The sequence below is a fragment of the Ranitomeya variabilis genome, chromosome 2, assembly GCF_051348905.1.
Source record: "Ranitomeya variabilis isolate aRanVar5 chromosome 2, aRanVar5.hap1, whole genome shotgun sequence".
Lineage (NCBI taxonomy): Eukaryota > Metazoa > Chordata > Amphibia > Anura > Dendrobatidae > Ranitomeya > Ranitomeya variabilis.
In genome coordinates, this window is record NC_135233.1 from 360,722,037 (window position 1) to 360,794,125 (window position 72,089).

Sequence of the window (72,089 nt, forward strand, 5' to 3'; positions counted from 1 at the left end):
GCCACATATTAAGGGGTTATTCTACAAAAAAAAAAAAAATAGTATCACCTATTCACAGGATATCTTGCGGATTGTTGGAATCTGGCTAAGGCCCCCATCAACCCCAAGATCCAGTCCTGGATGGAGCGGAGATGCTCACGCTCGACCGATATTTATGGTCTATGGGACTGCCAGATTTAGTTGAGCGTTCTACTCAGCAGTCCCATAATAAAAAAAAAAAAGTGACTGGAGCTGAGGTTGAGCCTCCACTCTATTCAGTATGATGCTGAAGAGCCCCAATCTCGGGATCACAACGGCCAAACCCCCCTGTGGTCAACACATAATCCTCCATCCCGTGGAGAGGGGACAAGTTGCTTATTGGGAACAAACCTTCAAAATGGAGACATCACTGCTTTTTTAATGGAAAGTATGGATGTCACCAGCAGACTCTTCTAGAAATGTTATATGTTCACCTCCCCATCATAGATGTTGGGCTGTGAGTATACAGTTAAAATGAGCCCTAACCATTACTTTTCCTGGAAGTAGAAAATACATAATTGCACATATTTTCCAAATTAAATATAAAACCATTAAAATAAACCAGCAGTAGTAAAAACAAAATGTTTATTATAGGAGTAAAGTGTAGAAAAAAAATATTACAATATTGTATTAACCCTTTAAATTATGTGATGATGCTGCATATGAGCTCTATACAAAACAGTATGCAGTAGGTTCATTATCTCCCCCTAGTGGTGGCTGCAGGTAACCAGAATGTCATTTTAGCTACTTATACACCGAGTATTTGGAGTTTTGTATCAGAAAAAAAAACAAAAAAAAAAAACCACACACAAACCTTTGACCCCTATCAATATACTAAAAAAACAACAAAAACTATTGGGTAGTACAGCATATGTCATAAAAACTATGTACATTTCAAGGAGAAAGGAATCTTCTGTAAATGAGCACAGTGACTTGTCGCTTCTGTCATCCGAAAGTCCACATACATGAATCTACGTTTATTTATTTTCATTTAGACAGGCTTAGGTAGTGCCTTAAAGTCCAGATTGTAAGTAACCAGGTAGCCATCATTGTACATGTAGAGCTTGTGGTCATTGGGGTTGTAGGAGAGACTCTGCACGTTCTCCATCATTTTGTCAAGGATGATGCTTATCTGACCTTCCCGACTTGTCTTGGTGTCATACATGTAAAAGATTTCTTCTTTTCTGGTGCTAAGGGTTCTGGTGGCATATAGGACCCCACACACCATGAAGGCGTTGGTAGCACCCAGCTTGTACTGGGATGTTATCCAGGTCTTCTCCACAGTGAGGTTAAGAGGATTTAGTTTGCTAATGACAATGTTTCCAGCATTTTGCTCAGTAGAGTAAATGACCCAGAGGCCATCCTCATCGCTGGCCAAGTCAATGTCTTGCCAGACAGAGGAGGCGTAGGAGAATCGGTTGTTGAAGGTGGCATCTGGGAGGGTCCTTCGCTCGTTCACTGTGGTATTTATATTGTACTTACAGATGTCCCTGGTGTTATAGCAATTGTAATACAGTGAGTTATTGAACATGATGACTCCACCACCTTGGCCACAGTTGGAGTAGTCATAATTGTTATAGGATGGATTCTTGGTGAACACCTTCTCGGTGGCCCCTTTGTAGAGCAAGAGATCATCGTAGGTAGGATACGAACGATAAAGGTTCATCATGCGGGCGTCTGTCGTGAGAGGGGCCACGAAATGCAAATCTTGATTTGCACCTGAGAAAGCGTCTTTCCCCCATCCTCCAAATCTATAGGAAAAACCTAGCCAGTTCAACTGAACCACGAATGGTTTGCTGATGTTGACAATTCCTCCGTGACTGCAGGAACCTAAGGACAAAAAAGATGGAGCTAAACATTTAAAAGTTTAGACAATGTAGATCTCATTTTAGATTTCTTCGTATCATTTCCTCTATATACAGTGTATGGCTCCAGATTTTAGTGGGGCCGTCAGTGACAAACCTAGCTGGAGTAGAGCACATTTACCTAGATTTGTAATAGACCCATGAGCCTACCATGGTCTGACCGTGCACCTCTTCTGTTGCATTACTTTTTTAGTTTTGATAGCCCACAAAATAATAAAGTCAAGCAGGAACAAAAAAAAATTATATATATATTTGGATGTTTTATTAATCTATAAAACGTTGTAATTGTACTTGAATTAGTGAAGATTCCAATATCTTGTGCCTTAGAAATTTGCCCAGGAAAATGTTCTGTTGGCACATGATCAGTGTGTGAATAAGGATGGTTTACTGTCTCTTTCAATAAATATCTCTATGTATTAATTGTTTTTGATAGAAGGGGCTGGCTTAGCTACTAAAATCCAAGTCAAAAGTTGAGCTTCTGGAAATGTGTTCCTTTATTAATTCATGTATTTTAATATTTATAGAGGCACGGCTCAGTTTTTAAGCATCGTAGTTGTGCACCGTATGGGTCCTGGATCCAAAATACCACAAAGGACAACATCTGCATGGAATTTGAATGTTTGTGTGGGTTTCCTCCGGGTTCTCCGGTTTCCTCCCACAGACCAAAGCCAGTGATAGGCTTTACATTGTGAGCCCCAATGGGGACAGTGATGATAATGTTTGTACAGCGCTGTTGAATTGATGGCACTATATATTCTAGAGATATTAGTTTTCATATTAAACACAACTGACTTACCATAATTGACTGATGGAGGTTCTTGATTATTTTGGTTCTTCTCACAATCTTCAAGTTTCTTACGCAGTGAAGCAATCTCCCGTCTCACAGCTAGGACATTGTTCTTGTCGTATGATTCCAGTTGGCTCACCATGACGGAAATATTATGGACCTTAAATTTGACATAGGAGCATATTTTTAGATTTATTTTGTATGTATGGCTTTCCATATCTGTCCATTATATGATTTCCTTACCTCTGCATAGAGAGCTTCTACCAGAATATTGGATCCATCAAAGGATTCTCGAAGTTTAATCACCAGTGACTCCATTTCTCTGATCTCCAACTTTAGCATCTCAAAGTCTAGTTCTGTATAGGATATGCCTCCCATCTCCATGACTTCCACCCGCTTGGTCAGGTTATGTAGCTTCTGCACGTATGCAGTCAACGTAGCTTGGTAACTTTCGATCTAATATAATAAGAATATTCCATAAATACATCCTAAATCTCATTCGAGAAGCCATCGGTGGCTTCTGGCATTATCGGAATTTCATCTAGTTTTACCTTTGTGATCTCTTCTTTGACGCTGACGCTCAGATCCTTGTTGGAAATTTCCAAGATCTCCAAACGATCTGCAGGGAACGTGGTATCTGGGAGGGTGACAGAGCAATGGCAGACGCCCAAGTCATCCATAGCCCCAGTGGTGTTTACCTGGGAAAGGGAACAAAGTTGTTGAAGTTTATTCAGCGAAATGATCATAGTCTATTAGTAAGGACAGATATGGATATCAGATATGAGAGCTGCTGTAAACCATCCAGCATGTCCATTAGTCACAGCATTGACCCCTCAAAACCAATATATTGTACCCACAGGAGTAATGACAGCATTGTCCACCAAACTTCATTAGTAAACATGTCAGTATTCCCTCAAATCCCTAAGTAGTCACAGCAGTGACACCTCCTTTCCCCAACAGTCAAAGCAGTGTGGGTCTACTACTCCATTACTGCCTGGTAGTGATGAGTGAACAAGCTCAGATAAAGTGTTATCAGAGCATGCTCAGGTGCTAACCGAGTGTCTTCAGCCTGCTCGAAAATATGTTCAAGTCTAAGGGTACTGTCACACAGTGGCACTTTGGTCGCTACGACGGCACAATCCGTGACGTTCCAGCGATATCCATACGATATCGCAGTGTCTGACACGCTACTGCGATCAGGGACCCCGCTGAGAATCGTACATCGTAGCAGATAGTTTGAAACTTTCTTTCGTCGTCAAGTGTCCCGCTGTGGCGGCATGATTGCATCGTGTGACAAAGGTTGTATACGATGTGTGCACAGTAACCAATGGCTTCTACATCGCAAATACGTCATGAAATTATCGCTCCAGTGCCGTGTATTGCAACGTGTGACCGCAGTATACGACGCTGGAGCGATAATCAAGCGACGCTGCAATGTCACAGATCGTGCCGTCGTAGCGACCAAAGTGCCACTGTGTGACAGTACCCTAACAAACAAGGCAATCCCTCCATGTGTTGTGGCTGTTGAACACCCGCGAGACATGCAGCTGTGGGGACTCAAACATATTATTCGAGCCATGACATCTCTGGTAGGATCCCAAGGCTACGTTCCCATGAGAAGCTTTTAGTGTTGCAGATTTTCTGCACCTATTAAGAAAATTGGCTTATTTGCAGATTTTTTTTCCTCTCTTGTTGGTATGTCATGTTTTAAATAAAGCTGCTTTGGTTTTGATACTTCCTGGTGATACAGAAGGCTGACACAATGAGCAGCTTCAGAGAATAGAAGGAATCAATTGCTTCTTGAGTGAGATTGTAGGGGTCTGATGACAACCTGTCATAGAGTGGTTGCATCATTTGTGAAGCAGACCTTATCCAAGGCCTACAGTAGGTCACCAAACCTAGGAAAATGCATAGATGCTGGTGTGACCTGGGTAAAGGGAGATACCTTCAGCAATACAATGTCCTAAAAATGTCACCTTTTGTTTGCAATACTGTAATTTGCACGTGAGACCTTGCAACCCTTCTCTGCCAAAAAACACAGCAAGGAAACTGTAGCTTCCTTGCAGGACGTCTGGTCCGGGCAGCAGAGCAAGAGGTCATCCACGTACTGCAATAGTACAGTCTGTGGATGAGGTGGTTGCCACTGCTCAAGAATCCCTGCCATCGCTGTTGAATAGATGGTTGGGGAGTTCTTTCCTCCTTGTGGGAGGACCGTCCAACAGTATTGTTTACCTTCGTGAGTAAAAGAGAAAAGATACTGACAGTCAGAGTGCCTTCTTTTTATATTTGGAACTGTTAGTTATGGATTTTTATATGGCTGTTACTTTCTTAGAATAAGCATGTGCTTTGCTGTGGCCTATGGCATTGTGCTCCCCCATTTTATGACTCAGCACTATATATATATATATATATATATATATATATATATATATATATATATATATATATATATATATATATATATATGTCTGGAAGAAAAGAGTGTGTGGAAAAGAAAAAAAAAATGTCCTAGTATGTGTAGATCTCTTCTCTGGTTGGCTGGAAGCCTATCTGGTAAAATGTGCAAATGCTAAAGCGACTGCAGACAAACTGATGAGAGAACTGATCTGCAAGTATGGTGTCCCAGAAACCATAGAAAGCAATAGAGGTACACACTTCACGGGATAAATAATGAGGGAAGTCATGCAGGCCCTGGGAGTACAGCAAGCATATCATGCACCATATAGACCAGGGGTCCCCAACTCCAGTCCTCAAGGCCCACCAACAGGTCATGTTTTCAGGATTTCCTTAGTCTTGCCCAGGTGATAATTGCATCACCTGTGCAATACAAAGGAAATCCTGAAAACATGATCTGTTGGTGGGCCTTGAGGACTGGAGTTGGGGAACACTGATATAGACAACAATGTAGTGGGAAAGTGGAGAGACTAAATGGGACACTTAAACTGAAAATTCAAAGGCCATGGCAGACACAGGAAAGAGCGGGGTAGAGTGCTTGTCTCTTGCACTCTTTCTAGTCAGACACACTCCAAATAGAAAGACAGGCTTGTCCCCTTTTGAAGTCCTGTTTAGTAGTTTGCCAAAGACTGGTCTGTACTTCCCACAGGTGCTACAAATGCAACACAGTGCTATGACAGCCCATGTCCAGGCCTTGCAGAAAAGACTTAATGTGGTGCATAAACATGTGTTTTCATCCATTCCAGATCTTAATGCCAGTGCAGACGTACATCAGCTGAATCCAGGTGATTGGGTGGTCATACACAGACATGTGAGAAGGAGCCTAGACCCACGGTTTGACAGCCCTGTTTAAAGTCCAGCTGACCACATTCACCTCAGACTGTTGTTCTTATCACCTTGCTGGCAGTGGTAGGATGTCTGCAGCTTAGGCCGGTTTCACACGTCAGTGGCTCCGGTACGTGAGGTGACAGTTCCCTCACGTACCGGAGCCACTGACACACGTAGACCCATAAAAATCAATGCATCTGTGCAGATGTCATTGATTTTTTGTGGACCGTGTCTCCGTGTGCCAAACACAGACATGTCGGTGTTCGTGGGAGCGCACGTATTACACGGACCCATTAAAGTCAATGGGTCTGTGTAAAACACGGACCACACACGGACCTTCTCCGTTTGCAGTCTGTGTGGCGTGCAGGAGACAGCGCTACAGTAAGCGCTGTCCCCCCCACTGGTGCTGAATCCGCGATTCATATGTTCCCTGCAGCAGCGTTTGCTGCAGAGAAAATATGAATAATAGTGTTTAAAATAAAGATCTATGTGTCCGAACCTGTGCGCCCCCCCGCTGTTCTGAAAATACTCACCCGCTCCCTCGCAGCGTCCTTTCCTGTCCGCCCCTTCTACTGTATGCGGTCACGTGGGGCCGACGATTAGAGTCATGAATATGTGGCTCCACCTCCCATAGGGGTGGAGCCACCTATTCATGACTGTAAATGAGCGGCCCCACGTGACCGCATACAGTGGAAGCCGCGGCCAGACCAGGAAGCATCGACAGCCAACGAGGGACCGGGTGAGTATTTTCTGAACAGCGGGGGGGGCGCACAGGGGGTGGGAGGGCGGCGGACACATAGATCTTTATTTTAAACACTATTATTCATATCTTCTATGCAGCAAACGCTGCTGCACAGAATATATGAATCGCGGCTTCAGCACGATGCAGAGTGGGTACCACACGCTCCGTGTGGTACCCACTCGGCACACGGGCCGCACACGTGTGCCGCACGTATGGCCTACGTGAGCTCACGGGCACACGGACAACTCCGGTACCGATTTGTCTGGTACCGGAATTATCTGGACGTGTGGGACAGCCCTTACAGAGACACTGGATAAACTTTTAAGTGTTGACAAGGACAACAAACTTATTCAGCATCTTGCTTTTCTTACAAACGACGCGGAAGGACAAAAACTACTGGACTGTTGGATCTGTATACACAGCCCAGTATTTGTAAGGACTATGCTGTACTTAGCCTTTACCCCTGGAGCCAAGGAAGGTATTAACACCACACAGCATACCCAATGAGACTTGGACTCAGATTTTCTAGGTTCCTTAAGGCTCTTAATGAGACTAATACAATATAGAGACTCCTTTTTAAATCCAGCCGATTAGCTTAGTGGCCTAGAGGGATGGATTATTTTTGACTTGACAGACTTGTATGCAAATTTTGTTGCTTTGCTTATTGTTTTATGTAGCCGTAAAAGTGCTAATATATGTATTACCTAAGGCTGAACCTTCTGTAGTGTATCATAGGCCCCGTATGGCCACTGCTGACGGGGAAGGTGAGTGTCCACACTGAGGGTGGATGGGCGAAGCAGGTAGAAAGCCCCCTTGTGGGTACTAGACCCATGAGACAGTAGCTCCTTTGTGGACATCAGCTGACCCCGTAGCAAAGGTTATACCATTTACAAAAGGGGGAAATTGATATAGAAGGGTTAATAGGTTGCCTTTAAGTGCCTCTTGCCTTTAATTGCTAGAATTACTAGAATCTGTTAACGCAGTAGTCTGATGGTCTCCCCTTCAAGGAGACTACACTTCTTATCATGTATGTTCTCAATAGTCAGTCACAACATGTTTTTGGTATAGTAATCATACTACCCCGACCCTAAACCCCAAAGGGGAGTGGGCCGCACTCCATCAAACTAGTATATCATAACAATCCTTTTGCAGGATCAAGAAGTGCCATGAAACACAATTTAAGTACAATATGACAATTTCTTTATTTAAATACACAACACAATAACATACATAATAAAATTGGTGCCTCAACCAAAACACCGGAGGCTGGTGGGCAAAGTGGATTATAGTATGACTTTTTTGACAGAAATTGTATAAATTATGGGGACATGCACATTAAGAATCTGCCACATAATATATAGCAATCTTGTAGGAAAGAAAAAATATACAGACTGGGGAATTACCATGAATTTGAAAAAGGTGCTAAGGTTATAATTAACCCAGATCAGCCAGACACCCCTCAGTCTAATGTCAAAGTTTTTTTTGTATAACTTTCCACCTCTGAACAAAATGTAAAGAGCATAAAGTCAGATCCTCCTCATATTACTTGGTATGCAGTCCCACACACAATTCCACTGCCACGTGATTGACCGAGCCTCCGGACCCCTACGCACGTTTCGCTGTCGCTTCTTCCTGGGGGTGTGTCTATGAGCAGGCGTGATGTCATTTTATATAGTCCTACATCCAATCAAAATTGACTGGGAGGAGTTTTGTCACCAGGGAACCAATGCATGAATGCGGAACAAAGCTATGAATGGAGTTTGGAGTATTAAGGTCGGTATACAATCAACATAATAAAACGATCACCTTATATGCGTATAAAGTATGATTAAGCAAGAATAAATATCCAAAAGAATCCGGAAATAGAGACATGCAATGGCCTTATCGTATAAGTGCATGAAAACCAAAGCAGGGCTGCGCCATAGCCAATCACAACAAAGTGGGCGGAGCATAAGCACACACCCACATAATGCAACCAATAGCTTCAAAGATGGAGCGAGGGGCGGCCGACCGAGTAACCTATCACAGCCGCACCATCTACAACTGAATGTTTATCAATACGCAGCCACACAGTAAATATAGGAAAAACCGGCGATGTCAACCAGCTTAACCCCATCCCGACCTTTGACGCCACGTAGGCGTCATGAAAACCCGTGCCAATCCGACCCATGACGCCTATGTGGCGTCATGGAATGTTCATGTCGCTGCAGAGCGGGTGAAAGGGTTAACTCCAATTTCACCCGTTCTGCAGGGACAGGGGGAGTGGTACTTCAGCCCAGGGGGGGTGGCTTCACCCCCCCGTGGCTACGATCGCTCTGATTGGCTGTTGAAAGTGAAACTGCCAATCAGAGCGATTTGTAATATTTCACCTAAAAAAAAACTGGTGAAATATTACAATCCAGCCATGGCCGATGCTGCAATACCATCGGCCATGGCTGGAAAACCTGAAGTGACCCCACCCCCACCCCACCGATCGCCCCCCCAAGCCACCGATCTGTCCCGTAGTCCCCTCCGTCCTGTGCTCCGCTCCCCCGTCCTCCTGTCCGCTCCCTCCCCGTGCTCTGACGCCCCCCCCGTGCCCCGATCTCCCCCCCCCCTTATACTTACCGAGGCTCCCGGTGCCCGTCCGCCTCCTCCATGGGCGCCGCCATCTTCCAAAATGGCGGGCGCATGCTCAGTGCGCCCGCCGAATCTGCCGGCCGGCAGATTCACTACAAAGTACATTTTGATCGCTGTGGTAGGTTCTATCACAGCGATCAAAATAAAAAAAAAAAAATAGTAAATGACCCCCCCCCCCCTTTATCACCCCCCATAGGTAGGGACAATAATAAAATAAAGAAAATATTTTATTTTTTTTTCCACTAGGGTTAGGGTTAGAACTAGGGTTAGAACTAGGGGTAGGGTTAGGGTTAGGGTTATGGCATGTGCACACAGTGCGGATTTGGCTGCGGATCCACAGCGGATTGGCCGCGGATCCGCAGCGGATTGGCCGCGGATTCGTACCAGTTTTCCATCAGGTTTACAGTACCATGTACACCTATGGAAAACCAAATCCGCTGTGCCCATGGTGCGGAAAATTCCGTGCAGAAACGCTGCATTGTATTTTCCGCAGCATGTCAATTCTTTGTGCGGATTCCACAGCGTTTTACACCTGTTCCTCAATAGGAATCCGCAGGTGAAATCCGCACAAAAAAAACACTGGAAATCTGCTGTAAATCCGCAGGTAAAACGCAGTGCCTTTTACCTGCAGATTTTTCAAAAATCGTGCGGAAAAATCTCACACGAATCCGCAACGTGGGCACATAGCCTTAGGGTTGGAATTAGAGTTAGGGTTGGAATTAGGGCTAGGGTTGGAAATAGGGTTAAGATTAGGCTTGTGGTTAGGGTTACGGATAGGGTTAGGGGTGCGTTGGGGTTACAGTTGTGGTTAGGGTTGGGATTAGGGTTAGGGTTGGGATTAGGGTTAGGATTAGGGTTGGAATTAGGGTTACAGGTGTGTTGCGGTTAGGGTTGTGGTTAGGGGTGTGTTGGGGTTAGGGTTGTGATTAGGGTTATGGCTACAGTTGGGATTAGGATTAGGTGCGTGTTGGGGTTAGTGTTGAAGTTAGAATTGAGGGGTTTCCACTGTTTAGGCACATCAGGGGTCTCCAAACGCAACATGGCGCCACCATTGTTTCCAGCCAATCTTGCGTTCAAAAAGTCAAATGGTGCTCCCTCCCTTCCAAGCCCCGACGTGCGCCCAAACAGTGGTTTACCCCCACATTTGGGGTACCAGCGTACTCAGGACAAACTGGGCAACAACTGTTGGGGTCCAATTTCTCCTGTTACCCTTGCAAAAATAAAATTACTTGCTAAAACATAATTGTTGAGGAAAGAAAAATGATTTTTTATTTTCACGGCTCTGCGTTATAAACTTCTGTGAAGCACTTGGGGGTTCAAAGTGCTCACCACACATCTAGGTTAGTTCCTTGGGAGGTCTAGTTTCCAAAATGGGGTCACTTGTGCGAAAGCTCTAATGTTTAGGCACACAGGGGCTCTCCAAATGCGACATGGTGTCCGCTAATGATTGGAGCTAATTTTCCATTCAAAAAGCCAAATGGCGTGCCTTCCCTTCCGAGCCCTGCGTCCAAACAGTGGTTTACCCCCACATATGGGGTATCATCGTACTAAGAACAAACTGGACAACAACATTTGGGGTCCAATTTCTCCTATTACCCTTGGGAAAATAAAAAATTCTGGGCTAAAAATCATTTTTGAGGAAAGAAATTATTTTTTATTTTCACGGCTCTGCGTTATAAACTTCTGTGAAGCACCTGGGGGTTATAAGTGCTCACTATGCATCTAGATAAGTTCCTTGGGGGGTCTAGTTTCCAAAATGGGGTCACTTGTGGAGGAGCTCCAATGTTTAGGCACACAGGGGCATTTCAAAAGCGACATGGTGTCCGCTAACGATGGAGATAATTTTTTCATTCAAAAAGTCAAATGGCGCTCCTTCCCTTCCGAGCCTTACCATGCGCCCAAACAGTGGTTTACCCCCACATGTGAGGTATCGGTGTACTCAGGAGAAATTGCCCAACAAAATTTAGGATCCATTTTATCCTGTTGCCCATGTGAAAATGAAAAAATTGAGGCTAAAATAATTTTTTGGGGAAAAAAAAAGTACTTTTTCATTTTTACGGATCAATTTGTGAAGCACCTGGGGGTTTAAAGTGCTCACTATGCTTCTAGATAAGTTCCTTGGGGGGTCTAGTTTCCAAAATGGGGTCACTTGTGGGGGAGCTCCAATGTTTAGGCACACGGGGTCTCTCCAAACGCGACATGGTGTCCGCTAAAGATTGGAGCCAATTTTTCATTCAAAGAGTCAAATGGCGCTCCTTCCCTTCCGAGCCCTGCCGTGCGCCCAAACAGTGGTTTACCCCCACATATGAGGTATCAGCGTACTCAGGACAAATTGGACAACATCGTTCGTGGTCCAGTTTCTCCTTTTACCCTTGGGAAAATAAAAAAATTGTTGCTAAAAGATCATTTTTGTGACTAAAAAGTTAAATGTTCATTTTTTACTTCCATGTTGCTTCTGCTGCTGTGAAACACCTGAAGGGTTAATAAACTTCTTGAATGTGGTTTTGAGCACCTTGAGGGGTGCAGTTTTTAGAATGGTGTCACTTTTGGGTATTTTCAGCCATATAGAACCCTCAAAATGACTTCAAATGTGAGGTGCTCCCTAAAAAAAATGGTTTTGTAAATTTTGTTGTAAAAATGAGAAATCACTGGTCAAATTTTAACCCTTATAACTTCCTAGCAAAAAAAAAATTTGTTTCCAAAATTGTGCTGATGTAAAGTAGACATGTGGGAAACGTTATTTATTAACTATTTTGTGTCACATAACTCTCTGGTTTAACAGAATAAAAATTCAAAATGTGAAAATTGCGAAATTTTCGCAAAATTTCCGTTTTTTTCACAAATAAATTTAGAAATTATCGACCTAAATTTACCACTAACATGAAGCCCAATATGTCACGAAAAAAACAATCTCAGAATCGCTAGGATCCGTTGAAGCGTTCCTGAGTTATTACCTCATAAAGGGACACTGGTCAGAATTGCAAAAAACGGCAAGGTCATTAAGGCCAAAATAGGCTGGGTCATGAAGGAGTTAATGCACGCCGCTCTAATAATCACTGCATGCTCAAGGCCGTTGTGCAATAAAGCCGTAGCGCAGCCGATCAAGACATAATGTGCAAAAATGAACAAAATGTATCCACATTGCGCAGCCAGATTTTGTACCATATCAGCACTAATCCAGGTAACACGACTGTCTTGTACGTAAATGAGCCTCAGATGGACTTGTATGGGAACGGACAATTCTAAAAGAAATCTTAGGGGCCCCAGATGGATGCATTTCTTTCCAAAAGGAGTTATATCCATATTGCAGCCCAGCCAATCAAAGTCAAATGGGCGGAGTGACACCCCCATGTGACCAACATGAAAACATACACCTTCCTGTGAATGATACGAAGTAAACTGGCGTCTCAGCAACCTATGAAAATGCTTGTGACAGGGACCACAGCCGTAATCCCCTCTCAAAAGCAATATTAAAAACCAAAAACACCCCAGGGAATTGAAATAGGGAAATTGCACTAAAGTTATACCAAAACCATATGTATAAATCACATAACACCAGCCTCCGGTGTTTTGGTTGAGGCAACAATTTTATTATGTATGTTATTGTGTTCTGTATTTAAATAAAGAAATTGTCATATTGTACTTAAATTGTGTTTCATGGCACTTCTTGATCCTGCAAAAGGATTGTTATGATATACATGTTTTTGGTATGTTGTGAGGAATAAAGGTCAGTATGACCCTGGGTGATGGTGGGGGCTACATGAATTACATTGTGTGTTACATTTGTTGTAAATGGTATAAAATACTGCATCTTGCTGCATTACATCAGATAAAAGTGACTTGCTCACAGGATATGTGTGAGGTGTCTTTTTGTCTCCAAGCGCGCTTGTAAAATGACGGGTGTAACTACCTGATTTGGCTCTCACTGGTGATCTGGCATACTGACATTGGGTCAGATTGAAAACAGCTACGACACTGGTATTTGGTAAAACTTTAGTGAGACAGTCAGGCAGGAGACACACTAGTGCTGTGAGAGCCGAATGTCAGTGCTCTGCTCTCCGATCCTCTCTCATGAGAGGGAACACACCACAGGTGTGGAGGAGACAGAGAATGTAATTTCTCCATCTCCTCTGCTGCCGGAGGGAATCACAGTGCACTTGGGTGATATTATATGGGGGCGTACAACCTGAATTTTGCATGCAATCGCAGCGTGCTTCGTTTTTCTTCTGTAAAATTGCAATTGAGCAGGAAAAAAAAAAAGCCATTGCGAACACAAGAGTAGGATTGTATTGGTAAGGATGCAATCTGATTTTTACTCGGATTGCATTCGTTCTATTTCACTAGAAGTGGGAGCGAGCCCTCGTGCTTATTTTCACATGCATTTTTTTGCTAGAAAATTTTCCACATGTAATAGAAGTCTATGAGAATAAAAAAAAAAACCACCATCTCCCATGTACTTTGTTGGAATATATATATATATATATATATATATATATATATATATATATATATATATATATATATATATATATATATATATATATATATATATATATATTTATTTTTTAGTGCATCAAAGACAATTGTAATTTACACATGACTGTATCAAAATTCAAGCCAAATACTGGGAGATATAAAAAAAAAAGAAAACAAAGCAGCTTTATTTAGAACATGACACCCCCCAAAAAAAAATTAGAAAAAATATGCAAGTAACCCAGTTTACTTAATAGATGCAGACGCAGCGTCGAAAACGTATTGTTGGCACACAGCTTAAGGCCACGTTCACACATTCATTATTTTACCTTATCATTTGTAAGCCAAAACCAGGAGTGGAACAATCAGAGGAGAAGTATAATAGAAACATATGCACCACTTATGCATTTATCACCCACTCCTGGTTTTGGCTTACAAATTCTGGTGTAAAATACTGAACGTGGCCTCAATATCATGCCTCTCCGGGGCTAAAAACTTACAAACTACAAAGGGGCAGGTAGGACCAAGCACTGATTAACAGCCTCAGGGCCTTAGGGATCACTCACACAACTGATTTTGTTGTGCATACCATACTTGGGTTTTGCCCAGATAGTACTAGTACAGATAATGAATGCTTGGGTTTTGCCCAGATAGTACTAGTACAGATAATGAATGGGGCTGTTCACATGTCTGTGATTTTTCATGGACTGAACAGTGAGCACAAAATCAGATATTAATTTAAGTGTCAGATGGTCCATAAAATATAAAAAAAAAAAAAAAAAAAGGGACCAGCACCTTTAAACAGAATAATGCAAGTGTGAACAGGAGAATATAAAATATACTTATAAATTGAAAATTCTTAGCTCACATATTGCCCAATTTATGAAAGCCCACTAGCTACGACAAGGTGACCTTTCTTTGATGTGACCCTAAGCCTAATATTTATCAAACCTGCCTCTCCCACAGCATAAGCCTATGAATTTAAAAGGAGAAGTAGGATCAAGCACTAATTAAAGACAACCATAGGTTAATGGGAGGAGGAACTCAGCCAAACATGGAGGCAGTCAAAGAATTAAAACCTGCTTAATATTATATGTATATTAAGCAACTTTAACAAAAGTCATAGATAGATAGGTAACAGATTTTCCATCGATTCTCTCTGACACCTGTCAGTCCCTGTACTCACCAGGCTGGCAGCATAGCTCTCTCACACCTGTCAGTCCCAGTACTCACCAGGCTGGCAGCATAGCGCTCTCACACCTGTCAGTCCCAGTACTCACCAGGCTGGCAGCATAGCGCTCTCACACCTGTCAGTCCCAGTATTCACCAGGCTGGCAGCATAGCTCTCTCACACCTGTCAGTCCCAGTACTCACCAGGCTGGCAGCATAGCGCTCTCACACCTGTCAGTCCCAGTACTCACCAGGCTGGCAGCATAGCGCTCTCACACCTGTCAGTCCCAGTACTCACCAGGCTGGCAGCATAGCGCTCTCACACCTGTCAGTCCCAGTACTCACCAGGCTGGCAGCATAGCGCTCTCACACCTGTCAGTCCCAGTACTCACCAGGCTGGCAGCATAGCGCTCTCACACCTGTCAGTCCCAGTACTCACCAGGCTGGCAGCATAGCGCTCTCACACCTGTCAGTCCCAGTACTCACCAGGCTGGCAGCATAGCGCTCTCACACCTGTCAGTCCCAGTACTCACCAGGCTGGCAGCATAGCGCTCTCACACCTGTCAGTCCCAGTACTCACCAGGCTGGCAGCATAGCGCTCTCACACCTGTCAGTCCCAGTACTCACCAGGCTGGCAGCATAGCGCTCTCACACCTGTCAGTCCCAGTACTCACCAGGCTGGCAGCATAGCGCTCTCACACCTGTCAGTCTCAGTACTCACCAGGCTGGCAGCATAGCGCTCTCACACCTGTCAGTCCCAGTACTCACCAGGCTGGCAGCATGGCTCCGCAGTGCACACACAGCTAGGATCAGTAATGGCAGCATCTTCCCTGTGGTCTCGTCTCCTGACCTCTGCTTCTTGCACTGCCTGCTGCCGCACTTGTATTTATATGGAAAGCTTTGTTTGTGGAGGAGGAATGACCATCAGGAATTTCCAGATTCCTGGATCCCCCTCCCATGCACTCTCAGCACACACCCCAGCCATTCTGTGTGTACCCATTCTGAGGCTCGCCCTGTGACCCGGGGGTTGTAATGTCCTTTGTAACCTGCAGAAAAAAGTCCAGACATGAATATAGAACAGGACGTACAGAATGGTGGGAGAAGCGTGACCCTCGCCGCCATAGACCGCCCACCCATGCTTCATTAGTGACCGGGGGAAATACTGATTATATTGTTTATGGTTTGTTGTAATATATTTATGTTTTATGAATTTTGATATCTTGAGTGAATCCGGTACATGTATCCTCCTCTTACTTCTTCCCTCCGGTGGCAGTTTGGCGTCCATGCTGGTTTCTGCACATCTCAGCGTCCTCTCCATATGGTCCATCCCATGTTTCTATTTCTCAACCTGATGGACACGTGTCTTTTTTCCAACTGTACAGACTATACTATAGCAAGATTTACGAGACTTTGTGCGATTTTGACGTTTCCGACTGCCCCTAAGATATTTGCAGATTTGCTGCAGAAAATGTCCATAGGAATTCCTCTATGTGTGAAGTTACCCTAAGGCCATGTTCACACACAGCATTTTTTGCTGCATTTTCTCTGCAAATAAATTGCATTTTAAAGTTGCAGCAAATGCTATGAGATTTTCAGAAATCCCATGGACACTCTCTTATTTTTTTTTCCTGATTTGAGAACTGCGGCGTTTTCTAAATCTGCAGCGCGGCAATTCTTTCAATGTTTTCGCAGCCTTTTTTCACCAATAGAAAGCAAAGACAAAGCATAAAAGCTGCCAAAAACCCACAGCTAACAGGTTTTGTTGTATTTTTTGTAAATAAAACAATTTTTATTAAGCCTGTACTGTAGACAAATGACACTTCTAATCCATACCCTAAAAAATGCTATAAAAATTCAACAAAAATGCCGCAAAACATGGTTTTGCATGTAGCCTTGTCACTGACAAGAGAATAGGTTTTGACAAAAAAAAAAAACGCTACATGTGAACATAACTGAAGGGTGTGTGCGGAGAGTTGAGTATTTGCAGCAGAAATTTTGGCAATGAAAATGGAGCGCCAACAAGGGCCTAGGGGTACTCGGTACCGGGTACGGTCATCACTAAAGGGGAGGTCACGGTGGCCTATGGCTTCTTTCAAGGTCCTCTCTCACTCTCTGTCATGAGACAGTGCCTGCATGGTAGGCAACGCGAGCCGTTTTATAGGGGTCTCTATTCATGGTGACTCCAGGCTCTAGATGTTGCTGTACCTCAGGGTGTAGATGTGGGCAAGTTACTTTCAATCTCCTGCCCTCCGGTTCTGCTATGGGACATGCAGTTCCCCACAGCCTCAGGCTCCCGGTGCCTGGTTCCTGTGCTCCAGCGTGGAGGGAGCCCAGTCGCAGCTCTCCTCCAGCTCCTCGCTTCTCCTGTGCTCCTTCCTCCTTCACTGTCTCACACAATCTCCAGACTGAACTAACTAACTCCTCCTCCAAGCCAGAATATATATATCTATGGAAGCTCCCCTGAAACCGGGTCTAGAGCTCCCCCTTCTGGCCTGGAGTCAGAAAGTGTTTAATGTACAGGTTACCTGCCAAAGGGATCCTTCTCCTTTCCAGGCATGGCATCACCCTCCCTGAGAGGAAGGCAATACCACTGTGGTACCCGAACTCCTGAGGTGCCACAAAAACCCTGCACCAAAAATTTTGCAGTTTCTAGAAACAGCAAAATCAACGAGATTTCTGAAATCTTACGCTGCTAATTTTTTTCATTGCAGATTTGAAGCAGTTTTCAAAAAGGCATCAGAAATTTCTGCAGCAAATACTTATAAAAGACCCAGCTTGCAAGTATAAAAAGCCCCCGACCTCCCCATCTCCAGCCCCCAAGACAGCAACTATTACATATAATGGAGTGCATATAATCTCTATTAAACAGTATAATAATAATCAGCCCACCACTGCCCTGTGCCCCCTCACCCACCTCAGCCCTCACAATACCCTCAAACTCTCACACTCACCCCCAGTACCGTGTCCCCCTATCACAATACCACCATCCTCTTTCACATTTACCCCACAGTGCCCTGTCCCACTTGCACACCCAACACCCACAATAACCCCCATCCTCTCACATTTGCCCCACAGTGTCCTGTCCCTCACCCTTTTAGGCCCACAACTTCTGCACCCTTTTCTGCATTTACTTTGTCCTCACCTTTTGCGCTTAGAATAAGCATGCATATACTCCCACCATTCATAAAACAAGTATCAAGAACAGTTTTCCAGGAAATAAAGTAGAGAAAAACCTGGAAATTCCACATTGTCAGAGCCTGAAGGGATCTGTTCTTTTTCACAGTACAGCTTGGTAAGATGCCAGTGTACTGAAAGGGATAAGGCTTTATAGGTCAGTGAAACTCCGGCACGGCATGCACACAAATAATAACCTTCACCTCTGAACTGGTTTCTATGAAAAAAGGACAATTTCCCAACATCGACATCAGTAAACATCCTATTACTTTATATCTATCTTATCTTTCAATGGGGCCTTACTCTCATAATCTTACTTTCATAATATTTATTCGTCTCGACATCCCGAAAATCGCACCCACGGTCCAGCATGTAGACCCAGGATTGGGCATTTTAAATTCATTTTCTTCATTTGCCTTTAAGAAGGGGAAGCAGACAAAAGTCAGACTGGGGTGTGTTTGGCCCACAGGGGGAATTGACCCTAGGGGCCCACCCTACAGCTATATGTAAATATCTGTTAGCCATTATCCCCGTTATAGTGGAGCATCGACTGTAAAACACAGGCACATCAACTGTACGCATGAAATGAATGGATCAGTGGTCAAGTTGAAAATGCCACTCCAGTCTAATCGGGATAAAAGTTCCACATTCTGCCGATTGGGTTCCAGCAGTCAGACCCCCACCGATCTGTACATTATCACTTATCCTGTGGAGAGGTGATTACTTTTTTTCACAAGAGAACCCCTGTAAGTGCATCTTGTTCCAAGTATTTAATCTATAATGGAAATAAAGAATCTTCCCCTAATTATTATCAGAGAGATCAAATGACCCTCATACACAACACAATCCACTATTCCAAGACCATATACAGCAACAAAATTCCATCACACCATGACCAGGCCACATACAGTAGTGACCGAATAATACTACATACAAGGGACAAATACTGCAACACAATGAATAGACCACATAGTGACCGAATAATACCACATATTACCAGAAAATAACCACCCAATAATACCACATACAAGGTGAAATACTGCCACACCATAAGTAGACTATATATTCCACCACATAGTGACTGAATAATACCACATACAAGGGACAAATACCACCACACCGTGACCAGACCACAAATTATCACCACATAGTGACCGAATAATACCACATAGAAGGGACTAGTACCACCACAACATGACCAAACCACAAATTATCACCACATAGCGACTGAATAATAGCACACACAAGGGACTAATACCACCACACTGTGACCAGACCAGAAATTACCATCACATAGTGACCGAATAATACCATATACAGGGGATAAATACCGCCACGCCATGACCAGACCACAAATTACCATCACATAGTGACCGAATACTACAATACTGATCATGAATACAAACCACAATACTAAAAACAATGATATTACCACCAGTGACATTATACACTAGAGCTCTGTATATAGTGTCAGTAATCAGGTAATACAGTGATCACCACTAACATTATACACGGGAGCTCTGTGTATAATATATAGTGTACAGGTTATACAGTGATCACCAGTGACATTATACACAGGAACTCTGTATATAGTGTCAGTGTAGAGGTAATACAGTGATCACCAGTGTCATTATACACAGGAGCTTTGTATATAGTGTATAGTATACAGGTAATAGATTGATCACCAGTGACATTATACAGAGGAGCTCTGTATATAGCGTGTAGTGTACAGGTATACAGCAATCACCAGTGACATTATACGCAGGAGCTCTGTATATAATGTACAGTGTACAGGTAATACAAGGATCACCAGTGACATTATACACAGGAGCTCTGTATACAGTGTAAGTGTACAGGTAATACAGTGATCACCAGTGACATTATATACAACAGCTTTGTAGATAGTGTCAGTGTACAAGTAATACAGTGATCACCCGCGACATTATACACAGGAACTCTATACACATTATAGAGTGTATAGTGTGTGTGTATATGTAATACACTGACTCACCAGTGATGTCGTAGTGAGTAGATGAGTAGTTGAAGTCCTTCATCTTTGCTTTTCTTCTTCATCCAGCACAGACCGCCATCACTTCTTCCAGCCAGGACTCATCTCTGCAAAAAATAGCACACAGTCATCAATACCTGATCGCTTCCAGAGCATATTCCTCACCTTTTCCCCCACTTCTAGACTACACCAGACGAAGAAAAAAGCAACGTAGTGCCACCTTGCATAGTAACAGGACCCCCCTTTTTTCCCTCCATGGAAAACAGTTTCCTAAAAAGTAAAGTATATTACAGTAGTAATAATGTCCCTAATTGGACCCTAAAGAAATTATGCTCCCTGCTTGTCACCATAAACTAATATAGCATGTTCCTCATTCTGGCCCTTAAAGAGTAATTAAATCACCCAATCTGGCCCCTTTTATTTAATATTCTCACCCAGCCTAGTTCCCTTTACTTTATAATATGTCCCAACCTGGCCCCCTATGTCCCTTGTCCAGTCTGACCCCCAGATATCTATACTCGCCCCCATATGTCACTTGTCCTGCCCCCCATGTATCTATCCTGGACCCCCATATATCCATCTTGGTCCCTTGTCCTGCCCCCCATATATCCATCCTAGCCCCCATACATATGCATCCTAGCTCCCCATATATCCATCCTGGTCCCCTGCCCTGGCATGCACAGAGAGAAAAAAAAAAGATTCCTCTTACCTGCCTGTGCTCCCGATGCCGGGCGGCATCCTCCTCTATAGATCCTGCGCACTCATAATAGAATATCCGCTGGCCTCTGAATATGTGTGCCCATCGCATGCTACACGTGACACTGATGCCATACGCCATTGACGACAGGCACACACTCGTCAGTATTCATCGGGACATGAGTGCGCCCCTGCACATACTCTGCTTGCACTTTTAAAGGGCCCGTGCCCCTAAAAGCCACAGACATTTTTTTCCATCTTCTTACCACTGCAATCTATCTGGTCCATTGCAAGGGCCCACCGGAGATTTCCCCGATACCCCGTTAGGCCAGTCCGACCCTGAGCAGAAAGACCTCCATACAATGTGAATGCGGATAACCCCAATTAAAGTTTATAACAGATCTTCCCATCTACCATTTACCATTTGTACTGACCTAATCTTATGAGGGGCCTTTACGATCTAGGACCCCCATTTTATCATTTGCTGTTTTCTTTTAAAGGCACTTTTCTTTTTCATCTTGTGGTATCTATTGCCTTTTTTTGCACCAAATTAGTCCAATTGGAGGATGTACTTCATGAATTTTGGAGAACAATGAAAATGTTTCTATTTTGTCATTCAAGTGTTAGGAAATGCAGATAACCTGCGCTGCTGGAAGTTTATCGAAAAAAAAAAATCCAGTATCGAAATGGAAGGTAATAATGTGGTTTACTCAGTGTCGACGCGTTTCGAAATGCTCTCGCTTCTTCATAAAGGAAAGAAAGGGCCATATCTCAGGAACGGAGAGGCGCAGGAACAAAATAAAAACATCGCCGGATTCATGAGAACAGCGAAATTTATATTTAGTAAATATTGAATATTTATGGCAAGTGATATATCCTAATAACACACACGCTGAGCACCCTATTCATGACTTTTCATGCAAGTAAAAATTACACCCTTGCATATATTTTCCAATATGTAGTAATAAATCACAACTAGCACTGAACACTTATATACCATATGTTTTATTAGAGAATAAAAAATAGAAAAATAGCACTTTAATTTTACAATATTTTATTCACACCTTATATTTAAGCCTCTACATTTTATCATCATGTTGCTTCTAAGCTCAAAACTCTGCTGATTTTTTTTCTGTTCAGTGAACAGATCCCCAAATCAACTATGTATAGATTCGACAAATACTATGATTGCTGCCTGTACTTGCCACTAGAGGGAGCTTAGCGAATACTGTGTTATTACCGAGTTCAATATCTAAATAGTATGCAATAAGCTCATAGGCTCCCTCTAGTGGTAGGCCAAAGTTTGTAGATCTATTAACCTTTTAAATCTATTTCTAAGCAGATAATTCTGGGCTGTACATAAAAAACAGTATTGATTTCTTAAAAATTAATCATGAAATATTTTTAACTTACTTAGATGAAAAATAAATGGAATGGAAGGGAAGACATTAACTTCAAAAATCAATATTTACATTAATAATAGCAATTTACTAAGGAGCCAAGCAAACATGAATATGGATAAAGTGTTGTCTTCTGTAAATAAGAAAGATAATCTTAATACTGGAAATTCCACACACAAAAACATTTGTTTTAATATTTGTTTTTAGGAAGGATCAGGTAGTGCCTTAAAGTCCAGATTGTAAGTAACCAGGTAGCCATCATTGTACATGTAGAGCTTGTGATCATTGGGGTTGTAGGAGAGACTCTGCACATTCTCCATCATTTTGTCAAGGATGATGCTTATCTGACCTTCCTCACCTGTCTTGGTGTCATACATGTAAAAGATTTCTTCTCTTCTAGTGCTAAGGGTTCTGGTGACATATAGGACCCCACACACCATGAAGGCGTTGGTGGCACCCAACTTATACTGGGATGTCATCCAGGTATTCTCCACAGTTAGGTTAAGAGGATTTAGTTTGCCAATGACAATGTTTCCAGCATTTTGTTCAGTAGAGTAAATGACCCAGAGGCCATCCTCATCGCTGGCCAAGTCAATGTCTTGCCAGACAGAGGAGGCGTAGGAGAATCGGTTGTTGAAGGTGGCATCTGGGAGGGTCCTGCGCTCCACAGCATTGGTATCTACATTGAACTTACAGATGTCCCTGGTGTTATAGCAATTGTAATACAGTGAATTATTGAACATGATGACTCCACCACCTTGGCCACAATTGGAGTAGTCATATCTATTACCGGGCAAATTCTTTGTGAGCACCTTTTCGATGGCCCCTTTGTAGAGCAAAAGATTATCGTAATTAGGATAGAATCGAATAATGTTCATCATGCGGGCATCTGTCGTGAGAGGGGCCACCCAATGCACATCTTGATTGGAACCTGTGAAAGAGTCTTTCCCCCATCCTCCAAATCTATAGGAGAAGCTTAGCCAGTTCAGCTGGACCACGAATGGTTTGCTGATGTTGACAATTCCTCCGTGACTGCAGGAACCTAAGGACAATAAAGATGGAGCTAATTATTTAGAAGTGACAAGTGTGGGCAAACATCACTTCCAGTGCTTTGCCATTTGAGTTATTCCTGAGCCCTCAAGCCCCTAATAACATGGCAATTCTCCAGGTTTATGCACATGGAGGTCAACAATGTTATGTGCCTTCTGTGTGCTAAAACAAAAAGACTGCTCCATAAGAACAATTCCAACAATGGTGAATTCAATGCTTCCACCCACACCTAAGGCTAGTTTCACACTAGCGTTAACTGCAATACGTCGCAAATGCGTCGTTTTTGCGAAACGCCGCATCCAGCAAAAGTTTTTGCTGGATACGTTGTTTCGTCATAGAGTAACATTAGCGACGCATTTGCGACGCATTTGCGACGCATTTCCAAACGGTGAATGCGTTTGGCGGCGTTTGGGCGTATGGTAGCGGTCCGTCAGGAGAAAAAAACGTTACATGTAACGTTTTTTGCTCCCGACGGTCCGCTTTTTCCGACCGCGCATGCGCAGTCGGAACTCCGCCCCCACCTCCCCGCACTTCCCCGCACATCACAATGGGGCAGCGGATGCGTGGGAAATATGCATCCGCTGCCCCCGTTGTGCGGCGGAGACCACACTAGCGTCGGGAACGTCGGCCCGACGCGCAGCGACGGGTTGTTCCCGACGCTAGTGTGAAAGTAGCCTTACATGGAGAGTCATGGACCTTTCACTTAGCTTTTCATTTATTCACTAGAAATCAACTTAAGACTGTGGTTTTTATTGGGTTGTCTACTACTTCAGCTTTCACTTTTTCATCTGAATGGAAGAAACAGTTATGATTTCTCTTACAAACACACTTTTCAACAATTCCATTGAAAACTATACAAGTTGTAGTTGACTAGTCTCACGCTTTGCGGCTGCAGAATAGTAATATGCTGAAAGCAGCATAGTAAAACCACCTGAAGCTTACTGGGAACTAAAAGCTGTAGGTGAAGTACAAGGTTTTTATATTCTACGCCTATTCTTCTCATATAACCAGACAAACTTGATATAAACAAAGTGCAACTTTGCTGCTAACTTATCAGTCGTGTGACATGCTACCACCCCAGAGCCACCATGGATGAACCCTTCCTAAAAAGTTTCACAAACATTCAATACACCACTATCAATAAACCTGGATCTAGTTAGATTTATTTAGAATCATCACTGACTTACCATAATTGACTGATGGAGGTTCTTGATTATTTTTTTTCTTCTCACAATCTTCAAGTCTCTTACGCAGTAAAGCAATCTCCCGTCTCACAGCTAGGACGTTGTTCTTGTCGTATGATTCCAGTTGGCTCACCATGACGGAAATATTATGAACCTAAAAATCAAGACCACGGACAACAATGTTTAGGGTTGCCTTTGCATGTATATTTTCCATTTCTGTCCTTTATATGACTTTTGGACCATTAAATTGTGAACATACCTCTACATAGAGAGCTTCCACCAAAGTATTGGATCCATCGATGGATTCTCGAAGTTTAATCACCAGTGACTCCATTTCTCTGATCTCCAACTTGAGCAGTTCAAAGTCTAGTTGTGTGTAAGATATACCACCCATCTCCATGACTTCCACCCGCCTGGTCAGGTTCTTTAGCTTCTGCACGTATCCAGTTAATGTAGCTTGGTAGCTGTGCATCTAAAAGAATGATACAATTCCATATATACATCCTGCATCTCATGCGAGGAACTAACCGTAACTGCTAAGATATCAGAATTTCATCTAGTCTTACCTTTGTGATCTCTTGTTGGACACTGACGCTCAGATCCTTGTTGGAAATTTCCAGGATCTCCAAACGGTCTGCAGGGAACGTGATATCTGGTAGGGCGACAGAGCAATGGCAGATGCCCATTTCATCCTTAGACCCAGTGGTGTATACCTGTGTAAGGGGAAAAAAAAGTTGTTGAAGCTTAATCAGTTCATAGTCTATTAGTAAGGACTGTAATAGAGATTATATATGATTACGTCCAACCTGTTAACTTTAGTGGAGATACCAAGGTACCTGGACTACGCTTATGGGAATGAAGAATGGTATAAATTTAAGGTTTTAATTATACCAATGCGTTTCGGTGCCGGAGTGGAGCCTTTTTCAAGTTAAAAAAAAACAAATATATACTGCCATATTCTATCACATTTTATGTCTTCTGGAGACAATGGTTCATTGATAAAAACTGTGCTTCCCCTCAGTAGTAAATAATGTGGTGCGGTGCCCCTCGAACATTATTTCCAGCAGTGTTTCCCCCAATTCTATCAGTCACACCATTGTGACTTAAAGTCTTAAATATAGTTTTAACAGCATTGTCCCTCTCATTCCCTCCTTCCCTTAGTAATCACAGCAGTGACTCCCACTTTCCCCTATTACCGCAACAGTGATTGTCTTGTTCTCCAATGGTCACAGCAGTGCTTATCCTTTCCACTGTAAGTCCTGCCTCTTCCCCATTAATAACATCCAAGCTCTCCTTGTCCCCTACTAGTCATAACAATGATCCAGTGTATAGGTAAAATAAATAGTGAAATCGCAAGGCAGTTGGTGTCTAATATATGAATAAATGACCAGGGCAAAATCAATGGATAGATATATGGGGTAGATAGATAGATAGTTTTGGTACTCACCAGACTGGCCGCATAACTTTGCAGTACACACACAGCTAGGAGTAGTAGTGGCAGCATTTTTCCTATAGAATTAACTGTCCCTCTGGTCTGATTTGTATACCAGCAGCTATATTTATAGGGGAGGGTTTGGGGAAGAGGACTGACCTCTTGGAATTTCCCAATTATCCTTAGATGAAGCCCCTTCCCCATTACTTTCAGCATACCCCCAACCGCCACCCATTCTGTTTGTGACTCTTGAGAAATCTCACAGTTGACATAGATGTAGTAATGACCTTTTGAAATCTGAAGAAGAAGCAGTCCTCTGTTAAAGAAAGGAGCCTGACATTATTAACCCATGATATGATGGGTCACATTTATAAAATCCTGTACACATGCCCTGACGAGTCAAATTGCTAAATTGCTAGGCAGTCCAAAAACTAGAATGGAAAAGGTTTGGATCAGTTTAAGCTCTTGATTTTCTCGGCTTGTGAAGCTTGGCTTGTCAGCTTAATATATGTTTGCTATGGGCTCACCTGATGGATTCTCTAAGCCCCAAACCAGAGTGAACAAAATATACCTAAGTCGATGGCACAGCGGGAAGGACTTGCTGAATGGCAAGTGAAGCAGGGAGGACCAGGACAGCAAGCTATGCAGTGGGGCATGGAGACATGTAGAGCAGCAAACCCCAAAAGTAATTGAGCCAAAAGTATGGCTATAAACAAAAACAGCAGATGTATAGTCTGTCCAGGACTTGCAGCAAGCAAATGGCTAATGACAGAGTTGTATGCTATCAGCAGATAGATGGTCAATAGCAGAGATGTAGACAATCAGAAAACAAATGTTTAACTCTAGGCAGAAGTAATGAACAGGCAAACTAAATGCTTGCATGCAAAAAAGGTTACACTCTGTTAAAGCAGCGTTGTAGTGTACATAGCATCAGTATAGAAGAAAATAGGTTGTTATGTTTACAACAGACAGATGGTTATCCACGGGTCAGCAATGATGAATAGTCAACTAAATACGTATTTTCAGAGATGATTACACACTGTTGAAGCATGGTTGTAGTGTGAACAGCACCAGTATATCATGCAAGAATTTGTTATGCTTACAGCAGACAAATTATTAACCACAGGGTTGAGTTAGGAGGTAAATGGAAATAGATGATTAGCCAGCTGTGGTAAATGGATGAGGAGACAAGCTCCAAGAACTACACAGGAAAGTCAATGTAAAGCCTGAGGGGAAAGAACCAAGAGTTGGCACCTGAGCCTGGACAGGTGGGTAATATTGTTATAGGGATCAGAATCCAGATTTTTTTTTGTACATTGTTCTTGTGCCTACAGAAACCAATAGATGGAACTTTCTGCATAGTGATAATTAGGCATGCGGTAAGCTTCACCTAGTGGTGACTGGCATTTAGCTTGGATATATCTCAATGGGGTTTCAAATACGGTACTAGGGTGCTCCAAGCCCTTAAAATGTAGGGTGCTTGTGCTCCAACGGTGAATGGGATGCAATTTCTGGTAGAGATAATGACACTTTACCCATATTTCAGATCCATTAACTAGTGTAGCATGTCACCCTTATCAATCTGTTTTCTTTATCTGAAACCTGAACCGTTTCATTACAATATCCTATTATTTCATCAATTTGCTTTTTTCTCTCATCATTTCCTATTGCAGAAGAAGAAGGAGAGCGCAAAACCTTTATTCTAGTCTGAGAAATTATTGGGTAGGTGACAACTGGCAATATGCTTAGCATATTAAAAGCAAAAAAAAAATTTTTAAAGGATACATTCACACTCTGGTTTCAGGGCATAAGAATTAAAAGTTTGAAAATTGTGACATTTTCAAAATTTTCTGCAAATTTCTGATATTTTCACAAATAAACACAAGTCATATTAAACAAATTTTACCACTACCATGAAGTTCAATATGTCCCGAAAAAAATATTCTAGAGTTACTACCTCATAAATTGACACTCATTAGATTTAAAAAATGACGCTCGGTCATTAAAGTACAAAGTGGCTCGATCCTTAAAGGTACCGTCACACTAAGCAACGTCGCCAGCGATCTGTGACGTTGCAGCGTCCTAGGGAGCGATATCGCTGTATTTGACACGCAGCAGCGATCAGAATCCCGCTGTGAAATTGCTGGTCGCTGCTAGAAGGTCTGCACATTATTTGGTCGCTAGGTCGCCGTGTATCGCCGTGTTTGACAGCAAAAGCAACCATACCAGCGACATTTTACGCTGGTAACCAGGGTAAACATCGGGTTACTAAGCGCAGGGCCGCGCTTAGTAACCCGATGTTTACCCTGGTTACCAGCGTAAAATGTAAAAAAAAAAAAACAGCACATACTCACATGCTTCCCCCGGCGTCCGCTTCCCACACTGACTGAGCGCCGCAAATTGAAAGTGAAAGCACAGCACAGCGGTGACGTCACCGCTGTGCCCTGCTACTGCCGGCGCTCAGTCATTACAGGAAGCGGACGCCGGGGGATGCATGTAAGTATGTACTTACATTTTACGCTGGTAACCAGGGTAAACATTGGGTTACTAAGCGCGGCCCTGCGCTTAGCAACCCGATGTTTACCCTGGTTACCCGGGGACCTCGGCATCGTTGGTCGCTGGAGAGCGGTCTGTGTGACAGCTCTCCAGCGACCAAACAGCGACGCTGCAGCGATCGGCATCGCTGTCGCTATCGCTGCAGCGTCGCTTAGTGTGACGGTACCTTTAGGGGTAAAATGAGCCAATATTGTATCACTTTATTAGGTCATATATTTTAGGTCACTATACTTTTTGCACTGTTGACTCCCTACCACACACAGGCCCTTTTTCTCTTGAACAATGACCATCACAAGAAGTAGAGATATTTGAACTACTCTAGGATAGTTTTGAAGGAATCAAAGCAGAGTAAAACCTGGAATTTCCACATTCCAAAGCTTTAAGTGATCTGTTGTTTTTTCTTGGCACCTTCAGAGCACAGTTTGAATATTGAGATAGGACTATACAGATCAATGAGACACCGGCACAGTATGTAAGAACATCGCCCTTTATCTTGCAATGTCACAATATTGACATCAGATTCAGTTCACCCCAGGGAATATTGCACCAATAACTCTTCTGTTATATCATGTTACCTTCAAAGGAACCTGTCAGGTTAATAATGGTATCTGATAAGCAGACAGGATCTAATTGAGCAGGAGGAGCTGATCAGATTGATATTCATTTGTTATATAGGATATTTTCGTAAATCTTGCATTTTACTAATTAAAATCTCCTGGTATTTCATTAAGTAGAGTCCAGTGGGGGATTGACAGTCTTCCCTGTTTGATGATGCATGGTGAGATAGCTCTCAGTCACTAGTAGGATCACCCACTGGACTCATCTGCACACAAACACCAGGAAGGTCCAATTACCGTAATTATAATTCTGAATATTTTCCAGCAAACCTACATATCATTCTGCTCAACTAATCCTTCCCTTCCCAACGTGTCCCGTCACAACGTGAGAGGTTCTCCTCAATGAAACAGATATCATCTCAGATCCAACTAAAATTTTAAGGTAGACATACACATAAGATAGGACACTACCTATTCCTCTCGACACCCAGAAAACCATGCACCCTATTATCAATATGTTCTAACTGCTGTCTGTAAATCCACTATTCCCAAATACAGAGGAATCCTCAGCTCGACTGACCAAGCTCTCCAGTGTCCTCTATGTGAGAGACATTCCTGAACTTCTCTGGCATATGCTTATCTCCCAGAGAACAAAATGATCAACTATTGAAATTGAAGACTCCTTATTCTTCTCTTCTCCAATATCATCTGTTGGGGGGATACCCAGGAGCACCCTATGCACATGAGTCTGCCGGACAAGATGAGTATGGAGGCCTTTATTTCTGGAATCAAACCAGAGAATTTTACAAGCTTACATAAATACACTCACTGGCCACTTTATTAGGTACACCTGTCCAACTTCTTGTTAACACTTAATTTCTAATCAGCCAATCACATGGCGGCAACTCAGTGCATTTAGGCATGTAGACATGGTCAAGACAATCTCCTGCAGTTCAAACCGAGCATCAGTATGGGGAAGAAAGGTGATTTTAGTGCCTTTGAACGTGGCATGGTTGTTGGTGCCAGAAGGGCTGGTCTGAGTATTTCAGAAACTGCTGATCTACTGGGATTTTCACGCACAACCATCTCTAGGGTTTACAGAGAATGGTCCGAAAAAGAAAAAAAATCCAGTGAGCGGCAGTTCTGTGGGCGGAAATGCCTTGTTGATGCCAGAGGTCAGAGGAGAATGGGCAGACTGGTTCGAGCTGATAGAAAGGCAACAGTGACTCAAATCGCCACCCGTTACAACCAAGGTAGGCCTAAGAGCATCTCTGAACGCACAGTGCGTCGAACTTTGAGGCAGATGGGCTACAGCAGCAGAAGACCACACCGGGTACCACTCCTTTCAGCTAAGAACAGGAAACTGAGGCTACAATTTGTACAAGCTCATCGAAATTGGACAGTAGAAGATTGGAAAAACGTTGCTTGGTCTGATGAGTCTCGATTTCTGCTGCGACATTCGGATGGTAGGGTCAGAATTTGGCGTAAACAACATGAAAGCATGGATCCATCCTGCCTTGTATGGAGCATCTTTGGGATGTGCAGCCGACAAATCTGCGGCAACTGTGTGATGCCATCATGTCAATATGGACCAAAATCTCTGAGGAATGCTTCCAGCACCTTGTTGAATCTATGCCACGAAGAATTGAGGCAGTTCTGAAGGCAAAAGGGGGTCCAACCCGTTACTAGCATGGTGTACCTAATAAAGTGGCCGGTGAGTGTACATAGCAATCTTTATGTCACTGATGTCACTTTTGTTAGGACCCAGATTGACCCTTATCATTTCTGAGAGAAGCCAAGATGCGGTCTGTTTTCCAATGATTACTGTATGGGCCACACTGATTTTAACAATGAGTTTGTTCAACATCTGAAGCTTTCCGGTATCTACAATCCTCCCCTGTTCTCCTAATTTCCTGTTAGTTTTCTTTTTTTCCTTCTATTTTTGATATCCTGATATGTGTTTTCCTCTTAACCCTTTCTCGAAATTTCTAAATGTTTGCCGTTAATGCCCATTACTCAGTTGCTCAATGAATGTCAATTGTCCCAGTTGCTACCCTTCCACAAATATATCTTGTATTTGCATATGACATGGCCAAACAGGCCAGTATTGCTATTAGTGTTGATTTATGAGTACAGGATCCTGGAAGTATCAACCATTTTGTTCAGATCACTATCTTACTGGAACTGCCATCTGTACATTGTAAAACTGAGAGGTCATGTTTACAAGGTTACTTTCAGGACAAGTGAAATAACTGAGATACCCATTAACAGAGAGGTTTGGCTTGGTCGAAAACGTAACCCAGCCTATATAGGAAGAACCTTTCTATTGCTGCTCATGGATATTTATTTTTCAGGTGACTGATAGTCCATGTAATGAGTAGACCTGAACTTCAGCCTGGGTGGGAACAGTCCCTCAAAAAAGCACCTGTGCCATAATCTAATCTTACATCAGCTATCTTAACCCTTAGCTACGCTATATGGACAAAATTATATTGCCCCACCACAATACACCTACAAAGACTTTTATGACCTCTTATTCTACATCTTTTCAGCTAAAACATCGTCCACTCTTCTGGCATTCTACACAATTTTGAAGGGGTCATGCTAATTTTTGCTCCTTCATTCGGAAAAGCATTTGTGAGGTCCAACACTAATGTTGGGGAAAGGCCAGGCTCACAATATCCGGTTTAGCTCATCCCAATGATGTTGATCGGGTTGAGGTCTTGGTGTCATACTCTTCCACACCAAACTGTCCTATCATATATTTATAGAGCTTTTGCACTGGGCACTGTCATGGTGAACAGAAAAGGGCTGTTTCCAGAAAGCTGGAAACTACACTGGTCCACAATGTCTTGAGATGTCTTAAGATTTCCCTTCAGTGGAATGAAGAGGCCAAGTCCAAACCCTGAAAAACAAGCCCATATCATTATTCCTTCTCCACCAAATTGTATAGCGGGCACAATGCAGTCAGACGGGTAAAGATCTTTTGGCATTCACCAGACCCATCCATCAGGCACCAGATAGAGAAGTTTGATACATTACTGCACAGAACACGTTTCCTCCAGAGTCCAGTGGTGGCGGCTTTATACCACTCCATCCAAAACTTGGCATTGTGCTTGGGGATGTAAGGCTGCTCGGCCATGAAGTTCCCAGTGGGGCACAGTTTTTGTGCTGATGTTAATCTCAGAGGAGGTCTGGATTCTGCAGTTACAGAGTCAGCAGTGTGTTGGTGACTTTTCTGCCCTCTGCTTCTTAACACTCATGAGTCATGACTGAGTTGCAGCAGTTCCTTCCATTTCTCAATAATATCACTCATAACAAGTTATGCAGAATATTTAGAAGGAAGAAATGTCATGAATGGATTTGTTACCCCGGTGGCTCCTATTACAGGATTCACTTTGCACAACCAGCCATTCTTTCACATGTCAGTAAAAGAAGAGCGCATGGCGGGGGAGTAGGAAGTTATAGACTCCTGGTGGAGGGCCGGATATTACAGTACATACCAAGGGGGGAGAAGATGGATGTCATATACCTCAGGGGGCAGGAGTCTGGATGTTATACAGATTGAGCGAGGGCCAAATGTCACACACCGGTGGCGAAGAGCCGTATATTGTACACTGAGGGCGAGGGGCTGGATGTTATACAATGAAGGCAAGGGGATGAATGTTATGCTCTGGGAGCGAGGAACTAGATGTTATACACTGGGGGCAAGGGGCTGGATGTTATACACTGGGGGTAAGAAGCTGGAAGTTATAGACTGGGGGCAAGGGGCCAGATGTTATACACTGGGGGTAAGGGGCCAGATGTTATACACTGGAGGCAACAGGCCGGATGTTATACACTGAGGCAGAGGGGCCGGATGTTATACACGGGAGGCAAGGAGATGGATGTTATTTAGTTGTAGCGCCCCCACTGCCGCAGGGCCGAGGGGTACCCGGTACCGGGCCTCTGAGTCTCTGCTCTGGGGTTGTCACGGTGGCTAGGCCCGGTCCGTGACCCTGCTGGAGTGCGTACAATGATAGATGTGGATAGATGATGGAGGTGGTGATGCTGTAGTGGTGCGGTGCAGTAAATAACGAGGACACTAGGTTGCAGTCTCTTTACCTCTTTACTGAAGATCTCTGGGTCCTCAGTCCGGAATCCGGATAACCAGGCTGCGCAAGTCCGGCCGGTCCAATGGCACCTCCGGAGTTCTCTTAACAGGTGGAAATCTGCGCCTTCCTTCTAGCGCTATGTGTTGCGGTCCTTCCCTGCTGTGCTTACGGAAAGTCCCCACAACTGTTGTGTCCGTTTCTTAAGTTCCCTCACAACTCGATTAGATGATGTTCTGCTAATCCTCCGTTCCTCCCTGATGTTACGGTTGGAACGGCACCCGTATGACGGGTAGGCTCGGAGCTCTTCCGGGACCCTAGAGTCGCCCCTCTCCACAAGTTGCCCCCCAAGACTGCATAGGTGATTTAGTTGAGACAGCCCGCCTTAGACTGACTGTCCTGCCGTTGGTTTAGAGTATTGCTTGAAGCTGATATTGTAATACTCCCTCGGCGTTCCGGCCGCCGGTTGTGCGCCTCAGTAGGATGTTGCCTCGGTCTTACAGCACGACCCCTACTGGTGTTCTCCTTGTTGCTTTGATCTCGTTTCTCACTCAGCACAATCTATCTCGCTTCCAATCCCTTCTTGGGCACCGCCGCTATACTGAGCAGGCACGGTCCCGTTACGTTCGCTCAAGTTGCCAAGCCTCTGTCAGGATCCCACCCCTGACAGAGACCCTACCGAATCTTCTCCCGCAACACCCTCTGCCACAAGGTGCTGCCTGGTTCCAACCCAGTCAGCTTTCTGTCTAACTTCCTGCCTGACCCCCAGTTTTACCAGTGTGTGGAGGGTGGCCTAATGAATAGAACCCTTAGCTCCCCCTGGTGGCCCGGCGGTGAAATGTATTGGTGTCTGTGATACCTGATCAGATGAACTCCTTCAGTGCCATCAGACGTACCATAGCTCCCCTTAGTGGCGGAGCCACAGTACTGCAACGACCAGGACTCTGGGGCGCTGCACTCCCCCCCGGTTAAATCCAGTACTCCGGGACTGGGAAGAAAACAACAATACAGGTTAGCAAAAAGACATACAATTTGTTGAGTGCAATAACAATAAGCATATTTAAACAGAGCTTCCCTTTATGGGAGGTGAGGATACTTGAACGTTACAAACATGGTTGAATATCATAGCAACAGGCTATAAGTAACTTTTCTCACCCAACCGGGTATTCTACTTAGTACAAATGCTCGAACAATAATTTAACATTGCCTTTAAGGACGTACACTCTGAATCCGCTAAAGACCTTCTTATAATCACATTATAAGGCAATTTAACTTTTACATTCTCCTTCTTTAAAATCTGCAGGACCGCCTGTCCTAACGGCACCAGACCTACTGCCTCTCCTTTCTTACAGGACCGCTCCTTTCAGCCCGAGCCTTCTGTCTTTTCAACTACTATACACAGTATAGAACATAACATTTTTCCTTCTGTTGAGAACCAATGGGCCATCTCTATATGGCTCTTAGGAGGACTCACTAACTAACCCCATACGGGTTCACTTTCTGTCCTCATGTTTCTATCAACATTATTAAACATTTTTCACAATTAACTTGTTGAATACACATAACTTCTTCATATAAACATCATCATCATTTCCTTCTGTTAAGACATTATTACTATCTGTCTTAAAGCAATATCACCCTTTGAGTGCAACAGGTGAACGTCCCATTTAAAAGGTGACTAAGTCTCCATGAGGTAGCATATCTTCTCAAGCTACCAGTCCGTACTCAGCAAAGGCTCCAGTGCGGTATCTTCACAAAGAGTCTCTTGTTAAGTAAAACCAGTAGGGAGCACCTTTAAGAAGGTGCAAACTATTTACAAGCAGTTTGTATCATGCACTGTTCATGATTCTGCAGTTCTTTTCAACAATGAGGAAACAGGAAACAAAAGCAAAAACAGAGGAAGGGATCCCGGGTAAATAAAGGGATCCCTTTAAGAGTTAACCCTAGTCGGGTTTAAAGCAGCAAAAAGCAGGGAAACAAACAGTTAACTATGTACAGTTTCAGGTTTCCGAGGTTTAGTTGGACGGCTTCCAGGGCTGCACCTGGCACTTAACCCTTCTTGGCCTGGGAAAAGTGAGGTCCAGGGTTACACCCAGTGCTGGACAAACGCCGTTAATCCGTCTTTCATGTACGGTTAAATCATGCGCAGCGATGGAGGTCTGCGCAGCTTGAGTATGGGCATTTGCTGCAGTAGAGGTAGCGGCTGCTGCAAGATCAGTCACTGGAATGGAGTCAGCAGTTGTGGCACTAGCAGTCACTGGAGTGGTGTCGGTCGTCAGGGCAGGGTCGTCCTTCATACCTGCTTCAGATGCGGTCCCTCCGGTGCCGGTCTGCTCTGCCTCCGCTGGGTTCTGGAATGCTGGCTGCAGGGCCTTGCGCTGCGGCGTTGTCATCTCCGTTTGCAGCATCTCGCTTTCCGGCAGGGCCTTGCTTTCTGGCTTCGGAGCGCTGTAACTTCCTTCTTGCTCCGGACCAGACGAGGCTGCCGACAGTTGTCTGGTGAGGCTCCCGATGATGGTCTTCTTCCACCCGGCCTCAGTGCTCAGCTGCGTCTGCGGGAGTTGGTGGATCAGCTCGTCCGCTCCGGTCTGTAGGAGGTCAACGTCAACTATGGAGGTCTGGCTGCGGTGCCTCTCCGGGTAGCTGGGGGAGTCCTCGGCTCCGACCCCACGCTCCGGATCCGGGCGGCTGGCCATGGCGTCCTCCATGTCGCTGAATTCTTCTTCCTGGTCCTTTTCCCGCTCTCTCCTTCGTGGGCGGTTTCGCTTTCGTTGTCTCCGCCCCCCATTGAGGAGCAGTAGGCGGATCTCGGCTGCTGACGGACACGTCCTCAAGGGGCCGAGATATTTAGACTGGGCGGCCATTGTCTTTCGCGCTCTTCAGCTTGTTCACGCCCACTTCCACGCCCTTCTTCTCCTGCGCTCTCCTCAGCGCTGTAATGGCGGCGGTTTTGGCGCGAACTTTTGGCGGCAAGTGACAATCCACAGTCTTTGCAATAAAGTACAGTCCAAGCACAATAAATCACAGTTCCAAGGCACACATGACCTGATTCTTCAGGCTTAAGTAGATCCTGTTCGTGACGCCAAGTTGTAGCGCCCCCACTGCCGCAGGGCCGAGGGGTACCCGGTACCGGGCCTCTGAGTCTCTGCTCTGGGGTTGTCACGGTGGCTAGGCCCGGTCCGTGACCCTGCTGGAGGGCGTACAATGATAGATGTGGATAGATGATGGAGGTGGTGATGCTGTAGTGGTGCGGTGCAGTAAATAACGAGGACACTAGGTTGCAGTCTCTTTACCTCTTTACTGAAGATCTCTGGGTCCTCAGTCCGGAATCCGGATAACCAGGCTGCGCAAGTCCGGCCGGTCCAATGGCACCTCCGGAGTTCTCTTAACAGGTGGAAATCTGCGCCTTCCTTCTAGCGCTATGTGTTGCGGTCCTTCCCTGCTGTGCTTACGGAAAGTCCCCACAACTGTTGTGTCCGTTTCTTAAGTTCCCTCACAACTCGATTAGATGATGTTCTGCTAATCCTCCGTCCCTCCCTGATGTTACGGTTAGAACGGCACCCGTATGACGGGTAGGCTCGGAGCTCTTCCGGGACCCTAGAGTCGCCCCTCTCCACAAGTTGCCCCCCAAGACTGCATAGGTGATTTAGTTGAGACAGCCCGCCTTAGACTGACTGTCCTGCCGTTGGTTTAGAGTATTGCTTGAAGCTGATATTGTAATACTCCCTCGGCGTTCCGGCCGCCGGTTGTGCGCCTCAGTAGGATGTTGCCTCGGTCTTACAGCACGACCCCTACTGGTGTTCTCCTTGTTGCTTTGATCTCGTTTCTCACTCAGCACAATCTATCTCGCTTCCAATCCCTTCTTGGGCACCGCCGCTATACTGAGCAGGCACGGTCCCGTTACGTTCGCTCAAGTTGCCAAGCCTCTGTCAGGATCCCACCCCTGATAGAGACCCTACCGAATCTTCTCCCGCAACACCCTCTGCCACAAGGTGTTGCCTGGTTCCAACCCAGTCAGCTTTCTGTCTAACTTCCTGCCTGACCCCCAGTTTTACCAGTGTGTGGAGGGTGGCCTAATGAATAGAACCCTTAGCTCCCCCTGGTGGCCCGGCGGTGAAATGTATTGGTGTCTGTGATACCTGATCAGATGAACTCCTTCAGTGCCATCAGACGTACCATAGCTCCCCTTAGTGGCGGAGCCACAGTACTGCAACGACCAGGACTCTGGGGCGCTGCATGTTATTCTTCGGGAGCGATAAACTAGATGTTATACACCGGGGGCAAGGGGCCAGATGTTATACACTGGGGGCAAGGGGCCAGATGTTATACACTGGGGCAAGGGGCCAGATGTTATACACTGGGGGCAAGGGGCCAGATGTTATACACTGGAGGCAAGGGGATGGATGTTATTCTCCGGGAGCAAGGAACTAGATGTCATACACCGGGGACGAGAGGATGAATGTTACACACTGGGAGAAACAAGGTTTTATGTTATACACTGGAAACAATGGGATCGAATGAAAAACTGAAATTCAATGATTAAGAAGCATGTCCTATACTTTTATCTGTATAGTGTATTTTATCCTGACAGACAATTCTAATCCAGCTTAAACTGAAAGCTTCTCGCATGAATCTGATCACATCTTAACACCTCACTGGCAAGTTATGATCTGCAGAGATTAAAATTATTTATATAGAAATTTCACATCTACAACCTGCTCTTCTTATACTTAGGGGCTTTTAGTGATATTTTTACCATTGTGTTTGTCTACATAGTGCAAGAGATTTACTAAAAAATGGCATAAAGGAAAAAGTGGATCAGATGCTTTTGGCAATTCTTCATATTCCAGGATCACAAGATAAAAAAGTTGGATTACATTGAGTTTGGTAAATGTCAGATTATTATACAAATGGATGAAATTATAATATATTTAATAGTTGATTGCAATGTGCTTTGGTTGACAGTGAACCATTACTAACCCAGCAAAAAACATTTATCACTTACTGATAGCATTATGACATTAACCCGGAGGTAACTAAAGGAAAACATGCCAAGTGGGATGTTAGCAAGACATAATGGAGCCAAGAGTCACAAACAATGAGGTTGTAATTACGTCTTCCCTGTAATTAAAGGAAGAATGCTATTCAGAGGTAAATCACAGTGTATTTAGGCTCTAGAGGTGGCAATAGACTGTCTAGTCCCATAGCTAAGGATGTCTTCACATTGTGTTTAGACACCCATTCAGTGGGCCATGCCCGGGCTTATGTGCAAACCCGCCTCACACCTTTCACACCTCTCTGCCAACACTCTCCCATCTCTCCAGTCTGTCCTTAATTCTGCTGCCCCACTAGTCCACTTCTCTTCTAGCTACTCATCTGCATCTGCCCTCTACAAACTCCGTCGTTGGTTCCCAATTCCCCAACATATCCAGTTAAAACTACAAACAGTGACCTACAAAGCTATCCATGATCTCCTTCGTATGTCTCCAAGCTAATATCTCTATTTCTTCCAACACACAACCTTCGATCCTCTCAAGATCTCATTCTCTCCTGCACACTCTTACACATTCTTCACCCTACTGCCTCCAAGACTTCTCCCAAGTATCCCCCATCCTCTGGAATTTTGTGCCACAGCATGTCCAATTATCCACCACATTAGGAACTTTCAGATGAAACTTCAAAACCCATCTCTTCAATAAAGCTTACTGTCTGTAATGACACCCTGCCACCTCACCACCACCACCAAAGCTCCTGCACACCCTCAACCTACCGAAACTACTGAATGCAAAATTTCCAATGGTTCATTCTCAATTCACACTGAGTGCATTTCTGTAGCACATGTGTGGCACCCCAGGAGTTTGGGTACCACAGTGATGCTGTCTTCCTCTAGGGGAGGGTAGTGCCATGCCTCGAGACAAGTGGGATCCCTTTGGCAGGTAAATCTTACACACAACATATTCTAACTCCAGGCCAGAAGAGGGAGCTCAAAACCCTGTTTTAGGGGAACTTCCCTGATATCCATCCTGGTCTGGCGGAGGAGTCAGTTCAGTCTGGAGCAGACAGTGAGGGGAGAGGAGTGATTAGGAGCTCAGGGAGGCTGCGATTGGGCCTCCTGTGAGCCAAAGCGCAAAAACAGGGCACCGGGAGCCCGAGATTGTGGATAACTGCAAGGTCCACAGTAGAACCGGAGGGCATAGGACTGTATGTTAATTGCCCAAACCATATCTGAGGTACAGCAGCAGATAGAGCCTGGAGTCACCATGTCAGAGACCCCAAGAGAACAGCTCAAGCTGCCTGCCGTGCAGGTACTGTCCCAGAACAGGAGAGAGAGAAAGGGGTACCTTGCCAGCGAACTACAGGTAGCAAGGGACCAGAAAACCAGTGCATTGAGGAAGGCTCCCAACCTGACCTGCCAAGGGGATTTCTATTTGTTTTCAGGCTGCCTGGACTCCTTTTGTACCTGTTGCCGTTACCGTGGACTGAGGCCTGTTACCATCAGTAAACCAGGTAAAGACTGCATCTCTGTGTCATCCGTTATTTACCAGCAACCCACGATACTTGCCATACACCTTGGGAGCCCTGGGGACCCCGCTTCACCTGTGGGAAGGGTCACCATCTTGCTGCAACAACATCACCCCAGAGGACCCCTTTAAGCAGCGTCGGTCCCTCTGACCGAGAGCCACAGGTGGCTTCACGAATAAACTTTATTACCAAATTCCCTTTAAAGACGTTTCCCCTTTAAAGTGAGCACCCAGGGCCACGGACCGGGTCACAGCCACCGTGACATCCTTTTTAAGAGCGACCGAACCCGGTACCGTATACCCCACTGCCCTGGCGGGTGACTCACATATGGCTATCCTATCCTCCTAAAGAGCCTACAAGCTAATAACGTCAACTGAACCTTATCCAATTTCTATTACCTTTGTCCAATAAATTAGCAAAGCCATGTTAAATTAGCTCTGTGAGTTAAATGGGTAGACAGACATCTTCTTAGAAGGTGGAGACTCTTTGCCAATTGTTCCATTTGCCCATTTTGCCTACACACCACTATATGGATATTGCCAAAATTGTAAATTATTCCTTATCCATAGCCAACCCAACAACAGGGCTTGGTATCCAGCATCTACGGAACCCCCATCTTCAATCTATCAAAAGGTGCACATGCTTAACCTCCACTATCAAGACCAGGATCTGGAGTCCCTTTCTCAGAATTGTTGAGGTCCCAGTTGCCAGACTCTAAGCAATTAGTAAATTATCCCTTGTCCTATAATAACATGATTTTGGCAATAACCGTTTGAGCCTGATCTTCTATCATACTGAAACAATGATAATTTATGAGCTGAGATGTCACCATATGAACACACATGAATACAAGTATTTCTTCAGAGGATTAATGATTGCGTAACTTGATGAAAAATGCCCTAAATGCAACTTGGTATGCAGTTTAACAGAAGGAAAAGTTCATGTTCAAGTTTTCAACCATAATATCTGCACAGAGCAGGAGCTTGAGGAACTTGTGGTCACAAAACAGTGTTAGACGCATGTCAAGAAAATAAAGGCTTTCTAAAAATAGAAAAATAGAGAATGGATGCAATGGAGGGAAGATAAATCTAAACTATGAAATGTAGAAAATGTAGACAATTAGTGTCCTGGACTGTTAGAATTTAGCAGTGACATAATTTATAGAACAATAGGGAACAGTTGCCACTTATGAATTTGGGGTATCATGAACTCACCCCTTTAAAGTCCTAGCAAAATAAGAATAATTTGTGAATGGGTAACTTCTAGAGGTGAGCGAATAATATCGCGTGACCCTGGTGCAAGGCCACATCAGTATTCTATAACACTGGCAAGAAGCCCTGACAGCCTCCTACTACCTTCCAGCATCCCATCCCAGGTTCCTCTTTTGACTATTAAGGTGACAAATTCTATGTGGTGCAAAATTTCCGGCAACTGCTGTCAAATCATTCAGTAGCAAGCGACTGCACATGCACATCGACTAGTAAACCAAATGAGTAAAGCAGCTAGCTCCTGCCTTGGGTTAGGACTAGAGATAGGGCTGAGGTTAGGTTAAAAAAAGAATTAGGATTAGGGATAGGTTTAGGACCAGAGTAGTAAAATAGTTACATAAAGAACCCCAAAAACATACTAAAACATAGAAAGTAAAAATATCTAACAATGTATAACTTTTTATTTTTAATATTTTATTTCAGATTTCAGCAAAACAAATCATTTTAACATTTTCGTAAAAAAAATCAATATGTATGCTTGGGGAATAGACAGATCAATACTGGGTTGGTGGAAGAGTCTGAGGTAGTACTAACAGACCAGTCATAGTGGCCTTGCATCGGGAGTTCACATCCCGAACAATTGATCCAACCAACACTATCTAAACAAGTAGGAAACGTCAGACAATTATCTATGCTTCTCGTGTTAGTCTTTCCACATAACTGAAACTCTTACACACCTGTCTCGGGCTTTCCTCCTTTCCCTTGGGTCTGTTGCCTTCAGTTGTGCTCCACGTCAGGTTTTGCATATTGCCTGGCACGGATCCATGGCATCATCTCCCTAGACCTATACAGTACATGACCCACTTACACACACACACCTGGGTCTCCAGATCCTCTAGATCTCTATGTTTGGTGTGCATACTGTGTTTTACTTGTTGGCTTTTTCCCCCCACAAAAGTCTATGATTTTTACCCACCAAGTCCCCCTTTACATACATTTTTTCCCTGCTGCCTTAAACAATTTTTACCTCCTGCGAGGAGACCCACCATTATGTTCCTAGTATACCGTGAAAGTCAATGAATAATATTAATGAGAAGTAATAACCTAGGAGACCGCTGGGTACCTTTACATTATTCTAGTTATTTACCATCATGGGTATTAAATATATAACTGCACGGATCCTTAGCAAAGTACCTCACTAAATGTTATTCTTTTGCCCTAATACAGTACTTAAAGGAAATCTGTCACTACCCGGGACGTACATGACCTATTAATATGGGCATACAGGTAATAGAAATGTTACATTAGTCCTACCTGTATGCCTCATATTAATGGTCTTGTTGTAGAGAAATGTTATATTGTTTTTGTATGATAATGATTTCTTCCAGTCTCCGGGGCGTGCAGTACCTGGAATAAATTCTTGTCTTCTGTCTTCATTATAATACTACCTTCCTCCAAAGCACATCAGTTATGGCCCCGGAATCCCGCGCCTGCACCCTTGACTCCCTCAACAACAGGACCACTAATATGAGGCATACAAATAGGGTTAGTGTAACATTTTTATTACCTGTATGCCCATATTAATAGGGTATATACGTCTGGGGGGTGACAGATTCCCTTTAAAAAGGAATTTGTCTCTTAAAGTTTAATACTTTCATTGTTCAAAGCTCCTAAATGTCCAAAAACTTTTTCTTGTTTTCCTTTGTCAATATGGAGATTAATGGTTGTAGTTTTTTAAAGGGTTTGATCTCAAGGTGTTTGTTCTGGACAAACTAACTAGCCCTTAAATGGGAACAGGTGACAAATTTGCGTTCACCTTTTAATGCACTGAAGTTTCGGTGATAATTTTAGCTATTCACAACTGTTGGAGTGGCTGGGAACATGGGAGCTGAACTAAGCACATGGACATTTTAAATGATTGTTGAAAGTTTCCAAATATTTACACTGTGCCAGGACTTGTTCATTTTTTACCTAGGGTCCTCTTACAAGTAAAGATAAGTTTGTGAAAGCAACCGCTGATCAAAGATATAGTAGTGTGTAACTTTTTGAAAGACGTATTTCTATTGAGCAATGATCCAAATTTTTTTTCATAAGAGTCTACATTACTGATTATCGGCACATAAACATACAAATTGCTTGTTCGTCATGTGATATAATGTTTAATACCTTCATAGTTATCAGCACCATCAGCAGCTCATTACCCCATGTTTTTGATAAGGGTACCGTCACACTGAGCAACTTTTGAACGAGGACAGCGATCCGTGACGTTGCAGCGTCCTGGATAGCGATCTCGTTGTGTTTGACACGCAGCAGCGATCTGGATCCCGCTGTGATATCGCTGGTCGGAGCTAGAAGTCCAGAACTTTCTTTCGTCGCTGGATCACCCGCTGTCATCGCTGGATCGGTGTGTGTGACACCGATCCAGCGATGTGTTCGCTTGTAACCAGGGTAAGCATCGGGTTACTAAGCGCAGGGCCGCGCTTAGTAACCCGATGTTTACCCTGGTTACCATTGTAAATGTAAAAAAAAAAATACTACATACTTACATTCCGGTGTCTGTCACGTCCCTAGCCGTCAGCTTCCCGCACTGACTGTGAGCGCCAGCCGTAAAGTAAAAGCAGAGCACAGCGGTGACATCACCGCTGTGCTGTGCTTTACGGCCGGCACTGACACAGTCAGTGCGGGAAGCTGACGGCGGGGGACGTGACAGACATCGGAATGTAAGTATGTAGTGTTTTTTTTTTACATTTACAATGGTAACCAGGGTAAACATCGGGTTACTAAGCGCGGCCCTGCGCTTAGTAACCCGATGTTTACCCTGGTTACCCGGGGACTTCGGCATCATTGGTCGCTGGAGAGGTGTCTGTGTGACAGCTCTCCAGCGACCACACAACGACTTACCAACGATCACGGCCAGGTCGTATCGCTGGTCGTGATCGTTGGTAAATCGTTTAGTGTAACGGTACCTTAATATGATGCTGTATAGGAACATAAGAGGATTGTTCTGCTTTACAGATAAGCAAAAAGATTTGCAGGACTCTAGCGACTAGGGACTATGGGCACCTACCCGATTCCTCGCGTTAGGGGGCGCCCTAGGCTATCCCTGTCTGCCACATTATCCTGGTAGGTGGAGATGCTGGGGTCACAAACCTTGCTATGCTCCTATCTAAATCCTTATCAGTTCCCTCCCCCACCCAGGGAGGTGTGAGACTGAAGTGTATAGAATTACACTAACCAGATTGACAGGGGTACACAGGGATAAAAGAAAGCTACAATCATACAAATATACTCACAAAACAACAGAGTGGGAAACAGGAGAAATAGGAAGGCGAAACCAAATGGGAGAGGATGAGGATACGGGTTCACATGGATAGACATGGCCACCTCCATGGAATATGGGGTCTCATACAGAGCAAAGGCATCATTTTCCCTCCCAAAGATCCCTGACAGAACTGACTACAGAGCTCTAGGTCATTCCATCTAGTATCCATAGACCACCTACGGATGTCGGAACAATACTCCTCCTGCGCTTAGTAACCCGATGTTTACCCTGGTTACCAGTGAAGACATCGCTGGATCGGTGTCACATACACCGATTCAGCGATGTCAGCGGGACCTCAACGACCAAAAAACGGTCCAGGCCATTCCGACACGACCAGCGATCTCGCAGCAGGGGCCTGGTCGCTGGTACGTGTCACACATAGCGAGATCGCTACTGAGGTCGCTGTTGCGTCACAAAACTAGTGACGCAGCAGCGATCTCGCTATGTGAGACGGGGCCTTTAGACTCAGCCAGATAGACACAGTCAGAGTCATCATAGATAAGACCTAGAGCCTGAAAAAATCCCTCAGGCTAAGTGCACACGTTGCAGAATTGCCACGGAAATTTCAGCGGCAATTCTGCATCTCCTGCCGCGGGTATATCGCATGCGGAATTGGCATGCATATTCCCGCTAAAAACTAGCGTTTTGCAAGCATAATTAGCTTGCAGAATGCTAGCGTTTTCCAAGCGATCTGTAGCATCGCTTGGAAAACTGATTGACAGGTTGATCACACTTGTCAAACATAGTGCTTGACAAGTGTGACCAACTTTTTACTATTGATGCAGCCTATGCAGCATCAATAGTAAAAGATAGAATGTTAAAAATAATTTTAAAAAATCGTTATTCTCACCTTCCGCAGACAGCCGATCTCCTCAGCTGCTTCCGTTCCTATAGATGCTGTGTGTGAAGGACCTTCGATGACGTCGCGGTCACGTGACCGCGACGTCATCGCAGGTCCTTCACACACAGCATCTATAGGAATGGAAGCGGCCGCGTGCACCGCTGAGAGGCGGGAAGACTCCGGGGGCCATCGAAGGTGAGTATATCATGATTTTTTATTTTAATTCTTTTTTTTTAACAATTATATGGTGCCCAGTCCGTGGAGGAGAGTCTCCTCTCCTCCACCCTGGGTACCAACCGCACATGATCTGCTTACTTCCCGCATGGTGTGCATAGCCCCATGCAGGAAGTAAGCAGATCAATGCATTCCTAGGTGTGCGGAATCCCCGCGATTCCGCAAATTTAATGAACATGCTGCGTTTTTTTCTGGAATGCGATTCCGCTCAGGAAAACAACGCAGCATGTGCACAAAAAATGCGGATTGCATTCTATTAAATAGGACGCTTAATGTGAGCGTTTTTTTCGCGGTTTTATAGCGTTTTGTAGCGAAAAAACGCGAAAAATTTGCTACGTGTGCACACAGCCTTAGATGGAAGAGAAAATAGCGAGGCTTGAGGGAAACTCTGGAGAAGAGAGATTACGATCCCCACCAATTTCTCCCCAGTACCCGAGGAGTGAGGACGTAATCTAAAATAAAGTTTGCAGGCTTTCCTGGAAACCACAAACTTATCCCTGACCCCCAGAGAACCTATCCGGCAAAGCAATCTTGGGCTCTACCAGGCGTTGCCAAGAAGCCATGGGCCCTAAGCCTGGAGTTAATAGGTACTGCAAAGCAAAAGAGAGCAAGTCCACCACCTCCAGGCACAGTTGTTGTAGATGACCTGCCAGAGCAGCCACAGGATCCATAATGGATCCAGAAAGGTATGGCCAGTGATATTGTCACGTAGTTAATAGAGACTGTGGGAACTTACATGATCTATCGAATCTCCAGAAAGTGGAGAAACCAGGGTCACATACTTTGCTATGTTCCTATCTAAACCCTTATCTGTTTCTTCCCCACTCAGGGAGGTGTATATAGGATTACACTAACCAGATTGACAGAGGTAGACAGACAGGGATAAAAAAAAAACTACAATCATGCAAATACACTCACAAAACAACAGAGCGGGAAATGGGAGAAATCGGAAATAGAAACCAGTTTAGTCATTAGGTAGTGTGTTGTTCTACCAGTGCAGTTGTGAGGTCCTCTGGTCCCTGTGCGGCCAGTATCCTCAACCCAAATCTCTTGTCCCGGTGCAGCCAGTGTCCTGAATCCACATTGCTAGGTCCCGTTGTTGCCAGAGTCCTGAACCCAAATCCCTGGTCCGGATGTAGCCAGTGTCCTGAACCCATATCTCTGGTCATGGTGCGGCCAGGGTCCGAATGTTGTCACCTGGTCCCTGTCCGGCCTGTTCTGTTCCTGAAGTCCCCTGGTCTCGGTGCGGCAAGTGTCTGAACATTGTCCCCTGGTCGTGGTGTGCCAGTGACTGAACATTATCCCCTAGTCCGGGTTTTGTCAGTCCTGTACCCGAAATCCCCTGGTCCTGGTGTGGCCAGTCCTGTTCCTGAGGTCCCTCGGTCCAAGTGCGGCCAGTACATGAACATTGTCCCCCGGTCTGTCTGTGGTCAGTCCCTTATCCAGTATCCTAATTAAAATCCTAAGTATCCCACTAAGTTAAACTGAGAAGTGCGTAGTTGTTATAAGGGGACCTCCACTCAAAAGCTAGAGATCACCTGTGATATTTCTTCCCTAGTTGACGGTACGCTGACTCCTTAAAGCAAATCTGTCACCAATATTGCAATATTGCCTTGCGCAGGCGTGTACTCCGGAGGACAGAGAATGAACTTCAATCCAATATTGCGGGCAGCATGCAGCCAGCGGGTAAGGAAAGGGTGAATCAAACACCCGAAAACCCCGCCCATATGACCCAAAACTGGTCCCGCCAAATTCAGGTGACAGGTTCCCTTTAAAGTCTCCCTTAATAATTTTAATAATAATTTTTATTTATATAGCGCCAACATATTCCGCAGCACTTTACAATTAAGCGGGGACATGTTTAAACAGTGACATTAGGAGTGAGGTCCCTGCTCGCAAGCTTACAATCTACAAGGAGAGGAAGAAATGTTCCTTACATCTGTACCTGAAATATGGTTGTGTTATACTAGGATTTGTGTACAGAACATATACATGTGAAAAACACAAACAATATATTCTCATGTACCAGGAAGGTGTTATTACACCCTGGCAGGCCTAGAACTTATGTCTAAACCTACAATTATCAGTAATTAATATGATTATTAATTACTCCCTTCAACCTTAAAGGGAACCTGTCACCCCGTTTTTTTCAATATGAGCTAAAAATAGCTTTAAATAGGGCCTGAGCTGTGCTTTATAACTGTGTCTTTATTGTCCCCTGATTCCCCACCTTTGCTGCCAAAATACCTTAGTAAAGTCGCCTTTTTCGCCTGTCAATCATGGTGGTCTGGTCAAATGGGCGTTGTGAATTCGCTGTTTCTCCCCCACCTCTTGCTTTTCCCTAAGTAATTTCTTCCCGACGTTTGCGTAGTGTTTTGCGCCTGCGCAGTTAAGTCTAATGTCGCGCCTGCGCATTATGCTTTGCCCAACTGTGGGCATAGCATACAGCTCGTCTCTGCGCATGCGCGGCTCTTCTCTGTAACCTGTGTGCCCCGGAAGTCTGGCTATGCAAATGGTGTTGTCCTGGATGCCGGTAAAATTTCCCGATCCAGAAATTCTTGCGTAAGTTTTGTAAGAAAATCGCTTATCTACCGATAGGCTTCTAAATGAAGGAATGTGACGATATTGTAAGTCCAATGACAAAAGACCTAAGATCACTCAACGTCAGGTCACGTGATCACATCCGCTAAACATTATTAACAAATTACCCCATTCATAAAAAGACCACAATTCAATAAGGGAATTAGATACTGCACATTTCACCCCATATGTTAACTCCAAGTCACAACTTCTCCAGGATCAGACAGACTTGTAAACAGAATCATTCGGACCTTCTGCACGTAAAAATTATTCATCTCTATACTCAGAGAGTTCATCCACCTCCTTATTGTGTTGCAATGTGTTTTACAATCAGTGTACTATATGCTCTGGAGAGGAAGTGGCCGTTTTTCGGTACATTTGCAAAGGATTATCTAATCTGTGTTTGCTAAATCTAGAAGGCAAATACAAGTTTCTTAATAGTGTTTGTGTATATCGTGAAACAATTTTTAATTGCAGTGAATTTGTTTTATATGTATTTTGCCTATTTTGACTGGTTTGCATTGGCACAAGAAATACACTTTGTCCTCAAAGGAATATTAAACATACAAAATAATTCCAAGCAATTTTTTTCCCCTTTATCTTCTTTTCTCCTTTTGATCCATGTTGCAATTAAAACTAAGAAATATAAAAAGAACTAGGGGCGATTCATCAAAATTAGTGATAAGCGAATATACTCGTTACTCGAGATTTCTCGAGCATGCTCGGGTGACCTCCGAGTATTTTTTAGTGCTCGGAGATTGTTTTCCTCACCTCAACTGAATGATTTACATCTGTTAGCCAGAATAAGTACATGTGGGGATTCCCTAGCAACCAGGCAACCCCCACATGTACTCAGCCTGGCTAACAGATGTAAATCATTCAGATGAAAACTAAATCTCTGAGCACTAAAAAATACCTGGAGGACACCCGAGCGTGCTTGAGAAATCTCAAGTAACGAGTATATTCGCTCATCACTAATCAAAATGTTTCCAACAGAATTTTTCAACTTTTGACGTTTTCATACCAGGTGGAAGCAGTTTTGGCAAAATGGGAGGAGTTACGGAGGATCCAGGACAGGGTGGGACATGGCTAAGCCCACCCGTAAAAATAATGAAAAGTGCCTGCTAAAAATGCCGGAGTATCATTTTTAGCTAAGTGCACAAAGGTGTACACCGGTGAGAAGATGTGCCGAATTCATTAAGTGGTGTACTCCTGCGAGGTCTTCATAAGACTGACGCGCACAAAGCCAGTCTTTATGTATCAGCTCCATAGTCTCTATATGTCCCAGGAGTTTCTGATTCTCATAAATTTTTAACCAGTCTTGCCTTTAAGCCTTGGCAGCTGCTGAGAAAAGCGGTGAGGGAACTGAGTACTGTTCCCTTAAAGTTGGTCAACTCTAATAGAATATGGAGCGCCCCCAGACGCAGGGCTGCGGGGTACTTGGTACTGGGCCTCTCTGTCTCGGTCTTGGGGTTGTCACAGTGGCTAGACCCGGTCCGTGACCCTGCTAAGGGGTGTCCAATGAAAGATGTGATAATGGTGCGTGGTGCAGGTCGCGATGAATAACGAGGACACAGGGCTGCAGTCTCTTCACCTCTTTACTGAAGGCTTCAGGATCCTTTATCCAGAGTACTGCTAACAGGGCTGGCTGAGACCGGCCGGTCCGAAGGCACATCCAGAGTTCCCTTTTTTCAGGTGGAAATCAGTGCCTACCTTCTAGCGCCTGTGTGTTGTAGTACTTCCCTGCTGAGCACCACGGGATAGTCCTCACAACTGTTGTGTCTGTTTCTGATGTTCTTTCTCACAACTCGTATCTATTCTGATGTTCTTCTCCATCCCCCAGATGATATGGCTAGGACGCACCCGTATGACCGGTAGGCCTGGAGTTCTTCCGGGACCCTAGTGTCGCCCCTCTCCCACAGTTGCCCCCTATGTCTGCTTAGGTGATTTAGGTGAGACAGCCAACCTATAATTAACTGTCCTGCCGTTGGTTTGAAGTAATGCTTGGAGCCCAATACTTCCTCGGCGTTCCGGCTACGCGCCTCAGTAGGATGTTGCCTCGATCTTATGGCACGACTCCTACTGGTATTATCTCCTTTTTGCTGTGATCTCGTTTCTCACGTCTCCACAATAAACCTCGCTTCTTGTCCTTTCTTGAGATACCACCGCGATGTAGTGCAGGCGCGGTTCCTTAACGTTCTATCTTGTTCGCTAGGCCTCTGTCAGGATCCCACCCCTGACAGGGACCCCCCTGAATCTTTCCCCCGCAACACCCTCTGCCACAGGATGTTGCCTGGTTCCAACCCAGTCAGCTTCTCCCCAACTTCCTATCCAACCCCCAGTTTTACCAGATTGTGAGGAGTGGCCTAATACATAGTACCCTTTGCTCCCCCTGGAGGCCAGACTGTGAAGTGTCTTGGTGTCTGTGATACCTGGTCAGGTGAACTCCTTAAGTGCCATCGGACATACCATCACTCCCCTTAGTGGCGGAGCAACAGTACTGCAATGACCAGGACTCTGGGGCGCTGCAGATACATGCCCAATGCTTGATGGATGTTGGACAACGTGCAGCAGAGTCTCTCCACGTCAAGAGTGATGAATGTGTAATTGTCACACAAGCCAAGGATCACAATTGCACCAGTGGAAATTATTCCCTTATGTGTAATGCTTCATTTTCCATACACTTCCCCTAGAGGCTGTGGACTTCAAGCTGACTTGGACCTTATGAATATTTGCCCACATTATGGAAGGAGAGACTCCAGTTTTAATGATGAATTTGAGTAAAGTACATTTAGATCGTATCAGGCTTATTGCTTAACGTGTCTAGCTCCTGTTATTAACAGAGGTACCCACACTATCCCTCTTTCACCAATTTATTGAAAAAATAAAAAAAACATCCCACACAGGTCTGCTGTAATCCTGTAAATCCAAAGTAGTCCAGAAATGGATAGCTGAAAAACATAAATACAAAAAATATTCCCACGAAGCTCTGATGTAGTCCACGTTCCCCGAAGCTGGCTCTAGTGACTGTGAATAGCAGTAAAGTGACCGCTATTCACAGGCACTGGGCAATGACGACAATGCTCATTAGAGTGGCCCAGTCTCGCTGAGCGCAGTGGAAGGCAGCTACGCTGATAAGCATTGTCATCAGTACCCGGCGCATGTTGGGAGCGAGGTCTTAGGCTGAGAAAATTATCGCATACACAATAATGCAGCCTGTGGTTGATTTTACATTTTTTGCCTTCTCTTCCTTGGGTCCTAAGTTTCAGTCTCCGGCACTATCATGTTTGAAAAGCTATTTCTTATATTTGCTCTTTTGTTTTTCCGTCTCCTTCTTCCAAGTGGTGTAACTTTTATTTTTCCATCTACATAGGTGTATAAGGCCTTTTTTCCTGTGGGACCAGTTGTAGTATTGAATGGCACCATTCTTACAATGCACTGGAAGACAAAAACTAAAAATTCCAAATGACAACAAAAATATAATTCTATCATTGTTTTTTCAGTTTTGGTTTTACGGTGTCCATTGTGTGGTATAAATTACCTGAAAACATGATTATTTAGGTCGGTGCGATCACGGAGGTAACAAACTTGTATAAATTATAGTTTCAAATATTGGGGAGAACAATGATGGGGTGGTGGATAGAACACAGACAGGTGTAGTGGGGAGAACAATGGTGGTGTGGTGGAGAAGACACTGAGATGTGGTGGGAGAGAACAATGATGCGGTAGTGGAGAGGACACTGAGGTGTGGTGGGGAGAACAATGATGGGGTGGTGAACAGGATAATGAGTAGGGTGGGGGAGAGGACAATGATGGAGGTGGGGAAATGTGCAATGATGGATGTTGGGGAGAGGACAATGATGGGGATGAGGGAGAGGACAATGATGGATATGGGGGAGAGGACAATGATGGGTGGAGGTGATGACAATGAGGGATGTGGGGGAGAGGACAATGAAGGTGGGAAGAGGGCAATGGGGGGGTGGAAAGGACAATAATGGATGTGTGGGATTAGACAATGATGGGGTGGTGCAGAGGACAATAAGTGGGATGGGGAGAGGACAATGATGGGGTGGGGATGAGGGTAATGATGGGGATGGGGAAAAGATAATTATGGGAATGGAGGAGAGGACAATGATGGCTGTGGGGGACAGGAAAATGATGGGGGTGGGGAGAAGACAATGAGGGATGTAGGGAAGAGGATAATGAAGGGGGGAGAGGACAATGAGGGGAGTGTGAGATAGGGATAGGAGTAAGGGGGACATATAATGTACTTATGAACAGGGGGAGGAGGACGTTAGATATGGATTTAAAATTAATTAGGTGGTAGAGGAGGGTGCTGAGCCTTTGATAGCATTCTTCCCCAATTTACAACTCAGTATAACACTGTCAAGGACTTAACATTCATTGGGGAGTGAGAGAGGGGGTTACGGTGCATAGGACACTTCATAATGAATTAAAAGGAGGAAGAAGTTGCTATTAGAGACTTAGAATGAATTGGGAGGTGGCGGAGGATGCTCAGTACCTGATATTGTCTTCCCCACCCCCAAATTCATTATGATGTTATCAAGGACAAATAATAATTGATGAGGGGACACAGGACAGGGACTAAGCTATGTGCACACGTTCAGAGTTGCAGGAGAAAATTCTGCTGCATATTCTAATGTGTTGGCAGGAAGAAAGTTGAGTCCGATTTTGAGGATCAGAATAGGACATGCTCAATGTGTCTGTAGAAGTGTGCAGCACACCGACATGCAGATACACGAATGTAGCCTTATTATGTATAGTACAGTCCCTTAGTATATAGTGCACTCGCTTATTATGTATAGCACAGTCCCTCAGTATATAGTGTACTCACTTATGTATAGCGCCATCCTTAGTTACATTGTTTCCTCTTTTATTATGCATAACACCATCCCTTATTACGTACCATCCTCTCTGGTTATATATGGTGCCGTCCTTTATTATATAGTTTCCTCTGCTGTTATGTACAGTGCTGTCCCTTACATAGTGTATTCTTGTTGTTTTTGTTATTCACAGCGCCTTCTTTTATTACATAGCCGTCTCTTGCTAGATATAAAATGACTACTGATGGAGCAGCCAGTGACCAGACAACAAGTCCATCGGCCTCCTCCATTTGAAAAGAAGCTTTCCCATGCTTCATCAGTAGTGTTGAGCGATACCGTCCGATACTTGAAAGTATCGGTATCGGAAAGTATCGTCCGATACCGGCAAAGTATCGGATCTGATCCGATACCGATACCCGATACCAATACAAGTTAATGGGACTCAAGTATCGGAAGGTATCCCTGATGGTTCCCAGGGTCTGAAGGAGAGGAAACTCTCCTTCAGGCCCTGGGATCCATATTAATGTGTAAAATAAAGAATTTAAATAAAAAATATTGATATACTCACCTCTCCGACGCAGCCTGGACCTTACCGCTGGTAACCGGCAGCCTTCTTTGCTTAAAATGAGCGCGTTCAGGGCCTTCCATGACGTCACGACTTCTGATTGGTCGCGGCCGCCCATGTGACCGCCACGCGACCAATCACAAGCCGTGACATAATTCTCAGGTCCTAAATTCCTAATTCTAGGAATTTAGGACCTGAGAATTATGTCACGGCTTGTGATTGGTCGCGTGGCGGTCACATGGGCGGCTGCGACCAATCACAAGCCGTGACGTCATCTAAGGCCCTGAACGCGCTCATTCTTAGGAAGGAAGGCTGCCGGAAAGAAGCCGAGGGTGAGTATATTCCTATTAGGTATATACTCACCCTCGGACACGCCCTGCTTCTTTCCGGCAGCCTTCCTTCTTAAGAATGAGCACGTTCAGGGCCTTAGATGACGTCACGGCTTGTGATTGGTCGCGGCCGCCCATGTGACCGCTCACACGACCAATCACAAGCCGTGACGTCATCCCTCAGGTCCTAAATTCCTAGAAGGGAATTTAGGACCTGAGGGATGACGTCGCGGCTTGTGATTGGTCGCGTGGCGGTCACATGAGCGGCACGCGACCATTCAGAAGCCGTGACGTCATGGAAGGTGCTGAACGCGCTCATTTTAAACAAAGAAGGCTGCCGGTTACCAGCGGTGATGTCCAGGGGCCTCCGGACAGGTGAGTATATCAATATTTTTTATTTTAATTCTTTATTTTACACATTCATATGGATCCCAGGGCCTGAAGGAGAGTTTCCTCTCCTTCAGACCCTGGGAACCATACACTGGAAACTTCCGATTCCGATTCCCGATACCACAAAAGTATCGGATCTTGGTATCGGAATTCCGATACCGCAAGTATCGGCCGATACCCGATACTTGCGGTATCGGAATGCTCAACACTATTCATCAGCTGTCATTGCATTTCATGTCTAACAAGAGAGGACGGTACGTAATAAAGACAGGCAGCTCTACAAATTATATATATATATATATATATATAGAGAGAGAGAGAGAGAGAGAGAGAGAGAGAGAGAGAAAGAGAGAGAGAAGTTAAAAAGCAGCACAATTAAATGTAGGGTGCAGAGCCTCACAGATACATACCAGTCCTTGTATATAGGTCAAAAAAAGTTGAAGCAGCACACCATAAGTTGTAAGGTGCTATTTTATTGGTCCATATGACAACGTCCTAGATGTGAACCTTTCTCAAGCCATAAAAGGAGGGGGCCCAGACACATTTCTGGAACAGGGGCCCCAAGCTGTCAGTGTCCGCACCTTCATGGAATGGCAGATCCTCTGACCCCTTAATAAATGCCACTAATACATTTCAACCTAGTAACTTTCCCAGGACAGCAAGTTCAGCCATGGTGGTCTAAGATGTACTTTTCACCTGGTCAGACCAACCCCTCCTCTGTGAAATGCACACTGTTGACATAAGCCCTGTGAAGGAACATCATCAAGCTTATTCATACCTGACAGCACAATCCTTGTGTTCTATACATGTTGCAATCAATGTTGTAATCAGTGAAAGACAAGTTCACTATGGGAAATGCCAACCTCTTACATTGCAGTGAGATTATCTAATCTCTATTAGCCAAGCATGTAAGGTAAACAGTTTTCTCCACAGCTGTTGTTAACGACCTGTTAATTCCCAAACGGGACTTGGATATTGGCATTCTCAACTATTGGCCAATCTCTACTAAAGCCATCTATCAATATTTTAATGCTGTTGACTGACTTTGGTGATATTTGCGTATGAGATGATGTTCACGTAGGGGACACAGAATTGGACAACTTTGAGTGTCTTGGCCTTTTCAAGGGTATTTGCAAATGACATCCTTTAGAATCATAGAATGCTAGAGTTAGAAGGGACCTCAAGGATCACCCTGTCCAACCCCTTGGTCAGTGCAGGATTCACTAAACCATCTCAGACAGATGTCTGTCCAGCCTCTGTGTGAAGACTTCCATTGAAAGACGTATGCAAACCCACAACGGCATTTCATTGTCCTGAGGTGTCTTTTCGGTAACTTCGTGAGAGCGTTCTGTGTTATCTTTGTCCGTCAGAGTTTTTCTTATTTTATTTATATTGTATATTCTTGTGAGCAGCTTCCAATAATTGTCAAGTCACTTCTTTTTACTACTTGGAGTCATTTTAAATCTAAAGTGGTTAAAAACCGCTCAAAATACTGAACGTAAAGGTTGTTTTTACATAGAAATGCATGTGTTTCTTTCAACCCCTTAACGACCAGGGTCAGGTTATTTCAGATTTTGAATTTCTGTTTTTTGCTCCCCTTCTTCCCAGAGCCATAACTATTTTACTTTTCAGTCAATATGGCCGTGTGAGGGTTTGTTTTTTGCAGGACAAGTTGTACTTTTGAACAACACTATTGGTTTTAACATATCATGTACTGGAAAACAGGAACAAAACTCCAAAACAAAAGTCCAATTTCACAGTTATTGTTGTTTTGTTTTTGTTTTGTTTTTTAAACCATGCTCACTAAATGCTAAAACTGACCTGCCATTATGATTCTCCAAGTCATTACGAGTTCACAGAGACCAAACAGGGGGAGTCGGACATAGGCGTAATATTACACCCAACCTCGGAAAGGGGTTAAAGGTCTCTTTAAAGCTTTTTTCAGGCATGCTACAGTGCACACCAGTTTGAGAAAGACATTGTGTGCTCACATCTTGACATTGGTATTGTCGATACCCGGGTAATAAGCATCCTCCCATGGGTCTCTGACCCTCTCCCCCAACCCAAAATAACGACATGACTCCTAAATTGGATATAATTGGCCACAGCGGCCTTTATTATAAACAAACAAACAAACAGTATAACAGTAAAATAAGCTGGGAAGGGGTCCTTGAAGCTAAAAATCTGGTGTTAACCATAGGATAAACTAGTGGACAGAAAACCAACCATAGTTTACTCTCAGCTGTTACCCCACTGGCTCGAGAGCATCAAAGATACCCTGAAGGGTTACCATTGTCCACTTACAACTTAGGAACCTGGCCCACCATTGCCAAGACTCCCCCAAATCACCAGACCCAAAACCAAAACTTATCACAACTGAAGAATCCATATACCGACGGATCCCCCAGGCCAATTTAGCACCAACTCCAAGGACCCCTCCCACCGCCTATGGCCACTATGACCCAAAGCATTAAACCAACCCAACTTTCAGAACAACAACCGAAAAAGAGGGCAGGTGGGCGGGACTGCTCGCTGTCTCCTGAGCGGGAAGTGACAGGCTTCACCCCCCCACCACCACTATAGCTCCCATCTCGGAATAGAAAACCCTCCCCCTTATTGAATTAACCCCCGCCTCACCTATTCCTGGCTCCAAACCCCCTGTCATGACGGCTTCCACGTACACCGCCCGTGTGGGGGGGGGGGCGGCTCGCTCCAGCCTGCGCTTTAGTCTAAATGCACTGTCTATCTAAACTTTCCCATTGTCCAACATATTGATGGAAGATATTTTAATTAATTATAATAATTGCATGTAAATGAATCCTTTTAAAAACATGATGGCCCCGATTCATCAAGACTGTTTTTCAGAGCGGTCATGATGATGGGACAGGACTGAGTGCAAAGCACATAATTCATTAAAAGGCGTATACTTTTTAATGAATCAGGTGAAGAGAGAAGTGTCTCGTGCCTCAGTGTGCACCACGCCAAAAAATGTTACTCCAGTTGGGGACTGTGGAGTAAGATTTGTGGCATAAGAAATGGTGGCTCTCATTATGAATTTGATAAGTGGGGGATGCCACGCCATATCATACCCTCATCTTGCCCAGTTTTGTTGAAGCAGAGTAAAAATGATGTGAAAATACCAAAAGAATTGTTGCATAAATGCTTTGATGAACAAAGGGCCTATAACACCAGAATATACAGTACAGTTACTGAGATAAGGATCTTCCAGTTGTTCAAACTCCAACATGCTCTTCTAGTTTGGATGGGTTGTCCAAGATTTAAAGATTCTAAAGTTTTCTCCTTTCAATAAGATTGGGGTGTCTGAACACTAGAACCCCATATCTGCAGATGGAGCGGGGGTGATCCCTATCACTAGCCTCAGCATCTTGTCACATACTGTCCATGTAGGAATCACCACTGATTCCTACATGGACATTACATTACATGACATTACAGTACATTAGAAAGCCATTAATGTGTGCGAAGGGCGAACACGTGATGTAAAGCTGGCCACATTAGGTAACTGTTGGTTGAACAATTGTTCGGCCAAAAGCTTTCTCCACCAACTCCCTCATACACAAAAGCGGCCAAGTGCATCTGTGTTCTCTGTATGATCGTTGCTGCCAATTAAGCCTCATCTCCATGTTGAACAAAAAGATCAGCTGTTGAAATCCAATGTGGCAAGGCCCCCATTGACATTAGACTGTCAGTCAGTCCCACTGAAATCAGTATGTTCAGCTGACTTTTATCTAATATGTATGTAAGCCTATAGATTACCGTAACTATCTATAATGCCCACATCATGTTTCTGTAAATGACTGTCCTCTATGTGCAATGTAATGCTTGAAACATACTATGAACAGCTGACCAGAAAATATATTGAACAGCGCTCAATCCAGGTGTAGAAAGTCTTTAAAAACGAACTTTATTCAAGCCATGGTTCCATGCGACGTTTTGACCATAACATGGTCTTTATCAAGCATACAATAAAACATAGAGGGCTGTCTTAAGTAGTGTGGAAGCTGCACAATGCTCCAATCACCACTCAGTACCGCCCCTCACTACAATTAGTGAATATCATAAAAATAACAAACAACAGTGGTGTATACATATCACAAATGACACGACATACTCATCCAATATTCAAAATCAGACGTGCCCCCTCAATATCGCACATAGATCCCACCGTGATCATATCCGATCGGGCAGTTATTGTTTATAGTTTACTACATCGCCATGGAAACAAGCCGCCCCTCCGCAAACCTTGTGGTGCAACCCACCATCCAATCCTGGTTAGTGGCGCCAAGACAATCTGCAACCAATACATGTGCCCCATATAGCAACTCCCACTCGGCTCCAATAGCAGAGATTCTAGTATCTCCGTACCTGCTCACCACTTCCGGATCAGCGTCATCGAACCGCGCCGTCGCATGGAGAAGAGGACGAGCCTACATCATATGACCACAGGCAGTGCCCATTCACGCGTCACAGTGCGCAAGCGCCAACCACCCGGCCACCATGAAAGGTGCCGGAGGAGAGCGCAAGCGCACCGCGCACGACCTGAGCCACACCACGTGATCGCAAATGCAGGCACGCCCCCAGCATAAGCGCCTACCTCCATCCACCCGAGTGCAGCGCAACAGGAGCCATAACTCTATAACGCACGCGCATTAGATATCCAAAGCGCACAACTGGGACCCTATAATACAGGCACAGTCTGACAAGACCTAGCACGATGTGGAATCCACTCGTCCATCCCTTTAGGACGGGGGCAAATATTGACAAAAGATGAGACATAAACGAATTAAAAACAAGAAAACACACATATATTTGTCCATAGTACCATGAGGCAGTCGGTCGGCTATAGAGAAAAATCATTAATATAGATACCACTCATATCTTGATGGGATATAGGTATTATAAGAAATCCAAACTTTAAGCTCAACCCAATCCATCCTGCCGCCGACTGTCCCAGAGTAACCTAAAAGACAAAGAGTAAAATAAGCATAGTATACATAAACCCACCTCCACGTTAAAACCAACATACACTTAACAAAACCACTGTACTGCATAGTCCAAAGCACATCAGGTACAAGAATATAAGTTAAAGTCCAGGTTTAGACCCTTAGGATGTAGGGACCCTAACGTGTAGATCCACCTCATCTCTTTCGTTTTCAGCATTTGCACCCTGTCACCCCCTCTTCTCAGTGCAGGGACACTGTCAATGACCCTAAATCGCAACTGGTTCACCGAATGTCTCTTTTCAATAAAGTGCTTAGGGACTGGTAGATCTATCAGGCCCGTCCTTATAGTGCTCTTATGTTTGCTTACACGGTTCCTTACCTCCATCGTGGTCTCACCAACGTAAGTCAAGCCACATGGGCACACAAGCATGTACACCACATAGCTTGACAAACAGGTGTATCTCTGTTTCACGAAAATCTTTTTTCCCGTGTGAGGGTGATGAAAAAACTCACCCTTCAACATATTGTTACAGCAAGCGCAGCCCAAACACGGAAAATTTCCATGTTTAGCCGCGCTCAACAAGCTTTGAACAACAGTTTTCTCAGGACCAACATCCGACCTCACCAATCTGTCTCTCAAATTGCGACCTCTCCTAAACGACATCATTGGAAAGGCACCAAAACCCACAACCGTGGGAAGTCCCCGTTGTAGAAATGACCAGTGTTTCTTCAAGACCTGACCAATCCGTTTACTAACAGAGCTAAAGGTGGACACAAAGGGAATGCGTTCACCAGATTGCCTGTTCGACGACATATTCCGAATACTTCCACGGGTTAAGTCACGGGCCCTAGCCTTATACCTGTCAACCTCAATCCTTGGATACCCCCTTCTCAAAAACTTAGAGCACATTTCATCCAACCGCAGATCCACTCTTTCCTCATCTGCTACAATACGTCTGACCCGTAACAGCTGACTCCACAGTAAGGAACTGACCATCTTCCTGGGGTGATCACTACTAAATAACAAAAGGCTATTTCTGTCAGTCTCCTTGACATAAATGTCCGTCCTCAATTCAGACCCCTCCTTGTATACAAGTGTATCCAAGAACTGAACCTGAAAGGTGGAGTGGGTAAGAGTAAATTTCAATTCAGGGTATATCCCATTAATTTCACCCCAAAACGCCTCCAAATCCTTTTGATCACCATCCCATATAACAAAGATGTCATCTATATAACGCCACCAGGCTCTGACATGGCGCCAGAGGTTGGAATTGTACACAAACCTGTCCTCGAGTACCGCCATGTAGATGTTAGCATAAGTGGGGGCCACATTGGACCCCATGGCGGTACCCCTCAACTGCAGGAAGTAGTCATCCCCAAAGAGGAAGTAATTCCTCCTGAGGATGAACTCCAACAGTGCACACTCTGGGGCCATGTCAGAGCCCGATAGCGTAGAGGACACCGCTTCCAAACCTTTTACATGTTCAATCGAGGTATAAAGTGATACCACGTCAAACGAGGCCAAAATCGTAGACTCAGAGACCACCAACCCACCAATTTTTTCCAGAAAGTCATTTGTGTCCTTTATGTATGACCTTGCATTGGTAGCAAAAGGACGAAGCACCTTATCCAAAAAGATTGCAGTCCTGTTGAACAATGAACCTCTGCCGGACACGATAGGCCTGCCAGGCGGGTTGAATAGGTCCTTGTGGATCTTAGGTAATGTATATATCACAGGCACCACCGGAGAATCCACCACTAGATATTCCGACAACTTAAGGTCAATGAGTCCCAGGGTAAGGGAGTCACTGACCATAAGTTGTAATTCCCTCTGGAACCGTCCAGTGGGATTACAGGACAGCTTTTCATACACCAAATGGTCCCCTAACTGCCGTTGTATCTCGGCTTTATATTTGAGGGTATCCATTACAACCACCACCCCACCTTTGTCCGCCGGCTTGATAGTTAAGGCAGTATTCTTAGCCAATGTCTCCATGGTTGATCTCTCCAATACAGTCATATTATGTCTAGGTCTAGGTCTAAACTTAGTCTTCATCTCATCAATGTCCCTCTGGACAAGCTCAATATAGGACTCCACAAAGTGGTTCCTGTTGGGTGGCTGAAATCTGCTTTTATTATACAGTCCCACTTTCTGTAAAGAGAAACCACCAGTTGGGTTCTCAATCCCCACATTACCTGCGGACTCTTTATCGGAAAAGAATGATGAAAGTCTCAATCTCCTAAAAAAAGCCTGTAAGTCAACTTCAATACCAAACCAGTCTGGATAATTGGTGGGGCAAAAGGATAAACCCTTCGACAACACCTTCACCTCGCTCTCTGATAGTGTAACGGATGAAATATTTACCACCAGTTGATTGTCCATCAGTGGTTGTCCCTCCTGTTCCTCATTTTCATCGTGGTGTTCCGCATCTGGCGTTGTCCTCTCGATGATCCGTCGTTTCCTGTGTTTCCGACCCCCTCGGCGGCCTCGCCTCCTGGGGTGGTCTTGTCTATTCTTACTTTCTCCAAAAAATGGGGTGCTCCAGTACTGCTCCCAGCCACGGATTCATCCGTAGAGTCAGATTCTGCTGTTGTAAAGCCAAAGTTGGACTGTTTTCTTGTCTGTTGTCTTTTAAACCTTCTGGGGGCCATCGGTCTACCCCGTCCACCTCCGGAGTACTGGTTAGATCTCATCTGCCAAGAGAAGACCCGGCCCACCCGATAGTCCTCAGCATCTCTGAACCACTTGTTCCTTTTGGTGGTCTCAATATCCACCCTATATTTCACAAGATTCTCCTCAACTTTAGTTTTCAGAGAGCTCCAGACCTGTAATGTCAATTGTCTTTTAATCTGCTCCTCCAGATCAAAAACATTCTTATTAATCAATTCCATCTCCTTCTTCAGGAACTCTATATTTAACAGCATTATGTCAAATGCATATTTGTTGGAAATTGACTCAAATCTTGAGCAAAATTGCACATTATCCGGTAGCAGAGTTGGTCTTAAGTGAGGCCGTAGTCCTCTCGGAATCCTCCTCACTTTATAATATTCCGTCAAAGTCATGACATGGAGTTCCAAAGAGACCAGTCTCCTTCTCTCATTTTCCCATTTTCTCCGTAGCATATCAGAGGTTGGAGTACTCAAGAAGGTTGAATCCATATTTGTGCCCGATAAAATGCGTGCAGCGTCATCATCAGTGTATGAAAAAAACATGGCATTCTCTAGAGCACCCACCTCTAGATTCACAGTAGTCTCCATATTCAGGGTGCACGTCAGTCCAGGTTCCAACTGTCCATAAAAAACAAAAATAGACTGACAGCACTCACTGTTAAGTAGAGCACTCGTTCCACATCCAGGGAACCATCCTGGATACAGCAGACCAGAAAATATATTGAACAGCGCTCAATCCAGGTGTAGAAAGTCTTTAAAAACGAACTTTATTCAAGCCATGGTTCCATGCGACGTTTCGACCATAACATGGTCTTTATCAAGCATACAATAAAACATAGAGGGCTGTCTTAAGTAGTGTGGAAGCTGCACAATGCTCCAATCACCACTCAGTACCGCCCCTCACTACAATTAGTGAATATCATAAAAATAACAAACAACAGTGGTGTATACATATCACAAATGACACGACATACTCATCCAATATTCAAAATCAGACGTGCCCCCTCAATATCGCACATAGATCCCACCGTGATCATATCCGATCGGGCAGTTATTGTTTATAGTTTACTACATCGCCATGGAAACAAGCCGCCCCTCCGCAAACCTTGTGGTGCAACCCACCATCCAATCCTGGTTAGTGGCGCCAAGACAATCTGCAACCAATACATGTGCCCCATATAGCAACTCCCACTCGGCTCCAATAGCAGAGATTCTAGTATCTCCGTACCTGCTCACCACTTCCGGATCAGCGTCATCGAACCGCGCCGTCGCATGGAGAAGAGGACGAGCCTACATCATATGACCACAGGCAGTGCCCATTCACGCGTCACAGTGCGCAAGCGCCAACCACCCGGCCACCATGAAAGGTGCCGGAGGAGAGCGCAAGCGCACCGCGCACGACCTGAGCCACACCACGTGATCGCAAATGCAGGCACGCCCCCAGCATAAGCGCCTACCTCCATCCACCCGAGTGCAGCGCAACAGGAGCCATAACTCTATAACGCACGCGCATTAGATATCCAAAGCGCACAACTGGGACCCTATAATACAGGCACAGTCTGACAAGACCTAGCACGATGTGGAATCCACTCGTCCATCCCTTTAGGACGGGGGCAAATATTGACAAAAGATGAGACATAAACGAATTAAAAACAAGAAAACACACATATATTTGTCCATAGTACCATGAGGCAGTCGGTCGGCTATAGAGAAAAATCATTAATATAGATACCACTCATATCTTGATGGGATATAGGTATTATAAGAAATCCAAACTTTAAGCTCAACCCAATCCATCCTGCCGCCGACTGTCCCAGAGTAACCTAAAAGACAAAGAGTAAAATAAGCATAGTATACATAAACCCACCTCCACGTTAAAACCAACATACACTTAACAAAACCACTGTACTGCATAGTCCAAAGCACATCAGGTACAAGAATATAAGTTAAAGTCCAGGTTTAGACCCTTAGGATGTAGGGACCCTAACGTGTAGATCCACCTCATCTCTTTCGTTTTCAGCATTTGCACCCTGTCACCCCCTCTTCTCAGTGCAGGGACACTGTCAATGACCCTAAATCGCAACTGGTTCACCGAATGTCTCTTTTCAATAAAGTGCTTAGGGACTGGTAGATCTATCAGGCCCGTCCTTATAGTGCTCTTATGTTTGCTTACACGGTTCCTTACCTCCATCGTGGTCTCACCAACGTAAGTCAAGCCACATGGGCACACAAGCATGTACACCACATAGCTTGACAAACAGGTGTATCTCTGTTTCACGAAAATCTTTTTTCCCGTGTGAGGGTGATGAAAAAACTCACCCTTCAACATATTGTTACAGCAAGCGCAGCCCAAACACGGAAAATTTCCATGTTTAGCCGCGCTCAACAAGCTTTGAACAACAGTTTTCTCAGGACCAACATCCGACCTCACCAATCTGTCTCTCAAATTGCGACCTCTCCTAAACGACATCATTGGAAAGGCACCAAAACCCACAACCGTGGGAAGTCCCCGTTGTAGAAATGACCAGTGTTTCTTCAAGACCTGACCAATCCGTTTACTAACAGAGCTAAAGGTGGACACAAAGGGAATGCGTTCACCAGATTGCCTGTTCGACGACATATTCCGAATACTTCCACGGGTTAAGTCACGGGCCCTAGCCTTATACCTGTCAACCTCAATCCTTGGATACCCCCTTCTCAAAAACTTAGAGCACATTTCATCCAACCGCAGATCCACTCTTTCCTCATCTGCTACAATACGTCTGACCCGTAACAGCTGACTCCACGGTAAGGAACTGACCATCTTCCTGGGGTGATCACTACTAAATAACAAAAGGCTATTTCTGTCAGTCTCCTTGACATAAATGTCCGTCCTCAATTCAGACCCCTCCTTGTATACAAGTGTATCCAAGAACTGAACCTGAAAGGTGGAGTGGGTAAGAGTAAATTTCAATTCAGGGTATATCCCATTAATTTCACCCCAAAACGCCTCCAAATCCTTTTGATCACCATCCCATATAACAAAGATGTCATCTATATAACGCCACCAGGCTCTGACATGGCGCCAGAGGTTGGAATTGTACACAAACCTGTCCTCGAGTACCGCCATGTAGATGTTAGCATAAGTGGGGGCCACATTGGACCCCATGGCGGTACCCCTCAACTGCAGGAAGTAGTCATCCCCAAAGAGGAAGTAATTCCTCCTGAGGATGAACTCCAACAGTGAGAGGACAAGCTGTGCACACTCTGGGGCCATGTCAGAGCCCGATAGCGTAGAGGACACCGCTTCCAAACCTTTTACATGTTCAATCGAGGTATAAAGTGATACCACGTCAAACGAGGCCAAAATCGTAGACTCAGAGACCACCAACCCACCAATTTTTTCCAGAAAGTCATTTGTGTCCTTTATGTATGACCTTGCATTGGTAGCAAAAGGACGAAGCACCTTATCCAAAAAGATCGCAGTCCTGTTGAACAATGAACCTCTGCCGGACACGATAGGCCTGCCAGGCGGGTTGAATAGGTCCTTGTGGATCTTAGGTAATGTATATATCACAGGCACCACCGGAGAATCCACCACTAGATATTCCGACAACTTAAGGTCAATGAGTCCCAGGGTAAGGGAGTCACTGACCATAAGTTGTAATTCCCTCTGGAACCGTCCAGTGGGATTACAGGACAGCTTTTCATACACCAAATGGTCCCCTAACTGCCGTTGTATCTCGGCTTTATATTTGAGGGTATCCATTACAACCACCGCCCCACCTTTGTCCGCCGGCTTGATAGTTAAGGCAGTATTCTTAGCCAATGTCTCCATGGTTGATCTCTCCAATACAGTCATATTATGTCTAGGTCTAGGTCTAAACTTAGTCTTCATCTCATCAATGTCCCTCTGGACAAGCTCAATATAGGACTCCACAAAGTGGTTCCTGTTGGGTGGCTGAAATCTGCTTTTATTATACAGTCCCACTTTCTGTAAAGAGAAACCACCAGTTGGGTTCTCAATCCCCACATTACCTGCGGACTCTTTATCGGAAAAGAATGATGAAAGTCTCAATCTCCTAAAAAAAGCCTGTAAGTCAACTTCAATACCAAACCAGTCTGGATAATTGGTGGGGCAAAAGGATAAACCCTTCGACAACACCTTCACCTCGCTCTCTGATAGTGTAACGGATGAAATATTTACCACCAGTTGATTGTCCATCAGTGGTTGTCCCTCCTGTTCCTCATTTTCATCGTGGTGTTCCGCATCTGGCGTTGTCCTCTCGATGATCCGTCGTTTCCTGTGTTTCCGACCCCCTCGGCGGCCTCGCCTCCTGGGGTGGTCTTGTCTATTCTTACTTTCTCCAAAAAATGGGGTGCTCCAGTACTGCTCCCAGCCACGGATTCATCCGTAGAGTCAGATTCTGCTGTTGTAAAGCCAAAGTTGGACTGTTTTCTTGTCTGTTGTCTTTTAAACCTTCTGGGGGCCATCGGTCTACCCCGTCCACCTCCGGAGTACTGGTTAGATCTCATCTGCCAAGAGAAGACCCGGCCCACCCGATAGTCCTCAGCATCTCTGAACCACTTGTTCCTTTTGGTGGTCTCAATATCCACCCTATATTTCACAAGATTCTCCTCAACTTTAGTTTTCAGAGAGCTCCAGACCTGTAATGTCAATTGTCTTTTAATCTGCTCCTCCAGATCAAAAACATTCTTATTAATCAATTCCATCTCCTTCTTCAGGAACTCTATATTTAACAGCATTATGTCAAATGCATATTTGTTGGAAATTGACTCAAATCTTGAGCAAAATTGCACATTATCCGGTAGCAGAGTTGGTCTTAAGTGAGGCCGTAGTCCTCTCGGAATCCTCCTCACTTTATAATATTCCGTCAAAGTCATGACATGGAGTTCCAAAGAGACCAGTCTCCTTCTCTCATTTTCCCATTTTCTCCGTAGCATATCAGAGGTTGGAGTACTCAAGAAGGTTGAATCCATATTTGTGCCCGATAAAATGCGTGCAGCGTCATCATCAGTGTATGAAAAAAACATGGCATTCTCTAGAGCACCCACCTCTAGATTCACAGTAGTCTCCATATTCAGGGTGCACGTCAGTCCAGGTTCCAACTGTCCATAAAAAACAAAAATAGACTGACAGCACTCACTGTTAAGTAGAGCACTCGTTCCACATCCAGGGAACCATCCTGGATACAGCAGACCAGAAAATATATTGAACAGCGCTCAATCCAGGTGTAGAAAGTCTTTAAAAACGAACTTTATTCAAGCCATGGTTCCATGCGACGTTTCGACCATAACATGGTCTTTATCAAGCATACAATAAAACATAGAGGGCTGTCTTAAGTAGTGTGGAAGCTGCACAATGCTCCAATCACCACTCAGTACCGCCCCTCACTACAATTAGTGAATATCATAAAAATAACAAACAACAGTGGTGTATACATATCACAAATGACACGACATACTCATCCAATATTCAAAATCAGACGTGCCCCCTCAATATCGCACATAGATCCCACCGTGATCATATCCGATCGGGCAGTTATTGTTTATAGTTTACTACATCGCCATGGAAACAAGCCGCCCCTCCGCAAACCTTGTGGTGCAACCCACCATCCAATCCTGGTTAGTGGCGCCAAGACAATCTGCAACCAATACATGTGCCCCATATAGCAACTCCCACTCGGCTCCAATAGCAGAGATTCTAGTATCTCCGTACCTGCTCACCACTTCCGGATCAGCGTCATCGAACCGCGCCGTCGCATGGAGAAGAGGACGAGCCTACATCATATGACCACAGGCAGTGCCCATTCACGCGTCACAGTGCGCAAGCGCCAACCACCCGGCCACCATGAAAGGTGCCGGAGGAGAGCGCAAGCGCACCGCGCACGACCTGAGCCACACCACGTGATCGCAAATGCAGGCACGCCCCCAGCATAAGCGCCTACCTCCATCCACCCGAGTGCAGCGCAACAGGAGCCATAACTCTATAACGCACGCGCATTAGATATCCAAAGCGCACAACTGGGACCCTATAATACAGGCACAGTCTGACAAGACCTAGCACGATGTGGAATCCACTCGTCCATCCCTTTAGGACGGGGGCAAATATTGACAAAAGATGAGACATAAACGAATTAAAAACAAGAAAACACACATATATTTGTCCATAGTACCATGAGGCAGTCGGTCGGCTATAGAGAAAAATCATTAATATAGATACCACTCATATCTTGATGGGATATAGGTATTATAAGAAATCCAAACTTTAAGCTCAACCCAATCCATCCTGCCGCCGACTGTCCCAGAGTAACCTAAAAGACAAAGAGTAAAATAAGCATAGTATACATAAACCCACCTCCACGTTAAAACCAACATACACTTAACAAAACCACTGTACTGCATAGTCCAAAGCACATCAGGTACAAGAATATAAGTTAAAGTCCAGGTTTAGACCCTTAGGATGTAGGGACCCTAACGTGTAGATCCACCTCATCTCTTTCGTTTTCAGCATTTGCACCCTGTCACCCCCTCTTCTCAGTGCAGGGACACTGTCAATGACCCTAAATCGCAACTGGTTCACCGAATGTCTCTTTTCAATAAAGTGCTTAGGGACTGGTAGATCTATCAGGCCCGTCCTTATAGTGCTCTTATGTTTGCTTACACGGTTCCTTACCTCCATCGTGGTCTCACCAACGTAAGTCAAGCCACATGGGCACACAAGCATGTACACCACATAGCTTGACAAACAGGTGTATCTCTGTTTCACGAAAATCTTTTTTCCCGTGTGAGGGTGATGAAAAAACTCACCCTTCAACATATTGTTACAGCAAGCGCAGCCCAAACACGGAAAATTTCCATGTTTAGCCGCGCTCAACAAGCTTTGAACAACAGTTTTCTCAGGACCAACATCCGACCTCACCAATCTGTCTCTCAAATTGCGACCTCTCCTAAACGACATCATTGGAAAGGCACCAAAACCCACAACCGTGGGAAGTCCCCGTTGTAGAAATGACCAGTGTTTCTTCAAGACCTGACCAATCCGTTTACTAACAGAGCTAAAGGTGGACACAAAGGGAATGCGTTCACCAGATTGCCTGTTCGACGACATATTCCGAATACTTCCACGGGTTAAGTCACGGGCCCTAGCCTTATACCTGTCAACCTCAATCCTTGGATACCCCCTTCTCAAAAACTTAGAGCACATTTCATCCAACCGCAGATCCACTCTTTCCTCATCTGCTACAATACGTCTGACCCGTAACAGCTGACTCCACGGTAAGGAACTGACCATCTTCCTGGGGTGATCACTACTAAATAACAAAAGGCTATTTCTGTCAGTCTCCTTGACATAAATGTCCGTCCTCAATTCAGACCCCTCCTTGTATACAAGTGTATCCAAGAACTGAACCTGAAAGGTGGAGTGGGTAAGAGTAAATTTCAATTCAGGGTATATCCCATTAATTTCACCCCAAAACGCCTCCAAATCCTTTTGATCACCATCCCATATAACAAAGATGTCATCTATATAACGCCACCAGGCTCTGACATGGCGCCAGAGGTTGGAATTGTACACAAACCTGTCCTCGAGTACCGCCATGTAGATGTTAGCATAAGTGGGGGCCACATTGGACCCCATGGCGGTACCCCTCAACTGCAGGAAGTAGTCATCCCCAAAGAGGAAGTAATTCCTCCTGAGGATGAACTCCAACAGTGAGAGGACAAGCTGTGCACACTCTGGGGCCATGTCAGAGCCCGATAGCGTAGAGGACACCGCTTCCAAACCTTTTACATGTTCAATCGAGGTATAAAGTGATACCACGTCAAACGAGGCCAAAATCGTAGACTCAGAGACCACCAACCCACCAATTTTTTCCAGAAAGTCATTTGTGTCCTTTATGTATGACCTTGCATTGGTAGCAAAAGGACGAAGCACCTTATCCAAAAAGATCGCAGTCCTGTTGAACAATGAACCTCTGCCGGACACGATAGGCCTGCCAGGCGGGTTGAATAGGTCCTTGTGGATCTTAGGTAATGTATATATCACAGGCACCACCGGAGAATCCACCACTAGATATTCCGACAACTTAAGGTCAATGAGTCCCAGGGTAAGGGAGTCACTGACCATAAGTTGTAATTCCCTCTGGAACCGTCCAGTGGGATTACAGGACAGCTTTTCATACACCAAATGGTCCCCTAACTGCCGTTGTATCTCGGCTTTATATTTGAGGGTATCCATTACAACCACCGCCCCACCTTTGTCCGCCGGCTTGATAGTTAAGGCAGTATTCTTAGCCAATGTCTCCATGGTTGATCTCTCCAATACAGTCATATTATGTCTAGGTCTAGGTCTAAACTTAGTCTTCATCTCATCAATGTCCCTCTGGACAAGCTCAATATAGGACTCCACAAAGTGGTTCCTGTTGGGTGGCTGAAATCTGCTTTTATTATACAGTCCCACTTTCTGTAAAGAGAAACCACCAGTTGGGTTCTCAATCCCCACATTACCTGCGGACTCTTTATCGGAAAAGAATGATGAAAGTCTCAATCTCCTAAAAAAAGCCTGTAAGTCAACTTCAATACCAAACCAGTCTGGATAATTGGTGGGGCAAAAGGATAAACCCTTCGACAACACCTTCACCTCGCTCTCTGATAGTGTAACGGATGAAATATTTACCACCAGTTGATTGTCCATCAGTGGTTGTCCCTCCTGTTCCTCATTTTCATCGTGGTGTTCCGCATCTGGCGTTGTCCTCTCGATGATCCGTCGTTTCCTGTGTTTCCGACCCCCTCGGCGGCCTCGCCTCCTGGGGTGGTCTTGTCTATTCTTACTTTCTCCAAAAAATGGGGTGCTCCAGTACTGCTCCCAGCCACGGATTCATCCGTAGAGTCAGATTCTGCTGTTGTAAAGCCAAAGTTGGACTGTTTTCTTGTCTGTTGTCTTTTAAACCTTCTGGGGGCCATCGGTCTACCCCGTCCACCTCCGGAGTACTGGTTAGATCTCATCTGCCAAGAGAAGACCCGGCCCACCCGATAGTCCTCAGCATCTCTGAACCACTTGTTCCTTTTGGTGGTCTCAATATCCACCCTATATTTCACAAGATTCTCCTCAACTTTAGTTTTCAGAGAGCTCCAGACCTGTAATGTCAATTGTCTTTTAATCTGCTCCTCCAGATCAAAAACATTCTTATTAATCAATTCCATCTCCTTCTTCAGGAACTCTATATTTAACAGCATTATGTCAAATGCATATTTGTTGGAAATTGACTCAAATCTTGAGCAAAATTGCACATTATTGCCATGTTTTTTTCATACACTGATGATGACGCTGCACGCATTTTATCGGGCACAAATATGGATTCAACCTTCTTGAGTACTCCAACCTCTGATATGCTACGGAGAAAATGGGAAAATGAGAGAAGGAGACTGGTCTCTTTGGAACTCCATGTCATGACTTTGACGGAATATTATAAAGTGAGGAGGATTCCGAGAGGACTACGGCCTCACTTAACCCACACTAATTTCAGAACAGTCAGCATCACTATTGTAGTCAATCCCCTGCCACAATCATCATAGGGGTGCCAAATTTGGCTCAGGACGCTCTCAGAATATTATATTCATACAAGAGAACCAAAAGAGAGAGACATAGTCCCAAATAAAACTAAATAATTTATTTATTACAAACAATTTACTTGTGACATACATAAATATACATTATCACATAAATACAAAGTGAATAGATACAACTTCACAGGTGTAACACCTAGGGCCAGAAAAAGTAAGTGGATGGGGAGGCGAGGCATAAAAATATAAGATATAAATGTAAATATAACTCCTTTCACACCGCGCTGTTGTACATATAGATAATAGTAAAACCACTACGTAAATTTGATAACCAGTATCACTCTCTTTCAAAGTGCTAAATACAGAGATAAGAAAACCTAAATATATAAAGTGCCTCTTATATTAAGAGCAGCTGTACCATACCATATGTACTGCGACCGGCCATCAGTATAGAGAAGACAAAAAAAAAGCCTCTCAGGAGTTAATGCCAAGCAGACTCACCCATATTTCTTCACCCTGGAACCTAAGTGATGTCGCCCCAACGCGCGTTTCGCGTCGGCTTCCTCGGGGGGCTATAATATAATATTATAGCCCCCCGAGGAAGCCGACGCGAAACGCGCGTTGGGGCGACATCACTTAGGTTCCAGGGTGAAGAAATATGGGTGAGTCTGCTTGGCATTAACTCCTGAGAGGCTTTTTTTTTTGTCTTCTCTATACTGATGGCCGGTCGCAGTACATATGGTATGGTACAGCTGCTCTTAATATAAGAGGCACTTTATATATTTAGGTTTTCTTATCTCTGTATTTAGCACTTTGAAAGAGAGTGATACTGGTTATCAAATTTACGTAGTGGTTTTACTATTATCTATATGTACAACAGCGCGGTGTGAAAGGAGTTATATTTACATTTATATCTTATATTTTTATGCCTCGCCTCCCCATCCACTTACTT

At 44.5% G+C, this 72,089-nt stretch overlaps 2 protein-coding genes across 2 annotated transcripts; both read right to left on the minus strand.

The window, feature by feature from the left end:
- Nucleotides 1–583: 583 nt before the first annotated feature.
- Nucleotides 584–15,961, minus strand: LOC143805930 (olfactomedin-4-like). Its single transcript, XM_077285689.1, has 5 exons — nt 15,725–15,961; nt 3,222–3,368; nt 2,914–3,126; nt 2,680–2,830; nt 584–1,848 (listed from the first exon to the last, which is right to left on the minus strand). The coding sequence occupies exons 1-5, from the start codon at nt 15,779–15,781 to the stop codon at nt 1,010–1,012; spliced, it is 1,407 nt and encodes a 468-aa protein (XP_077141804.1). The 5' UTR covers nt 15,782–15,961; the 3' UTR covers nt 584–1,009.
- A 5,910-nt stretch (nt 15,962–21,871) lies between these two features.
- Nucleotides 21,872–25,998, minus strand: LOC143805931 (olfactomedin-4-like). Its single transcript, XM_077285690.1, has 5 exons — nt 25,916–25,998; nt 25,035–25,181; nt 24,728–24,940; nt 24,472–24,622; nt 21,872–23,276 (listed from the first exon to the last, which is right to left on the minus strand). The coding sequence occupies exons 1-5, from the start codon at nt 25,970–25,972 to the stop codon at nt 22,438–22,440; spliced, it is 1,407 nt and encodes a 468-aa protein (XP_077141805.1). The 5' UTR covers nt 25,973–25,998; the 3' UTR covers nt 21,872–22,437.
- Nucleotides 25,999–72,089: the final 46,091 nt, after the last annotated feature.

What these genes read in the sequence shown, in the direction of transcription:
- LOC143805931 (XM_077285690.1), bottom strand. Translation starts at nt 25,972, where the DNA reads ATGCTGCCACTACTACTCCTAGCTGTGTGTGTACTGCAAAGTTATGCG. An exon ending in TCCAACAAGAGATCACAAAG is followed by an intron (nt 24,941 to 25,034) that starts GTAAGACTAGAT and finishes TCATTCTTTTAG; the next exon opens with ATGCACAGCTACCAAGCTAC. An exon ending in ACCTCCATCAGTCAATTATG is followed by an intron (nt 23,277 to 24,471) that starts GTAAGTCAGTGA and finishes TATTGTCCTTAG; the next exon opens with GTTCCTGCAGTCACGGAGGA.
- LOC143805930 (XM_077285689.1), bottom strand. Translation starts at nt 15,781, where the DNA reads ATGCTGCCATTACTGATCCTAGCTGTGTGTGCACTGCGGAGCCATGCT. An exon ending in GGAGCCATGCTGCCAGCCTG is followed by an intron (nt 3,369 to 15,724) that starts GTGAGTACTGGG and finishes TCCCTTTCCCAG; the next exon opens with GTAAACACCACTGGGGCTAT. An exon ending in ACCTCCATCAGTCAATTATG is followed by an intron (nt 1,849 to 2,679) that starts GTAAGTCAGTTG and finishes TTTTGTCCTTAG; the next exon opens with GTTCCTGCAGTCACGGAGGA.